Genomic DNA, 72,089 nt, shown 5'->3' with positions numbered 1-72,089 from the left:
CTTTCACTATCTGCTCAACTTATTTCGACCTAGATACGGTAGGTGATATGGTGAGTTATTTACTGGCATCATTAGGGCATGATATTTCCATTGGATCCCTTGATATATATCCCTTCCATAGAATTGTTCTCCCATCTGATGAGAACCTTTAGGAAGCCATGGTCTCTCGGAGGCCATGATTAGGATTGGAGAAGATTTATTTTTCTTGTGTCAAGCTCCTTAAAAAATGAAACAAGGTCCTTGGAGCAGAGTTTCTTTTCTTGTGTCAAACTCCTTAAAAAATGAAACAAGGTCCCTGAAGCAGAGTTCCTTTTCTTGTGTCAAGCTCATTAAAAAATGAAATAAGCTCTTATGAGGATAGTTATTTTACTATGTCAACCTTGTTAAAAAATAAAATAGGTTCCTATAGCATAGTTATTTTCCTGTGTCAATATCGTTAAAAAATTAAACAAATCCCCTTTCAATTAGAGTCTTTGATTAGATATCGTAAATTCCTAGTCGATTCTTTCACTTGATCTCGTAAATGAACCTTCATTCCATTCACCTGTTAGTACCCAGTAGTCTACTTAGGTGCATGATATGAAGCTTGGGGGCATGTACCTCGAATGGAGTCATTATGCTGGGAGCATGCAAATTATTTCAAGCATAGTTTTTCTCCATTTCAAGCTTGTGTAAAAATGAAATCAATTTCAAGCAAAAAATTTCCCCTATTTCAAGCTTGTGTAAAAATGAAACAAATTTCAAGCATAGTTTCCCATGTTTCAAGCTTCTGTAAAAAATAACCATTCCCATTTTATCCCTTGTGATTGCCATTTTTATCAGTCTATTTTTTCCAGATGAGCCTTGATTTTCTCATTCCATTGTTACCATTTGCGTGGCTGATCATACGCTTTCAGTTGGTTTTTACCCTTTTCTGAGGAACCGTTGTGATGAGTGGTCCTATTAGGCAGCATCTTAACCTCTACGTGTTTTGAGTAGTTCCATCAGGACTAGAGCTATTTGCTACCCTTTATACCACTTGTTCCTCTAGGAGGAGTCCTCTTTTAGCTCTTTTCAGAGTCCCAAAATATGAAAATATTGTCGAGCACTTGTCTTTTTGAACTCGTACAAGTAAATGGAAAGACATCTACTAAATATAAGTTTAACCCTTTTCCAGACTGAGATAGACTATTTACAAAAAATGAATATCTTAGTCGAACATGGTTAAGAGGTTCCCTTGAGTAATTTTTTCTACTTTTTCGAACTTGAGAGACTATCTATGAAAAGGGACATTTGGAGTTTTCTTTTTTGCCTCTTTTTCAAAATCTCTAAACATGAAAAAGATGTCGAGTTTTACCTTTGTTGGACTCGTTAAAACGTCAAACAACGATGGACTTGTCGAACATGACAAGGCTGAACCTCTCCTTCTCAGGGTTTGTTAATATACTCGGAGGGATTCATCCGAAGGATGAACTTACAAATCATGCATATGTTATCCTCCTCAAGCCTGTTAAAAAATAAAGAGGTACTGACCAATATGGTTGGGGAAATAGGGAAAACAAGGTATTCCATTTGTGAATGGTAACAAGTCGCTCTTGAACACAACACTCTTCCACTTCATCTTTGTGGCTGTTGGGTTGGGTAATCTACTTGTAGTTTGGTTATCATACCGTTTTCAAAGCCTCCATTTCAGTTTGGGTCAATGCTGCCAACTACATTCAGTGTCGCTGATATGTTCAAGTGAAATCATTCAGTTGATATTTGTTACAATACTCTTAAGCCTTCATTCCATGTTTTCCTTTCCTCATCTAGTTCCATATCAACATAATTCTGATCATTCTGTCTCAATCATGATACCCATTTCATGTTATTGATGGAGGATACATCAAGGCCCTCCTACGATGGGTCACTTCCTTTCGACATCAACACATTATCTAGGAAGTTGACTTATAATAACCCTTTGGTACCTTGGTGCTTGAATACATCAATGGAAATTTTCCTCTTTCTCAGCGACAATTTTACATCAATGGCCTTCGATCGAAAGACTCTTTGTGGTGCTCAACATCAACTCATTTATTCACACCATATGGATTGTACTATAGTACCTTGAGATCCATTAACATCATCGGTGGTTTCTCTCACATTTGTTAACAACTTACATCATTGGTCTGTAATCAGATGGTGTTTACCATGTTCAACCTCAGTTCATTGATTCACAAGGTTAGACTCGTATGTTGGTTGGTCATGTGAAGAAGATAGAAGATCCCAGATCTAGTTTCATCCATCCGGACTGTGATTTCAGGAGTTATACAGAGATCACAATGTATGACAGTCATGATCATACAAACAATTATCTAGTCATGGGTCCACCAATTGTCATTTGTGGATGCGTCTTTTGATCATTGTACATGTCATGTTAGCTTATGTACTGAGTATGGGTATGCCTCCCTCAATAACAATGTTGTCATGATGAAAATGTATTGTAACAGATGAAGCTCACCAGTTTTTCTTGATCCCGACTTATCACAAGGTAAAGCACTTCATTCTTCAGTCATCATTTCTGAATTTGCGCTTTAAGGGGAAATCTGTTATAGGCCATTTTTTCACATCCGATCAAAAGGCCTCTAATGGGATCAATCACATCTTGTTCCCCCCATTTCATAATCTTGCACAAATCCCTAAGCATGTCTCTTTCATTCCCCAGAGTTTTGTCCTAAACTGCATCATCTGAGCCAATTTTAGGACCAAAGCACCCTGGCCTCTTGCTGGATAGCGTTCACCTACAGGTTTCTCCATTGTGGCCTGCATTGATCACCTACAGGTTTCGCACCTTTGCACCTTTGTTGGTTCTAGAAATTCGGGAAAAGAGAGAAATTTCAGAAGCCTCCTTTTCCAGAAGCTTCCAAAATTTGTTTCAACCATTTACCTCAGATAAAACATTCAGATCCTATCCTATCCTTCTTTGAAATTTCCATCCCTTATCCTTTGATCCCATCATCCCATCAAAGGTGGATCTAAAACCTTATATTTGGAATTGGATAAGAACTCCCAACTTACCCCACTCCCCTATATATTTACAACCTTCCATATGCAAGAGGTGGGCTTTTGGAGAATGATTTTACTCTTATGTTGTTATTGTGAGAGCTTTCATTTCATGCATTTCGGGTGATTGGAGGTGCACATTGTGACAAGGAAAGGACAAGTTAGCCTAGAGGAGCTCTTCTACAAGATCAACACCTATTTATGGTTGTAAACTCCTTCCATTTATATTAATGCAAATAATTCTCTATTTTCTTATATGTGATGTTGTTATTTCGTATATTTCAATACCATGTTGATATATTGAATAGAGTATTTAGATGATGTTGCATAGATCTCGTAGTTTCTTGGCTTGTGTTATCTGACTGTGCAAGTTCTAATTTTGGTAATCAGAGTTAGAATTAGAGCATTCAAGCTAAAGGAGTGAATCCTGTAGAGCCTCTAATTTGCACCTAATTATCTATCATTACCTACAGCTTTTCCTCACTTATCCCTCTCTTTTGCCCTATTTTCCTCATAAACCTATCCAGATCATTACATTTGATGTCTTTAAGCATGATTGGTTAACTTTGCTAATGTTTGACTGTTTGTCTAGATTTTTGACATATGCACAACAATTCCGCAGCCATTCAGCAATTCCGCAGCTATCAAGTCATTCCGCAGCCTTTTCATTGATCTCTATGTTCCACGTGTCATTTTGAAAAACGAATCACATGGGCACGTGGGAATGAAGGTGTTAAAGGTTCCTATGCTATTGGTTCGGTCAGCAACGCCACCCACACCTCCGGTCAACGAGGATCAAACTTCGGTCAACAAAGCCAGCTCAAACGGTGCTGCGTGAGCTGATAGGTCACGTCACTCCAGATGGCGATTCCTCCACACTATGCAGGTTATGGGAGATAGGATCCAACCTTGGATTCAACCTCCATGACGACCGTACCCTCCAGATAACACACGGACCTGTTTACGTGTTGTTGTACCTTTAATTAGCATGACTGTTAGTTAATTTCTAGTTTCATGTTTTACGCAGTAGGCAGTTGTTCATACGCCTATAAAATCCAGCGTCTGCGTACGCTTAAGGATTAGTTTTTAGTTGCTTTGTTTATGTAATTGCTACAATTTTAGTGTATACAGAAACTCTGTTTTAAAGTTGCTGTTTCAGCACTTTTTACTGTAATTTCTGCATATGAGTTAATAGAAGACTGTGTTGTTTTGACTCCTTCAAGTAGCTGATCTTTCCTTGGGTTTTGTGGATGGAGGGCCCCCGTTCATAACAGCCTTTGTACAGTAAATTTACCTTTATGTTCTTGCCATTTCCTTCTTTTGAATTCAGCAATTTTCCTTTTCTTTAAAACATGTACAGTTTTGATTTACTTTCACTGTCATTTCATTTCCAGCATTTACTTTAACTGATCAGGATTGTTTTCTGCAGGTGTTAGCCCGGGATTGTGTGTCTTTGTTGTATTTGCTTTATCTCTAATGGTATTTTCAGTTGTCATATTCATAGTTGCTGCCTTTACTCTGTTTTTCTAGCTTGATTTCTAGTTTAGTTTCTCAAGTTGTATGCTAACATATTGATGGTCTCCTTATCATAAGTTGTTCATCTTTAAGAGATCAGAATACTAATAAATCACAGCTTGCTTTGAGTTGTTTTTGACTTATATCACTAACTCTTTCTTCACTTGTTACACATTACAATGTATGTTGGAAGCAGAATGTTGGAGAGAGGCAAAGTGGTGTTATAATTTGTCATCTTAGAGCTTGATTACTTTTTAGACTTATATCTAACTACTTCTTAATCGTGTTTCACATAGTACTATATGTTGGAAGCAGAGTGTTAGGAAGAGATGAACATTATAATTGGTCTTTAAAGTGGTTTTTCTTACCTTTTTATTGCAGCAGCATGAGTAGTGACTAGTGCCATTAGAAAGTGGTTTTTATGCTTTGCTTTCAGTTTCATTTCAAGTTATTTCTTTCAAGCTCTTTCTTTGCAAAGTTTAGAAGGTAGTTAGAAACCACCAGTAACAAACACTCACTCATTTTGAAATCACCTTACACACACTATCACTCATCTGTTTATAAAACCTCCATTCCATCTTAGGAAGATAAATTGACCACAAACAACACCCCCAAACGACAAAAAGATCTAAGAGGTTACTTAAGTACATATAGTACACCTTCACTTCATCAGCTTACGAGCCCCAGGTTGACAATTAATGACATCAATTTAGGAACACTAAATTGACTAAACAAATCCCACAACAGATTCCAGGTAGGTTTCATTCAGTCGTCTATTTACTTTAAGGAAATCATTGTGTTCCTTGTCTCTCTGTTGCTCTAGGTTAGCCACCAAACCTAGGGGGGATACTTTTGCTCGCAATCGTAAATCGTGTATTAGAAGCCCCTATCCACTTTTTTTTTTGCTAAGGAAAGAGTGGATCCTTCTATTCAAATAAAAAGAGAAATATTGTACAAAGGCGACCGCGGCTGTGAGGCCTGCCAATACAACAGGCCAACCCCAGTACAAGATCACAAAACGACAAAGCCTATCCAAGGATGCGGGCTCGTCAAAACAAACCTGCAGTCCAAAACTGACCATTGGATCTTGAACTGATGATCCAGCGGACTAGAAAGATATCGAGTGGCCAACAAGCGCACCATTTAACAAATAAATCGGACCCGATAAACCCAATAGACCATAATCTATAATCTTATCGGGTCCGTTTTTGGCTTAACCTTCGATCACTTTAACCCTCCGAAATCCACCATATGCGCGCGATCCCAGAGAGGTCTTGTGAACAACTCGAAACATAACCCCTGATGTGGACCCACCAACTTGCACGCAAAATCTTGGCCGTAGATTATCCTCGCTTGATCCAACAGTTACGGATCATATCGCACGGGCTAAGAGCACCGATAGTTAGCGCACGATGAAGGCGGTAATTCCACCCCACCCCTAGCCACGTGTTGCATGGTGAGTGGAATCGCTCCCAAATGAGAAAAACCGCTTCCTGCTTGATGAGCTTGCGAAATACCGGAAACCACCGCAAGGGCAGTAAAGCTGTTCACCAGAATAAAAGTTGGGGTTTTGCAGTTACCGAGAAAATCCGGGTTCCGACTCATGTGCCAAAGGGAGATGAAGATCCCTCTATCCAGTTGTCCCCCTGAGATGTCTGGATCACCATTACCCGTGTTAATGAGGCCGCCATAGACCTGCCACCTAAAAGGGATCACACTTATGTCAAAACAGTTCATGATGAAACCAGAATAACTATACCCCGTTACTGTGGCTCTGTGTCAGCAAATATGGTCTCTTGATTTTCCTGATGTTGTTGTCGGTCACTAAGGGCTTTGGATGAACATCCCTCCTTCAACCTGTCATCTGTTATCTCCTCCCACCACCAGCAAAGATTGATATGCTTATTTTGTACCCCCTCATTGGCAAGCCAGTCCACCACTTTGTTGGCTTCCCTATGAACATGCAATAACCTGAGGGTTCTCAACATTCTTAGGTGCGCTTGGATTCTTTGGTAGACTTGCAAAAGCCACCAATGTTCTAATATTTTCTCAGGATCAGTGCCAACATTTATCCTTTTTATTAAGTTAATGACTAGTTCTGAGTCAGCCTCAATGATGACATTTTGAATGTTGTACTTAAGCAGTGTTTCCAGGCATGATTCCATCGCCATGAGCTCATCCATATTGTTAGTATCTTTGCCAAGATAACTGTGGAAGATGACCTGTATGTTTCCTTCCTCGTCCCTTAGAACCCCTCCATAACCTGCTTCTCCCGGATTCCCTTTTGAAGCCCCATCTATGTTGAATTTTAAAAAACCATGAGAAGGGGGTTGCCAAGAAGACTTTTCTATGGAGGTTTTCTTGATAATCTACATAGAACTCTAAGGGGGAATAACCTTGAGCTTTAATTTCTTCAATATTATTGCCTCTCTTTGTTCAATAGGTTTACCTGTAGCTTCTCCTCCCAGGATATGTACAGTTTCCTTGAGTTGTTTAAGGACTAGTTTGAGGATGTTACTCACTGGACTCACTTTCTCCTTGAAAATCCTATTGTTACGCTCCTTCCAGACATTCTAGATTAAGAATCCTGGGGTCAGCAAACAAGAAAATTTTATGATCCCATTATCTGAGAAATTTTTCCTCCAATTCTTAAAAGTGGTGATGATGTCATTAGCATCTCTGTCTGTCTGCTCAAAGACTTCTCCAACCAAATTCCAAAGAGTTGTGGTGAAAGTGCATCTATTCAGGAGATGATTGTAGTTTCTTCCTGTTGTCTACATAAGTGACATCTTGAGGGGCCAACAAAACCTCTTTTTCTTAGGTTATCCCATGTCAGAATCTTGCCCTGTTGAACCAGCCACTTGAATAGTTTTACTTTCATCCAATGAGGATTTTTCCAGATTTCTTTCCATGTCTTATCAGTGTTGGGATGGTTTAGTCCTACATCTATTCTTTTGGCTTCCTTAAGGTTGAAGAGACATGTCTTGTTCTTTCCCCATCTTAGTTGACCATTCAAGTTTGAGTTCAAGATTTGTCTCTTGTCTAAAAGACCTTGAAGGGTTGTAGCTTGAGTAAGCAACATGCCCATTCCACCATAATCTAGAAGTTTCCAAGTTCTCCATTTCTTATCATTCCTTGCCTGGTCCAAATAGTCACTTACCTACTTTAGTACTTTGCTGATGGTATCAGTGTGAATGCCTGCTAATTCTTCACTTCGGAGATTGTCCTCCTGCTACCAATTGTCCTCCCAGAACCAAGCCAGGTTCCCATTTCTGATCTCCCAGAAACTATGGTTTTGGACTAGAGCTCTGTTCTCCCAAGCCTATTCCAAATTACAGAAACTTTTTCTTATCCTGTCATTCTGATTAGATTTTCCTCTTGCCATTCGCTAGCATATTTGTGCTTCCAGAGTTTTTCCCAAGGGGCTTGAATTTCTTTCAGCCATCTCCACTAGATTTTGGCACCAAGAACTCTATTTAGAATTCCTGGGTCATGAAGACCCAAGCCACCATGGGACTTAGGTTTGCATACTCTGTCCCATGCCACAAGGGCCCATTTCTTCTTTTCTTCACCTTTCCCCCATAGAAAGTCTCTCTGAATGTTTCTTATATTGGTCATTACACCGGTTGGTGCTGGAATGGTAGATAGCATATAGATAGGGATACTTTGTAGGATAGCCTTAGTGAGAACTAGTCTCCCTACTAGATTTAGTGCTCTGTTTGTCCATTTGCTGATCTTATCTTTTAGCTTATTGATAACAAGCTCCCAGATATCCTTGTGAAGTGGTTTTTTAGTGGGAGGAACTCCCAGGCACTTCACAGGCATTGTCTCCCTTTGAAATCCCAAAATTCTGGAAAGATTTCTTTGAATTGAAATATCTGTATTGAAAAAGAAGATTTATGATTTAGTGAGACTTACCTCAGTGCCTGTTGCCGTAGCAAACTCACTCAGAAATCTGTTTGAATGCTTTGGCTTCCTTAACAGTGAGAGTGCCTTGAAGCATAGTGTCATCCACAAATTGCTGATGTGTCACTGTGTCCCCACCATGAGTGAGTCTCAAACCCTGAATTCTCCCTTCCTCCTTAGTAGCTCTGATAGCTCTTCCTAACCCTTCCATCATTAGAATGAAGAGGAAAGGAGAAACAAGATCTCCTTGCCTCAGACCTCTGTAAGGCTTGAAGGTTTTGGAAGGAGCGCCATTAAGAAGAATTGAACAGTTGGCTGTGGTAACTAGCGCCATAACCCATTTTATCCAATAGTGGTCAAAGCCATAGGCTTTTAAAATTGCTCTTATATAAGACCAGTTAAGTTTGTCATATGCCTTTCCTATGTCCAGCTGCATTATCATTCCAGCCTGTTTGTTGGTAATGAGTGAATGAACCGTTTCATGAGCTTGTATTATATTATCTAGAATTTGTCTTCCTTCCACATACCCTATTTGTTCCTCTGACACTAGGGTTGGGAGGAGAGGTTTGAGATGATTGGCAATGACTTTGGATATAATTTTGTAGATCACATTGCATAATGCTATAGGTCGAAAACTGTCTAGAGAGGTGGCCTTCTCTTGTTTGGGGATTAAGGCTATGAAAGATTCATTGAGCGCCTTTAATACTTTCTTAAATCTTCGAGAGTCTTCCACTACCTCCAGGATGTCCTGTTTCACTATCTTCCAACAAGCTTTGAAAAAGTCCACATTGAAGCCATCCGGGCCTGCTGCTTTCCCATTTTGCATCTCTTTCAGTGCTTCCTCCATTTCTTCCACTGATACTGGTCTATTGAGATTGAAATTATCTTCTCTGGTGACCAATTTAGGGATGTACTAACTGAATTTTTCTGTAAACTGGTATCTATCTTCCGAGGTTTCCTCAACAATTTTCTAAAAATGTTGGAGTAGAACTTTCTCCATATCTTCATGAGTGTTTCTCTCTACACCATGTTGATCTGTAAGTTTCACAATTCTATTGTTGTTTCGGTGAGCTATGGTGGATCTGTGAAATAATCTGGTGTTTCTCTCCCCTTATTTGATCCATTGTACTTTAGATTTCTGTCTCCAAAGTATTTCCTCTTGAAGGCATCTGTTGTCCCACTCCTACTGGAGTAACTCTGTCATCTCTTTCCTTTCATCTGTGTATCCTTCTGTGATAAGAATCTGGTTTATTTCCTTTAGTTTTTTTTCCACCTCTCCTTTAGCTTTGAAGATGTTACCAAATTCCTTTTTGTTCCACTCTTTGAGTCTGCCTTTGTTTGAGCTTGTAGTGAAGCATGAACATCTTTGTACCTTGAAGGTGAAGATCTTACTTCCACCATTGTTCAATATTTGTGAGGAAATCTGAATGTATGAGGCAAGCATTCTCAAACCTGAAGGGGGTGTTCCTTGGTTTGCCAAAAAGGGAGGCTTCTAATTGGATAGGCCAATGATCTGAACCCCCAAAAGGTAAAATGAGTGCAGTAATGCTGCTTCCCCTGAGAAGAAGTTCCTCTGAAACCATAAATATGTCCAATTTTGAGGCCACTTGGGTAGGTCCTCCTCTTTTGTTGTTCCAAGTGAAGATTCCATTGCTTGTTTCCATATCAACCAATTTCATGTTGGTGATGAAGTTCTGGAAGGAAATTGAATCTATCCCAAGTGTTCTAGTTCCTCCTTTCTTCTCCATGAGTGATTTTGTTATGTTAAAATCACCTCCAAGAATCCATGGTAGAGTTGGGTATCTCTTCTTCATATCCTCCAGTGTTGTGAGGAGTTGAAGTTTGTCCTCCATTGGTTGTGGACCATAGACATTGGTGATCATGTAACATTGCCTGTCTCCCACCGGTTGGAAAATCAAAGAAAGGTGATGTCTGGATGCCTCCGCATCAATCACACCAAATTTTTGTGGATCCCAGAGAGTGAGAATACCACCAGCAGATTTATTTGCCTTAACTTCAAGGTATTCATATCTATTTACCCATTTGCTATGTTTTTCACGGATCTTCTCCACTGAGCATTTTGTTTCCTATATGAATACTATGTCAGGTTTTTCCTCTTTAATCCTTTTACTAAGATTCCTCTGTTTTCTTTTGCTCCCTAGTCCTCTAATGTTCCAGGTTGTGATTTTCATTGAGGTGGGGTTATAAAGGAGTAACTAGAAAGGTCTTTCATCCTTCCTGAATCAATCATGAGCTTGCCACACTCCAGTAGTAATTCCTTCTGTCTTTTTCTACCCCTCCTTTTGCCTGGATTCTTTGTTAATTTTCCGGTTATTAATCTTATTGAGGAGGTTCCTTTGTTTTCCTGGTTGTCATATACTCTTTTGACTCCTGCAGCTCTTTGATGTGCCTTATTAAGGAATATCTGTTGGACTTTATCCATGTCCTCCTGAGGGATGGAGTTTATTCCCAGGTTTCCGCCCTGTTCTAGAAACTTTTCCAGCTCTAGGTTCTCCATTTCCATGATCTCTTGCAAATCTTGATCCTCCGTACCACTTTCACTTTGAGTCATTTCCTAGTCTTTTTCTACTTCCATGGTATTCAAAGAGTCCATTGTGTGTTCATTCTGTTCCTGAATGTACTCCACTCTGGTCTCTTTTTCTTTCCCCCTTGCTGTCTGATTCTCTGTGCTCTCTTTATCCCCTTCCTCAACTTATTTTTCTCCTAAGATCTCAAAGTTGTTGTAACTTTTTGTTTTATCATTCACACTAGGGCTCTTTTGTGTCTTCCTTCCTCCCCCTTTTCCTTTCCCTCCTACTTTGGTGAAACCTGTCTGGTCTTTTCCTTTGTTGGGATTTAGGTTTTCCTCCCTTCGATTGAGTGGACAGTCTCTGGATAGATGCCCATGCTCATGACATTTGTGACATCTGAACGGGATATGTTCATAGTCAACTGCTTGAACCCATTCCTCATCATAGACTTCTAGAATGACCTCATCTGGAAGGGCTCCTGATAGGTCCATTTCCACACATATGCGGGCATAGGATGTATATTTTCCCCTTAGAGTTGCCTCTGAAATTTTTAAGAAATGACCTAATTTATTGCCTATAGCTTTTAAAGACTCTGGCATCCAATAATCTAAAGGTAAGGAGTACAGTCGAATCCATATCGGTACTGAAGTGAAGGTTTCTCGTTCATGTGCAAAGTTCATGGTCCATGGCCTCATATAGAGCCCAGCAGCTGCAAAGAAGTATGGCCCTCCTTCAAAGATTCTATCTCTGTCTTCCATGTTCTTAACACCACAGTGAAAAAACCTTTGGATCCAAGATGAATATTTAACTCCCCCTTTGGTTTCCAGTTGTATTTTATCCAGGTGTACAACGCTTTCTCTGATGGCCAGATTCCCATAAATTTGCATATGATGGTATAGTTTGCCATGTGATCTATGTGTGCTTGCAGGGCTAGATCATTCACAATAACCCGAGGTTTAGCAATGGTTTTGGGTTTACAGGGCCCCATCTTGGCTCTGTTATTTGACCCCTAACCTTTGTCTTCCTCTTTTTCCTCCTGACAGTCTTCTTCGTGGGTCCCTTGCTCTGCATGGGTTTTGCTACCTTCCATCTTCCGCGTTTCAATGTTTTTTGTCTTGATCTCCATGGGTTGTGGAGGTTTGTTCTTTTTCCCGCCTCGTCCTCTGTTTGCTACCATATTACTGTAGGAGGGAGCTCTGCTCCCTCCTCCCTGTGTCTCCATGGGTGCCTGTTGCCCTCAGTCCTTCGCTTAGTGAAACCATAGAACCAAAGCTCCGCCGCCGTCCAACCTCCATCGAGCAACCAAATCATTTAAAATTCATCATGTTATTTGTTTTAAGTTTAAATTTTACTTGTGATATATTTGTGTATTGTGAGTTAAGTGGAGTTTGCAAGTTGCTCGAAGCCCCTATCCAATTAACCCCGAACACCTCAGTTAATTAATTATTTAGGCAGATACAACACTGAATCTGGGGCTAGAAAGGGAGCTAACCAAGGAGCTAATTAGGTGCAAAAAAAGGATCTAAACCCGGTGCTATCACTAGCATTATTCTTTGGGAAATTGATGGTACTATTTCTGTCCTTATTTACAATGCTATTTTTTGACGCTATTTCTGGTGCTACTTACAACGTTATTTTTGGCACTATTATTGCCTAATTTAGCACCTAAATGTTTTAGCTGGTGAAAGCAATGCCAAAAATAGCGCCATCTCGATAACTAACACTAACTTTTTCAAAAAATTGGATAAAAATACACTAAAACAATCCTTAGAAGCAAAAAAAGGGAGCTAATCACAGGGAATTGTTGTAGTGTTCAACCATGAAATTCTCCTCCCACCATTCAATGGGTTTTTTGTCCTTACTATTGTTACAAATCACGAACAATTATCATCCAAACCCATGAAACATCAGAGGTTATACCAAGGAGAATAATGGATATTTGGCTAGCACTACCAACATATAATTTGATTTGACCATTGTTACATACAATGTTACACCAACATTGATGAATCTTGAGGAACATTGTTACAATGTTAGGGATTAAAGTTGAATGTGTACCAAATTATAGGTTAGAATAGAATTACAAATTAAAAATAGAGATATCCCTATATCGAAATTAAAAATAGAAATAGAACTATGACTAAAAATAAAAATAGAAATAGAAATTAAAAATAGAAATAGAGATTTACTTTATTGGAAGGGGCACACAACGAGAACATTGTCACATAGCTTTGGCACAAATCAAATTTCCCAATTTACATTGAAAAAAAAAAGAACTAACCCTATAATTTACTTTGTTGGAAGTAGAACACAACAACCCTATAACATAGCTTTGGCACAAATAAAATTCCCCAAATTACATTGAAAAAAACTTAGAGCTAACCCTATAATAGAAACAGAACTATGACTAAAATTACGTTGACCCAAGTTAAATTAGTTCATTGAAACAATGTTTCTCATTGTCTATGTGTGCCATGGAGTTATGGACGAGACAACATAAGAGCATTGACATGGAACCTATAATTTACTTTGTTGGAAATGACACACAACCAAAACCCTATCACATAGCTAATTTTATCTCCAAAATCTCTAAGATAGAGGGCTCCAAAGCTCTAAGACATGTCGAGCAAACATAGGCCTAACAAAGCCCTTATTTAGATTTTCAAAACAGACATTTCACTATTCAGACAGAGGTTTTTACTTTGGCACAAATTAAAGTCCCAAAATTATATTGCAAAAAATATAGAACTAACCCTACGAGTTTTGATGTAATGTCAAAACTAGAATGAAGAGTGCATAATTTGGAAAAAACCATTCATAATTTAAAAAAAACCCTAAGCTCATTTTGTCTCCAAAATCTTTGAGATAAGATGGGTCGAGAAGCTCTGAGATAGGTGAACTGTCTCAAGCTAACATAGGCCTCAAAAACCCCCGCATTCAGACCCCGTGGTTGCAGGCCCTTCTTGCCAGGCCTGCACATCACGTCATCGATGCCACATAGGGACACTAATAGAAAATACTAGTCCACCAATGTCATGTCATGTGAATATCATATGGCAGACAAACTGGACACAATATCTAATGGTTCCTACAAAATCACGGAGTGGGTCAGTAATTTAGCGCGTTTCGAGCAATGGACCACACGTTGTGGCCATAAACCATGTGGATTTTCTATTGAAAACAAAAAGCGTGTGGGGTTCTTTGTTGACTAGCTTCAAAGATGCCACGTAGTTGATGCTTCGTATGGTATTCAGTGTTGACCAGCTATGTTGATGCCACTGGATAATGCTTTGCCTAAAGTAGAGGCGCACGCGATGGACAGTGATGCGTGATTGTAATTTGACTGCATGGAAAAGTATCCCAAGTACGACACCAAACAGTAGTTTTGGCCTGGTGGTGAAATGATCTGTTTAGGAATGGAATTTTATTTCCTCGTGAAATATGGTTAAAATTTCTTAGAAAATGCCAAATTGACTTGTGATAAAAGAAAATGCCAAAAAGATAGAAAATAATCAGTGATCCGTGGTGCATCGTACTCCTTTGTGGGGCCTTTGGCATGGATGATAGACTGACTTCTGGTGGAATACTCTCCTTCACCCCTTTACCATTATGGACAACACTGTAGGACCCCACATTCACGCAATTGGCGCGGTATGGAATTAATTTTCTCGATCCTGGCAAATGCATGTACATGGACTGTGATGTGTGACTGTAATTTCACTGCATATGGAAAAGTATCCCAAGTACGACAACAAACAGTAGTTTTGGCCTGGTGGTGAAATGATCTGTTTAGGGATGGAATTTTATTTACTCGTGAAATATGGTTAAAATTCTTTAGAAACAGTTTTCTTCGTTAAAGTTGTTGCAGTCACATTTGATGGATTATTTCAAATTGAAATTTCTACCTGATTAGACTTAGGCCTGGAGTTTGATATGTTCTCATTTTCAAAACCTAAATACAGCATAATTTAAAATGTAAAATGTGTAAAATATATTTCAATTTGAAATATAAATTATTTTTATCTCAGTAATATTTATATAAATTATCAAAAAATTTATATTATTTATATTACTATGAAATAAACAAGGTTGAACAGCTAGTGTTTCTTCCGTTTAGTTTAATTATTGAATTTTGAAAAGTATGAACTAATAGCCACCTTTGAACAAGGGCTACATTACACATACTCTAGCTTAGTTTAAATATAGCTGAATTAGAGTAAAAAATGATACTTTCATTAAAGTGATTGAGAGAGATGTAATCATAATATTGGACAAAGTATAAGCCATAGTTTTAAATTTATGTGCAAACCTTTGGGTTTGATTGTATTAACTTTTAATTAATCATCTTTTCATAATAATGGGCAAAGTATAAGCCATAGTTTTAAATTTTATGTGCAAAGGGTTGAGTTTGATAAGCCATAGTTTTAAATTTTATGTGCAAAGGGTTGAGTTTGATTGTATTAACTTTTAATTAATCATCTTTTCATAATAATGGGCAAAGTATAAGCCATAATTTTAAATTTTATGTGTAAAGGGTTGATTTTGATTATATTAGTCTTCCATTAATCATCTTTTTTTAAGTTCCTTGTTTCATAACTAATATTCTTTTGGCCAAATCATTTTACAAAATCACAAAGTTTTCAAATTAGAACAATCATAATGTAAGATCATGATGTTGTTAAATTGAAACATTTTCATACTTGTATTTAATGTGGTAAAAAGGTGTCTTAGACAATCACAAAACTGTCTAATTTGAAACATCCAAATAATACCAATTTGTGTAATACTAATTGCATGTTGATTTTTATTTTTAAATATAGCTAACATGTTTTTTTATTGATTATCTCATAAGGGACATGTAGACTCTCAGTGGAGCACTAAAGAAATTACATCTCTCTTCTATTGGTTATAGAATGCTCTTTTCCACACAATAATTTTTTATTATTTTTTAAATAGAAATTATATGACACTTTTAAGTACTATTTGGTGAAGTATCAAGTAATATGGTGTTATTCATGGTTTTTGGATTAATGAGGTATTTGAATATCATTTTATTGCACAATTTGAGGTTACTACAAAGTTGAAATCCCATTAAAAAAATGACCTAATGGCTTAATAGGTGGAAGAAATGTTGCACTAATAAAATTCCAAGTGTTTTTTAGTATAGGAACAATGGACTTTCTCTAAATCATAATATTTAATTTTAATTGTACTATCTATCTTGTATATTGAGTTTATTGTAAAAAAAAATATTCTCTCAAAAATAAACTCATTTTTATCACTTTACATATTTAAATTTCCCATAAACATTAAAAGAACATTAAAACAATATTAAATTGTATTATTTAATTATATATATAATTTATATATTTAGTATGTTTTCATTGATTGGGAAGATATCATGATAACATAAGTTATGGTAACTTAGATAGAAAAAAATTAAATTATATATATAATATTTTTTTATTAAAATTAAATTAATTATTTTTACACAAAATTAATTTAGTGTTTAATAACACTCATAATCCTAGTAGTAGTATATATGTCATTGTTGAATGATTTGGTATTTATTAATCAACTAAGTTAATTTTAAAAACTTATTGTAATAAATTAGTTGTGTTATAATGTTTTCATAAATTAATTAATATAAACTATATTATTTAATTATATATATAATTTATATATTTAGTATGTTTTTATTGACTAGGAAGATATCATGATAACATAAGTTATGGTAACTAAGATAGAAAAAAGAAAATTATATATATATTTTTATTAAAATTAAATTAATTATTTTTACACAAAATTTATTTAGTGTTTTATAACACTCATAATCCTAGTAATGGTATATATGCCATTGTTGAATGATTTGGTATTTATTAATCAACTAAGTTAATTTTAAAAACTTATTGGAATAAATTAGTTGTGTTGTAATGTTTTCATAAATTAATTAATATAATTAGATAATGAAAAGTTACAATTTTGATAATGAAATTTTTGTATTTCAAAAATTTTGATATATGTATATATATATATATATATATATATATATATATATAGATATATATATATATATATATATATTTATTTTGCAATAAATCCATTTTTTTAAATTTTAATAATTGAAATTTATAATTCTACTAATTAATCAAATTTTTATCAAATTTATTTTAAAAATATATATAAAATAATAAAATTTATTTGTTACATAAGTCATATAATCTATTTTAAAAGAACTTTTTTTGACATTTTTTCTGATTCATTTTAATCAAAATTTCGCTGAGATTTTTATAAACTTGAGTTTAAGTTGTTTAATCTATAGAATTCACTTGAGTTTAAGTTGTTTAATCTGTAGAATTCACACCCCGGAGGTTTTTCAGGCATTAAATCCATTTATGCATTCAAAAATGCATTTTAAACAATAAAAAATCACATTCTTTCTTGAAATTGTTTTGTCGGATTCTAGTGAAAAAGTTTATTTTGTCTATAAGTTAGTCTACTCAATTTTAAAATAATATTTTTGAAATTTCAATCTTATTTATTAAAAAATATTAATTAAATAAATAAAAATCTTATTAAAAGATCTAAATATTGAATACCAAAAATTATAATCCCAAAATAATATGTCCTAGATTTCAATTTAAATTATATAGTTAATAAATGAATAGTTTAAATTATCAAATCGTGAATCTACTTAATTTTGAAATTCAATATCCATAGATTATAATGGTGTTGTCTACTGAGGTGGCAAATTTACCTGGAAGTCAAAAAATAGCCCAAATCCAACTTTATTTCTCAACAAATCTGATAGGAGTGCTTGAATCCTATTTTTGATGGTGGAAATGGATTCAGCACAATAAAAAAACATTGTGGCACCCTAAATTTTGAAACTTGACAGTTATAACGAGGATTCCCAAAATTTCTTCCTAATTTGATCAAAAGTTAAAAAAAAAAACTACATTATTTTCCAAGCAAATTTGAAGCCTCATTAGACTACGTGGATTACAATTAAATAACTTAAATATTAAATACCTAACACAACTATTTTAAAATTGCATAAAAGACGGGTAGAAACTTTCTTCGAATGTCCTGCTCATGGAAATTAGTTTTAATTAAATAAATAAAGTATTAAATATTTAACATGACTCATTCCAGGAAAACGATAATCATGGATAACTTTTGAATGATTTGAATTTCGTACTTATAAAATGTGCCTTATTTTTCAATTTTAATATTTATAAAAAGATAAAGTTCTCTCCTATTATATTAAAAATGTCAATTAGAAGACATGATATCTAATTTTATATTAAAAGGGGCGTTTTGTAAAAGCTTAAAACAAGGATCGGGAGGAAAGAGCATGTTATATCACACACACAACTAGAGGATTCCAGGTACAGTTAATTACGATTGATATGACAAGTTCATAATGTTAAAGGTTAAATAATGACTACAAAATAAGACTCCAACTCCTCTTCACCAATCAAAATTTAAATAAATAAAATTTAATAATTAAAAAAATAAATTATTTTTAGTCTAATGTCCACTTTACATATTCACCCGGATGCGGGTGGTATCAAGTCATATTAATGACAAGCCGCACACTAAAGGCAGCTGGTAGGGCAAACGGCAGGTGGAGTTTTTGCCGAGGACGCGTCGCAGGTGGGCAACAGTGCTTAAGGGTATGTGAATTCAATTCTGGGCAGTCTCGAATGTTGGTTTTGCAGGCCGGAGTAAATGCAGGCATGCATGATCGACAGAGAATTTGGTATATTGTCATGGATCGGTTCATAACACCTGGTTCAGTCACTGGAGCGATTCATTATGCGGCAGAGCTGTCTCAGAACCTCTGTCTAGTGTTCCGAATCTGGCTATTAGCGTGGATTGGTAATCTCCTCGAAGCTGTTTGCGTTCCTCAGGTTATAGATCTTCTCTGTTTCAATCTCTCTGCTAGTCAATTTGTGCTTTTGAGGATGCCCCGACGCCGCGGTGTTCCTCGCAGAGGCAGTCATACAGGGAATAGAGGCCAACCTTCTCGCCCTGTTCCTCAAAATGTCATCCCTATTGCCTCTGCGTCTCCTTCATCTCCGCCTCTAGAACAAGCCAGGCCCATTCCGAACAGTTCATTCCAGACCGCCAGATTCACTTTCCAAAGCCGGCTTAATAGGCCCATTTTGACAGCAAGCCTCACTATCGTTCTCGCGGAGGAAGACAGTAATCAGGTTAGCTCGGCTAATACTACCCCCTCTCAGTCTCAGGGAGACAGCGTGCTTCTCGGGGACCTGACAGGGATGGTGTTCCAGGCAGATAACCAGCAAGAAGGTGGCCATGTCTCGGAGGTGCCACAACATCCCGTGGATCCGGCTCAAAATGATATTGTGCCTTGCGGCCCGACTCAGTGGGCAGGTGGTGTTTTAAATTTGGTGACCACTCCTGATGGTGGCGAACCTGTTTATGATGACAGTGGGTTTGTGACCTGGGTTGCTTCTACCAGTCAAGCGGAAGCGGAAATGCCAGACTCATCAAAGCATGCAGATTAGAACTGTTTCCTCTCTGCCGGGTGGTCTAAGTAATTTTGGGTATGTGTCGTTAATTCTGAGGATAAATGTCTCCGTCTGGTCCACACTCTGGCTACGGAGAGGGGCCAATGTCTTTCCAATCTCTGTTTTCTGTTATAGATATGGTTATGTTAGCTGCTTCTCAATTTTTGTGGTCAATACAGGGCATGATGAGCTCAGTCTGGGTAATCTTTTTAAGTATGTCAGTGCCCGAACCAAAAATTTTGTAGTATGTTTTGTAAATTCGGCATTAAGCCTGAACTGTAAGGTCTTTGAGTTTTTGATAGAGGAATGGCCGCGGCCTCCTCAGAGGTTCTAACCTCTTTGTATATATTTTTACTTTTCTTTAATAGAATTAGCATTTACGGAGAAAAAAAATGTCCACTTTACATATTGTTTAAAAAATATTGGTCAACAATAAATTAATTCAAAGGTCAACATATTTCTGAATACATTATACTCTTTCCTGCGGCACGGATAATAAGATAATTGTTCTAAAAAAGCACTCTGAAATATTTTCTCGCATCTTGTAATATAAAGAATTACTTGAGAAGTTCTGGAGTTGTTAACAATTTCTATTTATAATTTAATTTTTTTATAACTTTTATTTGTTTGGTTTTTCAATTAAATATTATTGATGAATTTTGAATATTAAAATTTTAAATTTTTGAAAGGAAATAATTCTATAATTTTTTAACAAATGGAATTTTCCTATTATTCATAGTGCAAAAATTTGCAAAAATATAACAATTATACAATATTTTGCAAGTGTCTTATTTCAATGTCAGTGGATGGCGTGAGGTTGAATTTTATTTTCTTTTTAAATAGAGGCACAATATTTTATCTAGGTGGAATATTGTTCATCTGAGAGGGTTATTTATGATGGTGATTTCACTGACCCACTTCATCTACCAGTGTTACATTTAAATTAATTATTAAACAAATCCTTGGCCATTACACATTAAATGGAAATGAATCGCTTCATTCATAATATGATGAATCAAATTGTTCAACATCGCATTGCGCCAAAGGTTGTCTCAATATGAAAATCAATCATGGTCAATCATAGTCCAACATCGCATTGTGACAAAGATTGTCTCAATAAGAAAATCAACCATGGTCAATCATGTCCAACCAGTGTCTAACGTTGCATTGTACCAAAGGTTGGCTCAACATGAACATCAATCATGGTCAACCATTGTCCAACGTCGTATTGTGAAAAAGATTGTGTCAATATGAAAATAAGTCGTGGTCAACCATGGCCAACCATGTTTATTTTAGGGTGTATAATATTTATGTTTGGGTTTATATACCTTGGGTTTATAATATTTATACCTTAGGTTTAATATCATTTCCTTGGGTTTATAATCCTTTAGGTTTTCAGTATTAATCCATTGGGTTTATTGTTCACTTGAGTTTATAATATTTATCTTAGAATTTATATACCTTGGGTTTATAATATTAATCTCTTGGGTTTATGTATTAGTCTGAGCATTCATATTCCTAGGGTATAATGTTATCCATAAGGTTCATGATACTAATTCTAGGGTTTATAATCATAGTCAATCATTCACAACCATGGTGCAATGTCACATTGTGACAAATATTGTCTTAATAAGAAAATCAACCATGGACAAATGTCACAGTGCGAAAAAAATCATTTGTGTATGAAAATAAACCATGGTAAAACATGGTAAACCATGTTTATTTTAGGGTTTATATACCTTAGGCTTATAATATTTATCCCTTGGCTTTAATATTATTCCCTTTGAATTTTATATTAATCCCTTGGGTTTATTGTTCCCTTGGGTTTATAATATCGATCCCTTCAATTTATTAATCTAAAGGTTCATATTCCTAGGGTATAATATTACTCAAAGGGTTTATAATATTAATATTTAGGTTTAACATTAATCTTTGGGTTTATAATCATGCTCAACCATGGTCCAATTTTAGATTGCTACAAAGATTTTCTCAATATGAAAATCAACCATGGTCCAACATTGTGTTGTTACAAAGATTGTCTCCATATGAAAATCAATCATGGTCAACCATGGTCAACCACAGTCCTGCGTCACATTATGACAAAGATTGTCTCAATATGAAAATCAACTATGGTCAACCATGATCGTTTTAGGGTTTATAATATTTATCTTAGGGTTTATATACCTTGAGTTTATAATATTGATCCCTTAGGTTTAATATTATTTCCCTGGGTTTATAATGCCTTGGGTGTTTAGTATAAATCCCTTGGGTTTATTGTTTCCCAAGGTTTATAATGCCTTGGGTGTTTAGTATAAATCCCTTGGGTTTATTATTTCCCCAGGTTTATAATATCAATCTCTTGGGTTTATTATTCCTTTGAGTTTATAATATCAACTATGGTCAACCATGGCCAACCATTGTTAAACATCGCATTATGCCAAAGGTTGTATCAATATGAAAATCATATGCGGTGAACCATGGTCAACCATGTTTATTTTAGGGTTTTGGTTTAATATTATTCCCTTAGGTTTATAATCCATTGGGTTTATATACCTTGGGTTTATAATATTAGTCCCTTGGGTTTAATATTATTCCCTTGGGTTTATAATACCTTGGGGTTTTAGAATTTATCCCTTGGGTTTATCAATCTAAGGGTTCATCTCCATTCGGTTTATCAATCCATTGGTCCAATGTCACATTTTGACAATCGTGGTCAACCATGGTCCAAACTCGCATTATGACAAAGATTATATCAATATGAAAATCAACCATGGTCAACCATGGCCAACCATTGTCCAACGTCACATTGTACCAAAGGTTGTCTCAATATGAAAATCAATCACGGCCAACCATTTTCCAATGGCACATTATGAAAAAGATTGTGTCAATATGAAAATAAATCGTGGTCAACCATGACCAACCATATTTATTTTAGGGTTTATAATATTTATGTTTGGGTTTATAATATTATTTTTTTTTCCACTGGAAAAATCAGTAACTTTCATTAATGTTTGAAAATTACATAAAGCAGATGCCGAGGCATTACTGGATTGTTCATACAAAATTCACCTCATCAAGGTGTTGTTCTGTAGGTATAAGCAAAACTGTTCTGTGTACATTCATCTGACTGTGCATTCTATCTATTGTCCGAAAGAGGACTCTGTTTATAAACATAATATCCATGTTCTATATATGTCTATTAACAAAAAACAAAAACGCCATTGACTATCAGCTGTTGGGACTGTTGTCCCTTTGTTCTCTTTGATCTATGAATGGCCTGTGGTAAAATTGATACTCCTCTGCTCCATTCTGCTCCACTATTATCCCCTCGCCTCGGGGAAGTAACGAGGCCTCTTTGGATAATTTGTCAGCCTCGCTGTTATGCTCTCTGTAAATATGTAAACATGTGCAATGGTTAAATGCTGCTTTGAGTATGAGTGCATCATGTAATAAATTGCTGAGAGTGTGTGTATGACAAGTAGTGATATTGTTAATCCAGTTAACAACCACCAATGAGTCCCCAAATATATTGATTCTTGTATGATGATGTGATAATGCAAAATGTAGAAGATTGTGGACAGCAGAGAGCTCAGCGAAATTATTTGATCCATTGCCAAAGCCCATTTTAGCAAGGTATCGATGGTGTTCATTTATGTGCAATACAAAACCCCCGCCACATCCATCCTGATTTGCTGCTCCGTCGAAGAATGCCCACGGGATGGTTCTATCAAAGTTGGGCATGGGCTGTATGGATCTCGGTCTCGGGGGTGGAGGGTCTGGTAACTCATGATATGCTGCAATGATGGTGGCCTCTACCCGATTCCATGATATCAATCGGTCTTCAAATATAGCCCGATTTCGAGCAAGCCATATATGCCAAGTAGCCACAGGTGGAAGGTTTTGTAATTTAGTGCCCGGATGACAGTGAGACCAAGTATCCCAAGCACTCCTAATATCGATCCCTTTCCAATTGACAGCGATACCCAATAGATTACATATGTTGTTCCATAGGTTGAGGATGACAGGGCAGAGGAGGAATATATGATCCTGAGTCTTTGATGCATTTTTACAGAAGATACACCATGATGGGCCAAAAATGGCTCTGCGGGTGAGATGTTCCCCTGTGGGTACATTGTCGTTTAGTGCACACCAAAGGAAAAGTTTGGTCCGTGGAGGAGCCTTGAGCTTCCAAATGCATTGCCACCAAGACTGTAACGATTCAGGCATTCTGTGAGAAATGAGAGCAGTGTATCCAAATTTTGGAGCATATATACCATGATCAGCAATGCACCAAATAAGTTCATCCGGTCCTTGTTTTATACGAATGTGAGATTCAGATAATGCCTCAGTATAGCGATCCCATTCCTGATGCCATTGTAAAGGGAGATCCAATTGCTGAGCGGATTTCCAAGCCTGGGAAAATATATCAGTGCGCTGTTGGTCTGCGATCTGTGCAAAATGTCGGATATCCCGGGCCTGAAGGTGCATTATAAGATCTGGATTAAGGATATGTCTACCCCCACAGTTAATCCAAGGGTCCAAACCAATTCTACCTGTCAATCCATCATTAATGCGCCAAGCAAGATTGTTCCGAATGAGAGGAAGGGATTGAATCAAGGCCTTACAAACCGATGAGCATCCCATTGTTGACCAAGTAGGGAAACGGGCCCAATCCAAAATATTATGAGGCCAAATGTATTTATAATAGACTACCTGTGTCCAGAGACTTTGACAAGTAAGCAGTGTCCACCCCATCTTGGCGGCCAGTGCTTTTGCAAATTCAGGCAGTTCCTTTAGTCCCCATCCTCCCCACTTTTTGGGCAATGAGATTTTCTTCCATCTGATCCATGCAAATACTCTTTTATCCTGACTCCCATTCCAGAGGTATCGGTTGCATAACTGCTGTAGCCGCCCCAGGATGTTCCTAGGAATCCAGGCAAGGGCCATCTAGAACACCGGGGTGGCTTCTAATACAGACTTTATGAGCACCAGTCTACCAGCCCTGGAGAGATATCTGAAGCTCCATCCTGTGAGTCTTTTTTCCAATTTGGCAACCAACCAGACCCAGTCAGCAATCCTTTGGCAAGTAGGTTTCAGATTGAAACCCAAATATTTGAGACCTCTATCCAGGGGGTGGACCGAGTAAGGAAATGCTTGTAGGCCAGTCTGGGTCTCCTGTATAGATGTGTGTGCACAGGTAATGGTTGATTTCATCTGGTTTGGCATCATACCCGTGGCAGAGGAAAAAAGTTGTAGAATCTTTGAGGAAGTTCGAGTGTCACGAACACTGCCATTGAGAAGTATAAGAACATCATCCACAAAGAGTAGATGAGTGAGATAGCAAAGGTCAGTTATGCGAAGGCCCCCTATGTCTCCAAATCGCTTGGCCGCTTCCATGAGGCGGCTGAGACCTTCCATGACCAGCAGGAAGAGAAGGGGCGATAGAGGACACCCCTGTCTCAGACCCCTCTCCGAATGAAAAAAATTTGTGGCCGAACCATTGATAAGAATACTGAAAGATGGAGTGGTAATGCAGGCCATGATCCAAGAAATATATGCATGAGGGAAACCCAGATGGATGAGGATCATTTTGAGATAGAGCCAGCTGACATGGTCAAAAGCTTTTGACAGATCGATTTTGAGGAGGATGGCTTTTAAGTTCTTCGACCAGATGGAATGGAGGGCTTCTTGAGCGAGTCCAATGGCCTCATGGATCTATCTAGATTCGAGAAAAGCAAATTGCTGCGGGGCAATGGAACGGGAGAGGATAGGTCTAAGACGATTTGCAATGGTCTTCGAGATGATTTTATAGAGGCAGTTACAAAAAGAGATGGGTCTGTAGTCATCAAAGGATGCTGGGGAGTCAGATTTGGGGATGAGAGCGATGAATGTAGAGTTGATGGCATGATATAATGATCCAGAAGTTCGGCTTTCTTCAACCACCTGTAGTAAGTCCTGACCCAAAACATCGAAGAAGGCTGTGTAGAATTCGATGGTCCATCCGTCCGGCCCCGGGCTTTTGTCTTTTTTGAACCATTTGAGAACTCCTTCCAGTTCCTCAACAGTGACCGGGTCAGTTAAGGTCTCCACATCTTCTTCCTCCACGAATCTCGGGAAGTGGTTAGCCACATTAATAATATCCAGTAAGTTTTCTTCTCGTGGACTCTTGTAGAGGTTCCTGAAATGAGTGATGCCCAGGTGAGCGAGCTTATTGAAATTGTCCGCTATTTCTCCATCCGGGGTAGGGAGCTTCCAGATAGTATTAGATACCTTCCTGCACTTTGCAAAGTTATGGAAAAACTTTGTGTTGTCATCCCCAGCTTGAATCCATAAAGCTCGGCTCCTTAATCTAATGGATTCCTCTCTCTCTTTGAGAATCTTGGCTTTTTGATTCTCAAGATCAATAAGCCTACATTTGTCCGCAGCTGTCATGAAGCCCTGTCCTCTGTCATCGGTGAGTGAACATAAGTCCGCTTCAATATGGGAGAGCTGTGCTGTTTCACGTTCCAATTTCACCCTTGCCCACTTGATAGTAATATGTTTGATTTCTGAAAGGTTCCTGCAGAAACCTTTGGCAAGAGGAACAGAGTCATTGATGGGATGAGAGGCCCAGTAATCCTTTATCAGCTGGATATAGTCCGGATCCTTCAGCCAAGAGGGATTAAATTTGAAGGGTGCCTTGGGTTTCTTGGAAGGACCCTGAATCTCCAGGTATATAGGATTGTGGTCCGATACCCCCCCCCCGAGCCAACCCATTGTCTGAAGAGATGCAGGTGCTGAAGAAGAGGGCCCTTTAACAGAAATCTGTCAAGTCTGCGGGCAAGTGCAGCATCCCCAACCCGTCGGTTCCGCCATGTAGGAAGGAGACGCTGCAAAGGAATATCCGAGAAATCTGATTGTTCCAGTAGATTAGTCATATAATCAGTGATAGAGTCAATTTGAGCCTCAGTGCCGCATGACTCCCTGAAACCCAGAGAGAAATTGAGATCTCCTCCTATAATAACATGGTCTTCATTCAGCAGGGGTAGCTGAAGAGTATTCCGCCAGAATGATTCTCTCTGGGAGCATGGAGCATATATATTGACAATCCTGAGATCCATGCCAAGATCAGCCGAGAAGAAATCCAATCCAATGAACCCTGCACCTCCCCAGGTTGAGATAGGATTTATGGACCGAGGGTTTAATCCAATGGCTAGACCCCCAGATCGTCCCACAACATCATTTGCAAAAAAACTCCATCCTGGGACCATGGCTTGCATGACACGAATAATTTGATCTGCAGAGCAGAGGGTTTCTTGTAGCATGATAATGTCGATAGGCTCAGTATCAATGAGCCGCTTCATGGCTAGTTTTTTGGAGGAACTAGCCAGTCCTCTGCAATTAAAAGAAAGACACTTCATGGGGGAACACCTCTCGGGGTGTGTCCTGCTCTAAGAACCCCGTCAATGGTCGCTTGTCGGCCAGAGACCACCTCTGCCCCAGCTTGTTTGATGGCTTTAGAAAGGTGTGATTTTCTCCCTCTGGTATGCAATGATGCCCCCTCAGGTATGACAATGCCCAGACCCGAGTGACCGACAGCCTACTCTTTTGATGGATTCCGAGACCGAAGGAAATAAGGGTGAGGAGGGGAGGATGGGCACGGGGAGGAGAAAGACTCGGGAGATGTAGTAGAGATAATAGGGTCAGTGCATGCAAGAGGAGATGATAATGTGCAGGGAATCATGGATATATGTGCAGATGGACCAGAGGCATGATAATCATCAATAGACGAATGCAAAGTTGGGAGAAAAGAAACAGAGATCATACCCGCTTCTACCGCTGAACGAGCCCTAGTTTTTGGAGGTGAGGATCTCCGGATCCCAGCATCGTCCGCAGGTGGAGAAGCCGAAGGGGCCGGTCCAGCAGAAGGAGGGCGAGATATGATGGGGGAAGCCGTCCTGGTAGTCGCCGGGGTGCCTTTCATCGAATCTCCAGCTTTCTTATTGAGTGGATAGTCCTTCGCGAGGTGTCCCACTTTGTGGCATCGTCTGCAATGGAAGGGAACCCCTTCATAGTCCAACAACTGAACACGAATGCACCTACCCCACTGAAGCGTGATCTGTTCCTCGAGTCCCTCTCGAGTGTACAGATGAACCAAGGTCCGTGCAAGTGTTCGATTCCCAGATTCCACATAAGTGCTATCGTAGTCCAAATATGTCCCCAGGGCATTGCCAACCCTAATAAAGACTTCTTCGTCCCAGAATGGAATTGGTAAACCTGGGAGTCTCACCCAAATTGGTCCGGCACCGAGCTGTTCGCGCTCTGGATCGAAGAGGGGATTCCAGCGCTTGAGAAGGATCGGGGCCATTTCAATATGCCAATATCGGCCCAAAACGAGGTTTGTTTGACTGACCTTGGAGAATTTAAGAGAGAACCATCCTCTGGGGAGGACATGGACCTCTGGAAGGTCGAAAAGGACTCCACCCCAGATCTCCTTAACCCAAAGATTGAGCCTCTGCCTCGAGTATGATCGACCCCTGACGTGCCCAACCAACACGGTGTTCGCAATGTCCATATAGTCGCCTAGAGGCTTTGCTTCGTCGAATTTGATGGAGATGTCCCTTGCCGTCGATCTGACACACTTTACCTTTTTAGATCCGGATCAGGGGGCCGACGGATGATCCACCAGGGGATTAGTGATACCTTCCCGGGGAAAAGGGTTAGTGGGGAGGGAAGAAACCGCAGGCGTCTCAAAGCATCGGAAGGGCGGATACCTGAGGCAGATGGATGAGTCGCAGGTGTAGATGTCTGCGGAGGGTGAGGCACCGAAGGGATGGACGCCAGAGGGTCAAATGCAGGCGATGGGGGAGTATGGGAGGCCAGGAATTGTAGAGACCCAGGCGAAAGCGGAGGAACCTCGAAAGGCGGAGATACAGGAGGAAAAACTTCTGCAGAGGATGGAACGGGAGCCGGAAAAGGTTGGTGCGCCGGAATAGAAGAGGATGCGGAATGGGGGAGCTGAGAGCGAGAGGTAAAATGAGGAATCCCGAAAATAACATTCTCCGGCGAGGGGTCCGCCGAATAATCCACCGCTTCATTCTCCCAGTTATCCATAACTGATACTATGTCGGTAACCGAAAGGGACAGGCGAGGATTCCGATGGTGAAGCTGCAGCTGTAGAGTGCAGAACCGTGACCGCAGCAGATGTCCGTCGCGGAGCTATCGAACCCTATGCCCTACGAACCGTCGAAACCGATGCCCTACGAACCGCAGGAGATGCGCATGAAACCCTAACCCTGTCCTTTTCGCGAGCCCATTTCGTCCCACACCAGACTTGTCTCCGTTGGAGGTCCGTTTGGGTTTATAATATTTATCCCTTGGGTTTAATATTATTCCCTTGTGTTTATAATCCTTTGCATTTTTAGTCTTAATTGGTTGGGTTTATTGTTCCTTTGGGTTCATAATATTTATCTTAGAATTTATGTACCTTGGGTTTATAACATTAATCTCTTTGGTTTATGTATAATTCTAAGGGTTCATATTCCTAGGGTATAATATTATCCATAAGGTTTATAATATTAATCCTAGGGTTTAATATAAACCCTTTCCAGGTTTATTATCATGGTCAACCATGGTGCAATGCCACATTGTGACAAAGATTGTCTCAATAAGAAAATTAGTCATGGTCAACCATGGTCAAATGTCGCATTGTGATAAAGATCATCTCTATATGAAAATCAACCATGGTAAAACATGGTCAACCATGTTTATTTTAGGGCTTATAACATTTAGTTTAGGGTTTGTATACCTTGGGTTTATAATATTTATCCCTTGGCTTTAATATTATTCCCTTGAGATTTTAGTATTAATCCCTTGGGTTTATAATATCAATCCTTCTAGTTTATTAATTTAAGGGTTCATATTACTAGGGTATAATATTAATCCGTCGCAGTTTCTACCTATGGATCTGAAAAATGCATACAAGAAACTACAGTTCGTCCTCTTTCTGTACCTTCTTACGAAATTTCAATCCGATCCCCAGAGAGAAATTTATGATGATTTTTCCCAGGTCACCTGTTTGGAATGTAATTCAGGAGTCTGCAAAAAGACCAACTTCCTCAGATCATATCTCCGCAAATATAGCGCGAAAAGCTTTGAAATTTGGACCCGAGATTCAACACAATTTCTTCTCAAATGGGTTTTTTTTGCAACTTCTGAAATGTCGCAAAAAAAAAAAAAAAAAAAAAAAAAAAAAAGTTATAGCGAAAATGCCACGATGACCTGTTTGGAGCAGCGAAACCCTAGAATCCAAAGCTCTGATACCAAATGTTATGAAACCAGATCAAGAAAAGATAGAAAAGATAGATCAACGCCTTAGAATTCAGCCTCTTCGAGGGGGAAACCTCCTTTACATTACATAAATGAACAATTCTTGGATGATTCAAATGAAAAAACCTCCTTTCTATATATAGGAGTCTAAGGAGTCACAATATAATCCAGCCGACCTAACAATAATAATATAAAGCCACAAAAATAACAATAGAGGGATTCTATGGGGCACAGTAATAACAATATGGGGGAAATAGGGGCACAACGATATTAATAAGGGGTATAACTACAATAGTAATGAGGTAATCACTAGTATTATAGGGACCCAACACTGTGCAATCTTTAACTGGCTGTGCTTCTGCCCATCGAATCAAATATTCAGTCGCAGTGATAATATAGCGTGCGCCCGTATTTCCTTGCGGTTCAATAGGCCTGTCGAAGTCGATCACCCATTTCTCAAATGGCTATAGTGTTACCTGTGGCTGAAGTGGCATTTCATCCCTTCGCAATGGCTTGCCTGTTTGTTGGCATACATCGCAGGCCCGACAGTATGCTTTTGAATCTTGATGTAGGGTGGGCCACCATAATCCAGCACAAAGAACCTTCTAGGCCGTGGCGCGGCCCGCATAATGTCCTCCAGCAACCCCTCCACGTGCTTCGGCAAGGATCTGTTTTTGCTCAAACTCTGGTACATATCTACATAATATCTCATCATGGCCCATCTTGTAGAGATGGCCGGCAATCACAGTGAAATCTGCTACTCGTGTCACCAATTCCTTCTTCTGTTGCACAGAATATCCCTATGGTGCAATGTCGGTAGTCAAAAAATATATTATATCTTCAAAGTGGCCATCCCCAATGCGCACTGCATACAACTGGGCGTCCGGGAGTCCTTCTTATAGATTCGTGGGTTCCTCGCCCATCTCAATCTGGGATAAGTGGTCTGGACCCGCATTCAGACATCCTGGCTTTACAACAACCTCAAAATCATATTCCTGAAACAACAGCAACCATCGACAGATGCGGCCCCCCAACATAGGCTTATTCACTAGGTATTTTAGTGCAGAGTGATCAGTATACATCTTAAAATGTCCTCCAAGAAAATAGTGATGATACTTCTAGAGTGCGTACACCATCGCCAATCCCTCTCGCTTAGTAGTAGAGTAATTCTTCTCGGCTTTTGACAACCTTTGACTTGCAAACGCAATCGGGTGGTCAACTCCCTCCACGCCTTCCTAAGTAAGTACTACTCCTAACGCGATACACGACGCATCGACATGCACATGGAACTCCACGTCCCATTTTGGAAAGATCAAGATAGGGGCAGATGCCATTTTTTCCTTCAGCAATTCCAGGCTTTTGTTACATTCCTCGTTCCAGCAATATGTGGCATCCTTTTTTAACAATTGTTCCATTGGAGCCGTGATCTGGGCGTAACCTTTTATGAACTTCCAATAGTACCTCGTGTGTCCCAGTGTAGTGCATAGCTATTTGACACTGCACGGTGCTTGCAGACCTAGTATGACAACGATCTTTGCTGGATCCACCATCAGGCCTTGCCTACAAACTATGTGACCCAGCAAGTTCCCGAAGGGAATAAGGAACGCACACTTCTTTAGATTGAGCGCAATCTGGTGTCGATGGCAGGTATCCAGCATTAATCATAAGCTCTTAGTATGTTTCTTAACCAGGTCAAAGACGGTCCAATCATCCAAATAGACTTCCAAGAATTTATGTATAAATTCCTTGAATGCAGCTACCACAATGTGGGAAAATATTGTCGGCGCGTTCTTCAGCCCAAATGGCATCACCGTATACTGAAAAAAACCCCATTCCATAGCAAATGTTGTCTTTCTTCGATCTTCCGGCACGATCTTGATCTGATGGTATCTAAAGAACCCATCCGTAAAGGAATATGCTTCCTGTCCACCCACATTTTCTAAGAATTCATCAGTAGAAGGTGTGGGACATGGATTGTTAACACAAGCATCATTGAGTTTCCATAATTCCACGTAGATGTGGATCTCACCCTTTTGTTTCTGTACCACCATCGAACTTACCCAATCGGACTCCTCAACTGGTTCAATGATCCTGACTACCAGCATCTTGTCCAGCTCTTCTCGTACTTTTACTTTGTATCTTGGATTCAATCGGTAAGGTCGTTGCTTTACTGGCTTTGCGTCAGGCTTCAAAGTTATCTTCATCATTCCTAGTTCGCCCCGAATCCCTTTCAGCTCCGTAATCTTAGTAGGGAAGAGGTCTCGATACTCCCTGAGTAGCTCGACGACCTTTTCCACTGTAGCGTCATCCCAGTAATCCCCAAGCGTAGCATACTTCAGTTCTTCCTCTATTCTGATATTCACTTGCTTCATTTTTAATGGCGTTGCGATGTCTGGATCTTCTATTTTGGGGTCGCGCACTTCCCGACTTCCTTCGAATTCTGGTATATGGATGTCGCACGGATCATCCTCGTCCCCTTCTGCTTTTACATTGTAACATTCCAAGGCCCGGCTCAGCTGTCACGACCAGTCTATTTGCATGAATTCTTCTGATTCCAGCGACAATGTGAAAATTGTAGTCTTTACTAGCTTTAAGGAATCGTCCACTGTATCCATCCATTGATCCTCAAAAAGAAATGTTGACAGAAACCTTTCGCGCAAGATATCCCACTCACCTGTGCCACGTTGGAGCTCTATTTCAGTATACCAATTCCTTGGGATGACATCTAAGGTATGATAAAAAAGGTGTACCCATTCTAGTTGTGGCTCCTCACCATAGGCTTTGGTCCATTTGCTTAGGTGTATGTGAGATTCTCTCATCCATCATATTTCTCCATTAGTTGGAGTACTAGCTTCCCAAATCGTATCTGCATCATGCACTTACAGCTTCACCAATCTGCGAAAGTTCCTTCATGGGTGCCCCACCATCGCACTGGTGTCGCACGAAATGCCCATTTGAGTGCATCAAATTGCTGGTACTCTGGCACTACACTCTCAAACTTCTCCAGGAATTCATTTACTATGGTGAGCCCGTCATACACTGGAAGCTCGCAGTCCTGAGCTTTAACATAGTACATAGATTTTGTCAGCATATTACAGCTTAAAGTAGTTGTCCCATTCATTTTTTTCCACCATTGTTCATCTTCTTCCTCTGAATCATCAGTGTATGGTTCCACGTAACCTTGTGAAATTCTCTGTTCCTCCATTACCTTACCCTTTATTGGCCTTTATGCAGCAATTTGGTAGATGTAATCCAATGCTTCATCCTACTCGTCGTCGCACACACGTTCCCTGTAGTAGGTCCCTTAGTTGGATCTAGCGGAACAACTACGCGGCGCGACTTTTTCTCAAATATCATCTTTTTGTGCTTGAAATTAATAATCCCATTCATGTCGATGGCCTAGTCTATTCCCAACAACGCGGGGTATGGGATTTTTTCATCCACTATCTCAATAACTTCAAAGTCCATTCTAGTGCTTGCACCATCTAGGTCTACGGTGATTCCTTCTAGCCTACCCATGGGCTCGATCTTCTGTTGATTTGCCATCCGTAATTGGATCGGAGACCATTGGAGTGGGGGCTTGCCGATACGCTCCCACGTCTACTTAGGCAAGACGTTTGCATCTGAACCGAGGTCCAGAATGACCTGATCCATCTCATAGTCACCAATCCACGTTGTTAACCACATTTCTTGTCCGATCCGTGACATATGGCTCCCCATCCGTCGAACTATGCGAGGTTCTCCCCATCCTGCGTATTTTTTAATTAACTCCTGCAATCCTTTCACTGCCCTATTATCGTGAAGTAACTTCATGCAAGTTTCTATGAAATTTGTTAACATTGAGGGACCTTTATACAGCTTAGATTGATCTCCTTCTAAGGTTGCATCACTCCTTAGTACCTGTCATGCGGAAAGAGTCAATTTTGCGGACAAAACCGACCTCCCTAGAAGCTAAGGCTTTCTAGTGACAAACAAGACAATCAAGCACTATCTTTCCCTAAATATGCATTTAAAATACAAGCAACCAGGTGTTTAAAGCATACCTTTAGTCCAACGTTGTTTGTAGCAGCCAAGCCTCTCTGATCCAGATGAGCTCCTCCTTCTCTTTGAAACCTGCATTCACTAACAAGCAAACGATTACATAGCACCTGAATAACTCATATAATAAAACATATTCATCATAAAGACCAAGGAGTATATGAAACAAATTATATATAACAACTTGTTGAGAAAAATGAACTTAATTGTATTAATTGGAAACAAAAGAAACCATTACAACCAGTGCCTTGGTGTTGTGCAGGTCCCTCCCAGGGTCCAACAAGAGTTCTCCTTTACTTTGATCAGCTCACCCACTTCCAAATGAAGCTAAGAAAGGATGGGAATCTCTCCTCTCAAGCTCTATAAGGGAGTCCTAATTTCAGCAGCATCTACCCTTAGGAATGTTCAGCTTTCAACCTCCCCTCCCTCTGGCCCAATGCCTGTATTTATAATGCTTTGGAGGAAGTTAATCAGGTCCACCATGAATGGGATAAGCCCCTCTTTCAATGGGATAGCTCCCCTCTTCATGGGATAAGTTCCTCTTTCTTTGGGATGCATGAACCATCTGGAGGCGCTCAATCCACGTCAAACCATCTTCTAGAATTCTCTAGATACGACCACAAGTAACTTTTTTGAAGTAAAACTCGCTCCTTTTGACCTTTACAGGAGTACGCACCCACCCCTTTACAGACAGAGCGTACAAGTACGCAGGTATTATGAACATGAGGTGCGTACACGCAGGTAAGGTTAAGAGAAACTGCGTAACCAGAGTTAATTGACTTTTTAAGGACTTTCTCTCTTTTTTGGGGTTTGACATGAGGAGCAGAGGTATAAGACTTGCCAAGGAGGACAGTATGACAATTGATGGAGCCATACCGACTGCAAATAGTCATGGTGACAAATTTTAGTGTAACAATACCATATTCACTTTAGGTTCTTCATCGCGTGGTTCGTCCCTTATCATCTGGGCATTTTGTGTTGTCGTAGGAGGTTCTGTCCTTTTTTCATGAATATGTGCTAGCAGCATAGGGCAATCTAGCAGTTCATGGTCGAATTGTTCACAATAGGGACATGATACTTGAGTTGGATTTGTGCAATCCCGCACGTAGTGTCCTAGTCCTCCACAATTGTAACAAATTAGCAGTCCTCGACCCCTTCCTAGTCCCATTCCACCCTGTCGACCATGTCCTTGGAATCCATTGCGTGCAAACGTTGCAACTAGATTTTGACCTTGTCCCGCAATCTGTATTTGGTAGGCAGATGCCTGATCCACCAACATTCGGCAATCTTTGTCCTCGTGACCCACCGATCTACAAAAGTTGCAAAAGAGCTGCTGGGGGGTCTGATTGTATTTCGGCAACAGGTGGCAATTATCTATGTTGTGTTTTCCTCCTACTTGATAGATTGCGCACTAGAGCGGGGCGATCATGCTTGGCCCTGCCTATGCCTCTGGTCACAATGGTGCTAGTCCCCCCATGACCACAAGATTTACCGTGACTGGAAAATGGTCTTTATCATGTCCCTGGCCCCTACACTTGATGCACCAAACTTCTTCCCGAACTTCTAGCACCTGGTCTTGTTTTAACTTTTGTATTTCCAAACACAATTTTTGGACCTATGCTTGGATTTGCTAAACTCCCAACCCTGGGTCTTGTAATGGGGTTTTCTGCAGCCACATTGCTACCTCTGGCGCTTCTGCTTGGGTTGAGATCTTCTATTGTGGCAAAGCCGATTTTAGATATGGCGTTAATGATACGATAAACCAAGCGTGGTGCTATGCATCCGTCAGGGTCATGTTGGCTTCGCGAATAGTGCTTTTTAACCTCTGATCCAGATCCCATGGGGTCTCACCAGGCATCATCGTGATTTCTTTGAATCCTACGACCGACTGCGACTCCGATTTTGGCCAGCTGAACTCCTTCTTTAACTCAGTGTAGATGTCCGCTATCCCCGTCATTGGGTTGATGCCTGAATACTTCATATACCATGTTAGCGCTCGGTCCTGCAGTGTGCTGACTAAGACGACTTTCTTGATATTATCATCCATGATCTACTGCGTGTTCCATACTGAATTCAATACAAACCAAAACTTTTTCGGATCTTCACTTCCTGCTCCCTTGAATATTGGTAACTGGATGGAACTTGCCATTACTACCATCCTGATCCTTTGTCGCTCTTTCCTCTAGCGTCCTCGCCTTTCACACCAGACACCCCTTAGGTAGATCTCGGTCCCGGAAATGGAACCATTTGTTGGCTTATTTGGGCTTGACCCAAGTTCAGAAGAATTATTTAACCAAAAAAATCTCGTAGCTACTGGCCCTTTCGGCAATAGCCTGCGAAGGGCAGACTGAGGTCTCACCCGAGGTAGTAGGGGAGGGTGTTGGAACTAGGTTTCCACACCCTCGAGATGTCTTGTATGTGGTTTGGGGCTCGCGCACTGTTATGCAGCCTCGCACTGTGCCAGATCTGCGCAGATCGGAATATCCTAATCACACTTATTACATATTGAGTCACTTATTACTGGTTTGATCTAGTCAAAGCGGTCTTTAAGCAAACATTTATTACTTTTGGTTACTTCGTACATCAAGATTAACCCAATTCACATGTATTCAATCACAGCAAATGTAGAAATCACAATAGTTCATTTATCATAAAACAGTGAAGTCGCAATTAGCACAGAATTCAGAAGAAACTTATCTTTATTATCAATTTTCACCAATACATCCAGATCCACCCTGCGCACTCAGCTGCAGGGGTCCGCGCACATAGCTGCAGACTTACCAGGCCTCTGCGCACACAGCTGCAGAGCCTCTACCTTCTACCCTACTCCCTTGACTCGGACTTACAAACGCTTTCAAGCTATTGCCTTTCAGAACCCATTACATTCCATCTTCCAAAAGAACTACTTTTCCCTCATAGAGCCATGCTCTATTTATACTCTCCCTTGGCCCGCGATCCCTTCGCGGGCCGACTCTATTACTATTTCTTTACATTATTTTTGGGCGAACTACCCTTTGACTCAACCTACTATAGTTCGCACTCTGTGCTTTCCGCGAAGTCTTTTACCCTAATATTACCCAAAATTCTAGGCTTTGCACCCCATACTCATTCCGCGGGGCTTGCGCTACCCAACAGTATAAAGGGCTTTGTTCTCATAAACCACTTGTTACGTGGTCAATTTTCATGGAGGAACTGATAGCACATTATGAGGATACGAAGAGAAACATCTTCTTTAGCCAATTGATAAATCTCAAACAAAATTGTTCAATGGTAGAGCACATTGAGGACTTTCAAAAATTGAATATAAGGGTAAATGATATTCCATAGAAGCAAAGGATTGATGTCTTCATAGGTACCTTAAAGGATAAAATTCAACATGAGGTTCGTCTTTGGGAACCTGATTCATTGGAGAAGGAATTCAGATGGGCAAGAAAAATTGAAAGAAAAATTATGGAAACAAGGAATCCCACCACTCATGACTATAATTATGAAGTGTTTCTTCTCCTAGCCTTCCACAACCTACAAGGTTTACACCACAACAATTGGAAGAAAAAAGAGAAAAAGGGCTTTGTTACAATTGTGATAGCAAATGCACTAAAGGTCATAAGTGTGCTAAGAAGAAATTATTTTACACAGAGTATCAAGAGGAGGAAGAAAAGGATCAAGAAACATCAAAAGAATAGGATATATGTCAGGACCCAACCCCAAAGAAAGAAGAAATGAATCCAGCCATATCTTGTAAAGCATTGGCAAGAATTACCACTCCTCAAACTCTCAAGATAGAAGGACATTTCAAGAAGAAAAATGTTCGAGAAGTGAAAGATCACATCAAGAAAGAAGAAATGAATCCAACCATATCTTGTAATGCATTGGCTGGAATTACCACTCCTCAAACTATCAAGATAGAAGGACATATCAAAAAGAAAAATGTTCAAGAAGTGAAAGATCACATCGAGCATCAAGAAATGAATCCGGCCATATCTTGTAAAGAATTGGAATAAATTACCACTCCTCAAAATCTCAAGATAGAAGGACCTATCAAGAAGAAAAAGGTTCAAGCAGTGAAAGATCACATCGAGCATAAACAACAAGTTCTCCAACTTTTAATGGATAACACCACTTTGGTGCAGAATCGAATGAAACAATAGGTAGATCAACATTGCAGTGAAAAATGTTTTTATGTAGGTGATTGGGTATTTTTACGGCTACATCTCAAGCAAGCTACTTATGAGAAGGAAATGTTGACAACACTACATGCACTTAAGAAATGGCGACCTTACCCAATGGGAAGACACTTCAAGGTAAAAATGGATCATGGTAGTCTTAAATACTTTTTAGAACAAATATTATCTTTAGAAGAACAGAAAAAATGGGTCACAAATATGTTGGGTTATGACTTTGACATCATCTACAAAAAAGGGAAGAAAATTTTTGTTGCAGATGCACTCTCAAGAAAGGAGGAGGATGTGGCAGCATTGTTTTGTGTTATTTCTATTATCCAACTAGATTGGATAAACGAAGCAAGGGATGAATGGAAGAAGGACAAAGAAGTGTGGCCACTCATTCAAAAGTTGCAGAATATCCCAATTCAAATATTATTGCCAGAACTTGAAGAGGAAGGGAAAATCATATTGGAACCTGGAGCAGTCATAGAAACAAGAACCCGACAGCTACGAAATCGATCAATTTCAGAGTATCTCATTAAGTGGAAGAACTTACCCGCTGAAGATTCCACCTGGGAGGACAAGAATTTTATACAGAAACATCAAGAACTACTCAAGCATTGAGGACAACACTTTTTGAAGGAGATGGGCATGCTAGGCCCCTATACTACTAGTGTAACCCATTATTGTTATTAGTACAACCCCCTTATTATATTGTTGTGCCCATTGTAGTCCCCATATTCTTATTATTGTGCCCCATAGAAGCCCATTATTATTATTATTGTGCCCTTAATTTATTATTGCTATGTCGGCTCTGATTATATTATGACCCCTTAGACTCCTATATATAGAAAGGAGGTCTTGTCATTTGTATCATCCAAGAATTGTTCATTTGTGTAATGTAAAGGAGGTTGCCCCCTTGAAGAGGTTGAATTCTAAGGCGTTGATCTATCTTTTCTATCTTTTTGTGAGATGGTTTCATAACAGTAAATCTTGGTCAACCATGTTCAACCATGTTTTATAAAATCAAATATGGTTATCCATGGTTAATCATAGTCAACCATGGTTGAAAGTCGCATTGTGACAAATATTGTCTTGGAATGAAAATTAGCCATGGTTAACCATGGTACAACATCACATTGTGACAAGGATTGTCTCAATATGAAAATAAGCCATGGTCAACCATGTTTATTTTATTATCTACAATACTTATCTTAGGGTTTATATACCTTGGGTTTATAATATTAATCCCTTGAGTTTAATATTATTCCCTTGGGTTCATAACCCCTTAGGGTTTTAGAATTATTCCCTTGGGTTTATTATTCTCTTTGGTTTATGATATCAATCATGGTAAACCATATTTTATAAATTCAATCATGGTCACAATGGTCCAACATCACATTGTGACTAATATTATCTCAATATGAGAATCAACCATGGTCAACCATGGTCCAATGTCACAACGTGACAAAGATTCTCTCGATTTAATAATCAATCATGATCAAGCTTGGTCATATTGTTTCAATATGAAAATCAATCATTGTGTCAACCATGGTCAAATGTCACATTATGACAAATATTATCTCAATATGATAATCATGGTCAACCATGGCCAATCATGGTAAAACTTGGTCAACCATCGTCAACCATGTTTTATAAAATCAAACATGGTCATCCATGGTTAATCATGGTCATCCATGGTTAATCATGGTCAACCATGGTTGAACATCACATTATGACAAAGATTGTCTTGATATGAAAATTAACCATGGTTAAGCATTGTCAACCATGCTCCAACGTCACAATGTGAAAAGGATTGTCTCAATATCAAAATCAACCATGGTCAACCATGTTTATTCTAGTGTTTATAATTATTATCTTAGGGTTTATATACCTTGGATTTATAATATTAGTCCCTTGGGTTTAACATTATTCCCTTGGAGTTTTAGTGTTAATCCTAGGAGTTTTAGTATTAATCCCTTGGGTTTATTATTCCCTTGGCTTTATAATATCAATCCCTTGGGTTTATTAATCTAAGGGTTCAACCATGGTTGAGCATGGTCCAATGTCGCATTGTGACAAAGATTGTCTCAATATGAAAATCGACCATGGTCAACTATGGTCAACCATGTTTATTTAAGGGTTTATAATATTTATCTTAGGGTTTAATTATTAAATGAATTAATTAATTATTTAATGATTTAATTAATGAATTAATTAATAACGAATGAAATAAAAATGATTTATTTAACTAATTAACAATATTTACATTTAATTTTTAAAATTCATATATCAAATTGAGCAGTCTTTAGGAATTAAAGCGAGGAGGAGGAGGAGGAGGAGGAGGATTAGGGACATATAGCTCAGCGGTTAGAGCCTTTATCGGGTCACATGGTTCGAGTCCCGCTATGTCCGTCAGTCATCATCCTGGAAATTTCCACAAGCCGGTCCCTAGTCTCATGTGTAGCAAAGAGTTTACGTTGCATGTTGTTTGAGGGGCTGATGGGAGGTGAGGAGTGGCAGTGCGCTGTCTCTCCTGTGATCTTCCTGTCAGGGTATGGCAAAGGGATGATGATCTGAGCTCGGATGGTTGGGTTGGGTTTCAGGTGGAACTCCCTGGCTTGAAGCAGGAATGTGTTGTGTTGAAGTCTAAAAAATATAAGTCAATATTAATAACAATATTATATTAATATTTAATTAACAATATTTTTATTTAATAATAATAATCAATATAAAACATTATTAAATATGCAACATTGCTGCTTAGTATTGTCTTTTCTGCAAAAAGTAATTGATAATAGAAGTTATTGTATCTAAGATAAAAATTCCCCTCATGATCATGCATAAGTATCTTAAAAAAATTTAATTATTAAAACTTGTAATTCTCAAGGCTCCATTTTGTAAGCGACATTATAATAGTTTAGATCATCTTCAAATTTTGAATTCAAGTTTCTACTTCAGAATATTAAGATAAATTTTCAACATATTAAAACAAATAGAATTGTTAAACTTTTTAAATAGAGAGATTTTTATAGTTGAATTCACAAAGTTAAGATTCAATAGGTACTTAGTTAAAACAATGAAATTTATTATTTCATTAAAATCATTTATAACAAAAATTTCCACAACAAAGACCATTAATTAACTTTTATTTGTTGTGTGTATTCTTAAATAACTAATGCATCTGCAAATGTTATAAGTCTTTACCTTGCATTATTTGACAACTTGATATTTCAAGGCCTTATATGATTCCTACACAAGTTGCCATAAAATCAAGCTAGCTATTAAAGGTAGGTAAAAATGTTTGAAAGAAAAACATTATATAATATTAAGGGAACACATAATTAATTATGAAAAGGCATGTACCAAAGAGCTATAAAGATTTATAATGAAGGAGACATTGTTTTTTCTTATTAGTACATTATATTATTTTGAAATATGTTGCTAGTAAAGAAATAGTTGAGTTTTAGATATTTTATATTTTTTGAAAAAACAATAGAAAAATATTTATAAGTATTGAGAGATTTTAAATTATTAATAAATTAGATAGACAATAAATGTAAAATTGAGACTATAATATGAGTTCCAATTAGAAAACAATTTATGAAGGTAAAAAACAATTTTGATATATATATATATATATCAACTCAAATGTTTATTATCTATCTAAATAAGTTATATTAATGTAGGAATAGACTCAAATGTAGCAAGAGTTTACATAAAGAACTTAGATTTCATTTTCAAAAATATCTCTATATTGATATAGGAAGTGATATAATATCAGAAATGTGTTTGTTGGATTTTTTGTTGTTGTTGCAATAGTATTGGAGTCTTAGTAGTAAAGCTTAAAATATATTTTTGTTGAATATTTCTCATTATAACTTAAAAATATTTTATTTAAGTAGTAACATAATAACTTTAGATGTTTTTCTTATATTAAGTAAATTATATATATGAATATTATATATATAAAAACTCTGTATACAAAGTAATTTCACACACACACACACATAATCACCAAAATAACTATAAAATAAAAATGTGATTGTTAAAATATTTCAAAATCTTGAGTAAACTTTGTAAAATATTTTCAAAAGTTACATATCAATTAAAAATCAAAAATGAAATTGCCATAATAATGAAATATTCATAAATATTGAGATTTGATATGTGTACTCTTTTTCATAAATATTGAGATTTGATGTACGTACTATTATGACACTTTGTAGCATGTAGATTGTTTTTTATCTTTTCTTTTTTATTTTTATAGATAATGAAATTTTCATAAATATTGAAATTTGATGTACGCATTGTTTTTTTCATAAATATTGAGATTTGATGTGTGTACTATTATGACACTTGGTGACAAAATTATTTTTATTTATTTAATTTTTTAAATAATTTTTATTTCTGACAAATTATTTTTATAACCACATAAAATTAGTCAACAAGAAGAAAAAAAAAAAAAAAAAAATTTCAAAAATTGTTTTTAATTTTCAAAATATTCAATTTAATCGTTATTTTTTCAAAACTTGAATAAAATAATTACAATGTAACTTGCCATAATAATAAAACATTATTAATAAATGATGATGATGATGATGATGATGGTTAATGTCCACTGAGACCAAACTTTGGTCTATTGGACCTAAAGAAACAAATTATTTAGTTTGATTTAAGATTTTATTCCTATGCTCGTAAAGCTTGTAGAGAAGCCTCTCGAGCTCACTATAATTTTGATATCGTAAAGGCTAGGAAGGTCAGTGTTGCGACAAAGATTATGAAACTGAGATCTAATGTGGTTGTACGTGGGGCACTCTATTCATCATCGATGTTCCTATTCTCACAGAGATGGTAGATCCTTTCCATCCATGGTGTTTTAGGAACTGCCCAACGACCTGTTTCACTATGGAGCTCATGAGAGTTCTTTCTAATCTTTGCTATATTAATTTTCTTCTTTGAGCTAGTTAAAACAGAGAGATATTTTATCTTCTAGGGTGGGATTGATGACCTTCTTATAATAACTTAATTTATGACCTTCTTATAGTAACTTAATTTTCTTTTAGCTACTAAATCTTTCTCACACCACATTTTTTCTTTGAACTTAGAAGTAACAATATTTTTAATATTATTAATAAATAATAATAATAATAATAATTTAACTATTATTATTATTTACTAATTAATTATGAAAACTTTAATTATTAATAATGAATAAGTTATGACTCGGATGCGGGTGACACGTTCAGGTTTTAATGAATGCTCTGAAGGATGGCGGCAAGGGGACAGGCCACTTGGTTGATGGCGCCCCTCCCCATAACACCCTTAGGCGCCTTCAAGACACTCTGCAGGCTACAATCAATGCAGGTCTAAATCGGCAAAAATTCATTTGTTGTTTGGTTATGGAGGTACCTTGGTTCATTTCTTCACCGCCTCCCCTGCTCCACTGTAACTGTCCGCCTCATGCCTTTGAGCCCAGCCTTCGCACTGCGACTGGCCGTCACTGCTGGATTGTTTGTTGTGCGGATTTTGGCAATGGGTTTCACCTTTCTCATTCAGGGCTCTGCATTCTAACCCCGGCTCAGAACGACCCTTTTTCACCTCACAATTCCTCTACTAGAGCTCCCTCTGTCATTGTCCCTCCTGCCACTGCTCCCTCTGAGTGCTCAACGAGCGATATCAGCATGGTGAGACATCATATGAGAAGTCGTAGCGGAGGAAATCGGGGAGGAAGCTCTTGCCCTCCAACTGAGCAGTTCCCTGAGCGCGCCACCTCTTCTCCTTCCCCTGAACTGCATCATCCTCCTATCCATGGGGCGGGTAGATATCCTAGCACTAGAAGTGGGCGGGGTCTAGCTCGTTCTTTAGGTGTTGTTCATGGCGACTTTGGTGTCCATTTAGCTAATTTTCCTTTTCCCCTTCATCCCGCTCCCCACTCAACCCAATTCAGGTTTTGTAGCTCCCTGAACAGGCCTGTCATTACCGCTACTATTTCCATCCTCTTCACTGAAGAAAACTCTCAGACGGCCTCTCAAGTTGACAATTCCAACTTGCCACAGGAGGACGCTCCCAGATGTAGTAATTGCAGAGATACTGGTAAGAATGGGATGGACGAGAGCCTCTTCACCTCGCATGGACAGAATTTGGGTGGCAATCAGCATGGTGAAGGGGGCAGCTCTGCTGCCACGCGCCCCTCTGGTGGTTTGAGTCATGATGGGTCTACTCTGCAGCTCACATCTGGCGATTGGGGAGAGCCTCACGGAGTCGGTGGAGAGCCACACAGCAGCGTTTCCAGGGACGAGGCGGATGAGTGGGCTTGCCCAATCATCGAGGAACCCATCCCGGATGACTTCATCTAGGCTGACGTGGCTTCCAGGTGGCTGGACGTGGCAGCCAGAGATATGGACGAGGCTGTCAGGGGTTCGGACGTGGCTGCCTGGTGTTAGGACGTGGCTGGACGTGGCTGCCCAGGTGTTTTCTATCTGGTTTTTTTTGTTTTTGCTAGTTTTGGATGGAATCGGATTTCCCATCTGGACTATATGTCAGGGCATTATCTTACTGTTTCTTTTGTGGGTTCTGGACTCAAGAATTGATACCATTTTTGGTTTTTATGCTCTCGGTGGACTAGTTTCCCCAATGTTGGGGCAGTTGAGATTTTGCTGATACTCTATGTTAAACTTGGTCAAGGCTTAGTCCTCTCTGTATTTTTCTATATATATTAATAGATTACCTTTACTTAGAAAAAAAAATGAATAAGTTATGTAAGATATAATAATAAAACATTATTAATACATAATAATAATAAGTTAATTATTATTATTATTTATTAATTGATTATGAATAAATTAGTTATTAATAATGAATGCATTAATTATTTAATAAATTAATTAATATTAAAATAAATAAAAAGTAATTAATTAATTAAAGAAATAAAAATTATTATAGAATTTAGACTTCTGTGATCCATAATATGTTTGTGAGAATAATTTCGGCAAAATCACATAAAAAATCATTTGTCGACGTGTTTCGAACCAACCAGTGTGGTTCATCGTCAAGACAAGTTGAAGATCCAATCTGAGCGATAAGTTAAATAGGGACAGCAGGCCATTCCAACAACTATATTTTACTGAGTAATGGATAAACAGGACCTCTAACGGCTAGGTTTGACCAAGGCCCAGGGGGAGGGATCAAGGTTGATAAAAAATTTTTAATTAAATTATTTATATTGTTAATAATATTATTCATATAAATTAATAGAATAAATATATTAATATTAACGATCTTAGTCTTATGGTAAATCCCAAATTTTAAGTGACCGTTGTCTAATAAAGATATTAATAATATTATTATTAAATACGCATTATTGCTATTATTAAAAGTAAGATTTAAATTTAAAATATAGTCGAAATCAAGAAAATTGATAATAATTTTTTTAATTTTTTTTAAATAATATCAATATTATTAATATTAATATTACTATTATGATAAAGTAATAATAATATAAACTAATATCATATTACTAATATGATATAGTAATTAATAGTAATATTATTATTATTATTAACTTTTAGCTAATATTACTAGCTTATAATCTGAATAATTTTATTAAAAGACTAATATTATTACTAGGGCTACATTTTGTATTATTTATAATTGTTAATGTTATAACTTTTATTATAAGGTTAATTTCTTTTTCTAGGAAAATTGGCCGAGGGTGAAAAATTCATTTATTACTAATTATATTAAAGAGTAATACAATATAATTCAAACCTGATCAAGGGAGGATAAAAGATAACACGAAACAAAGGAAAGCAGGGATGAAGAGGTTAGGAAGACAGGGCTGGGATCCAGCAACTACTAATCTTCCAGCCGTCATCCCTATTAAGATTATTAGGCCTTTTCTCGATTTCAAGGGCCTCTCTAAATTTTCGATGGTGAAACTGCGCAACTTTTGCAATGACACGAGCCTCTTCTATACAAACATGATGTTTAGTCTTCTCGGCATGCTCTGCAAGGGCCGAGGACTTGGCCCTTCCATGCTTTAAGTCTGTCGAGTGCTCATTAATCCTTTGATTAATAGAACGACCAGTCTCACCAATGTATGGTGTCCCACAGGAACAGGGAATGACATAGACACCCTTCATGTCTTTAGGGTCGACAGGATCTTTTACAGATCTCAGGGAGCTACGGATGGTATTAAGAGGTCTAAAGGTCGCGGGGACATTGTGCTTCTTAAGAATCCTGGCAATCCTGTCAGTGGTCCCTTGGATGTAAGGTAGGTGAACCCCCATGACCCGATCTTTAGGATCTTTTTGGACTGAAGGCTCCTTTCGGGCCTTGAGGAAGGCTTTCTGACCCAGGTGTCTACTGTAACCATTTTTAACAAAGACATCTAGGAGATGAGCCTTCTCCTTTTCCAAGCTCTTTTCATCAGATATTCTTAAAGCACGGGTAGCAAGCGTGCTGAGAACGCCCAACTTTTGAGCAGGGAAATGATGGGAGCTAGCATGGAGATATTGATCAGTATGAGTATTCTTCCGAAATACCTGGTGGGAAAAGGATCCATCCATATTCTTAGAGATGAGAACATCCAGGAACAGAAGACAACCATTGACTTCCTTTTCCATAGTGAATTTTATGGTGGAGGACTAATTATTGAGATGACGGAAGAAAAGAGCCAACTCAACATGACCATGAGACCAAATGACACCTGTGTCATCTACAAATCTCTTCCACAGCTTCGGTAAGAGATGGGCGGAGGCCAAAGCTTTGGACTCAAAATCCTCCATAAAAAGATTAGCGACAACAGGGGACAGGGGGGAGCCCATGGCAACCCCACAGGTTTGCTCATAGAACTCTCCTTCGAAGCTGAAAAAGGTGGAAGTAAGGCACAACTCAACTAACCGAGCGGTATCAGGGTCAGTAAGCTTGTTGATAACCTCCATGGCCTCATTGATGGGAATACAAGTGTATAGGGAGACCACGTCGAAACTTACCAGAATGTCCTCGGGTTCAAGCTTAATTCTCTTAAGATCATCAACAAATGATGCAGAGTCTTTAACGAAAGACTCTGTGCGACCAACCAAGGGTCTAAGCTTCAAGGTGAGGAATTTGGCAAGGAGGTAAGTAGGACCACCTATGGTATTGACAATGGGTCTCAAGGGAACCCCCTCCTTGTGGACCTTTGGAAGGTCGTAGATCCTAATAATAATTTATATGAATAATATTATTAACAATATAAATAATTTAATTAAAAATTTTTTATCAACCTTGATCCCTCCCCCTGGGCCTTGGTCAAACCTAGTCGTTAGAGGTCCTGTTTATCCGTTACTCAGTAAAATATAGCTGTTGGAATGGCTTGCTATCCCTATTTAACTTATCGCTCAGATTGGATCTTCAACTTGTCCTGACGATGAACCACACTGATTGGTTCGAAACGCGTTGACAAATGATTTTTTATGTGCTTTTACCAAAATTATTCTCACAAATATAAAAATTAATTAACAATGAAAAATAAAAATTAATTAATTAATCTAAATAAATAAGAATTATTTATTTATTTATTGAATCAATTAATTATTTTTTTAATGAATTAATTAACCATGAATGAAGTTATTATTACTATTAATTAATAATTCTATTAAATTTAATTTACCATAAAAATAAAATATTAATTAATAATTGTAATGAATAATAATATTAATTACTCATAATAATTATAATATGGATATGTATGTGATTGATTTAATTTTTTTTAAATATATCAGACAAACAAAAACAAACCCCTAATTCAATCACAATTGTCAAGTTTTCTAACCCGGAAACTTCTGTTTTCAAAATCACATTTCATCATCTAAGGTAGCGTTGCAACACTAATACATTGAGCCCACTAAGGCCATATTCACAGCATACGCATAGCTGTTATATATGCAGCTATTTTGTGCCATACGCATAGCTGTTATATATGCAACTATTTTCTGTCTCGATCTCCCTGCAGCCATCATCGTCTCTTATATAGAGAACTAATTTGATTGTTATTATATTTTTATTTTAAAAATTATATTTATTATAAAAGGTTAATTACTATTAAAAATAGTATTTAGTTTTTTAATATTTAGTTTTATGTATAAGATTAAGGTTATATGTTATTTGAAAATATATAATTTTAATATTATAATTGGAAAAAAGAAAATTTTTAATATATAGGAGATTTTTGGTTTGAATCTTGTGTTTTTCTCTCTATGAAGTTTTACCCAATAAGAGATGTTGAGTTCAAATCATGTGCTACCCTATGAACATGTAAAGAAAATTAGAGAGTCTTACTAAACTTACAATAAAAATCATTTTACATTTTATCTAGATAAAAATAAATATAATAATAAATTTAAATAATTATTTATAATATATGTAAAGTGTTTGAATAACACTAAATACAATGAAGAAAAGAAGAAAATTAGTATAGTGAAACTAATTTGCATATGGGGAAAACTTGAGTATAATGAAGTTAACGAGTTGTAAAAAAATTTGGAGATATCTATGCAATGTAACAAAGTGGCGTTTACAATGAGAAATGGTTACTTAAATATATATATTAAAATGAAATTTCAAATAAAAATAATATTAAAATAAATATATAAAATAATAAGTATACAAAAAATAGAGAAATGGTTACTTCATTTATTTATATATATATTAGAATGAAATTTCAAATAAAAATAATATTAAAATAATTATATATATATATATATATATATATATTAAAATGAAATTTCAAATAAAAATAATATTAAGATAAATATATAAAATAATAAGTATACAAAAAATAGAGAAATGGTTACTTAAATTTATATATATATATTTATTAAAATGAAATTTCAAATAAAAATAATATTAAAATAAATATATAAAATAATACGTATACAACAAAAATATAAATTTAAAACAATTAGAACATTTATAAGAAAATAAATTGTAATACTATAAAACTTCAAAAATTAAGTGATGAGTTTAGTTTATTAACAATAATTCAAATATGCACAGAAATTAATTTATTGGTAAGCCATACATGGTTGAGGCAATAAGGCATGCAAAGTGAATACTTTTGCTACCCAATATTGTTACGAAGCAATCGCATTGAACATTTGAGAGATTTGTGGGATCCAATATCTAGCTTGGTATAGACACAGGACCTATATTTTACTTTGTTGGAAGGGGTACACAACCATAATCCTGTCACATAATAAATTTTGTTTCCAAAGGCTCTAAGACAGGTCAGGTAAAAAATGTTTTATTCAGATTTTCAAAATATTTTTCACGAATACAAATTAAATTTCCCTAATTACATTGAAAAAAAAAAATAGAACTAACTAGACAAGTTTTGATGTAATGCCAAACCAGAATAAAGAGCCCTACTAATGCATAATTTAAAAAAATAAAATCTTGTGCGTAATTTAAAAAGCACTATGCTAATTTTATCTCCAAAATCTTTGAGAAAGAGGGCTTCAAAAGCTTTTGAGGTCGAGCAAACATAGGCCTGAAAAAACCTCGTTCATTTTTTCACAATTTACATCCACAAAAAGCAATTTACATCCAAAAACACATTTTCATAACACTAGAAGAATAGACTACAATTCTTTGCAGATGGATGGAATGTGTTGATAAACATAGACAATTGTAGCTAGTAAGATAAGATATTTTACTAGAAATCCAACCATGAAGCCACTGCCATGCCCAAACACCACTACAACAATCATGAAAACCCCGACACCTCGCAATAGCTTACATGCAACAGAGACACATGGAGTTAGTTCTCGAGCAAATTGCAAAAACCCATAAAAATTTTATGGAAAAAACTTGTAAAAATTCCACTTACCCTCGTGAAGACCCATGCGAGGGGAAAACTCCATGTCCACCACTAAACCAACTAAAATCTCCCATATTGTCCAATGTAGACAAATATGCCAACCCTTGGTGTGTCACCAGCATGGAGAAACACTCGATAAAACAGTAAATGAACAACCACAATAGACAGAATGGTAAACCCCCCACTAACCAGGTGAAGCAATGACACCCCTCCAACAGTGCAATTACATATTTTCAAGTTGACGAGAGAAGGAGGTTGGTCAAATGAGTATCGGGACACATGAATGCCCACACATCGACCCAAACAACATAACACACCAACAAAAACCCTAAAACACGCCAAAACACTTCGCATTAAAGTGCCCACCTGCCACGACAAGTTGTAGTTGAGCTCAATAAGTATCATATAGCTATGGATGATGCCCCTCCAACAACGCAACTACATATTTCCAAGTTGACCAGAGAAGGAGGTTGGTCAAACGAGTATCGAGACACCTGACTGCCCACACATCGACCCAAACAACATAGCAAACCAACAAAAACCCTAAAACACGCCAAAACACTTAACATTAAAGTGCCCATTTGCCACGACATGTTGTATTTTAGCTCGATAAGTATCATATAGCCTGCATAGCATCGACGATGTGATTTATGGTCCTGACAGGGAGGTCACACAACAACAACAACATGGGTCTCTCCCCTATTCCAAAACGCATCTAACCTGCTTAGCCTAATTTTGAAAAAGGAAAACCAACAAAAAACACTGCCCCACCAATGTCATGTCATGTCAATATCATATGGGAGATAATCTTGACACACTATCTAATAGTTTGTACAAAACAATGCCCCACCAATGTCATGTCAATATCATATGGGAGACAATCTCGACACAATATCTAATAGTTTGTACAAAATATTAGGGTTGGCCAGTAATGAAGCGTGTTTCAAGCAATGGACCACACATTGTGGCCCTAAACCATGCACATAGTTTAATTAGGCTTCAAATCTCTCCAGAGAACAATAGAAATTTCAGCAAAATTTTGTTAAAATCTGATGAATGAAATTTCCACAGAATTTGTTAAAATGTGATGAATTTTTTTGGAAATTCAGGTTATGGTTTTCAAATTTCATGTTAAGACTCTCAAATTTCAAATTTTAAATGGCTCTGAGAGTTTTCGATAATGTTGAATCCATTTCTACCGTCAAAATTCAAGCTTTCAAATCGATCAAATTTTAAAAAAATACCAAATTTAAGGTTTTTTCTTTGTGTTCGTCGGGGCACCTCGGTAGACAACGTCTAAACCGTGTGGGGTCTCTATTGAAAACAAAAACCGTGTGTGGTTCATTGTTGAACAACTTTGGAGATGCCACGCGGTGGATGCTTCATGTGGGATTCATTGTTGAGCAACTTCGCCCATGCCACGCGGAGTGTCACGCCCCCAATATTTTTTTTGTTAATTGGGCAGCGCGCGGCACCAACGGGCGCCCACTTTTCCCAAGTGTGCGCCTATGGACTACGCCTTCCACTTAAACTTCAACTTATTATTATGCACTTAAACTCTGTTAAACATTAAATCAACATTCAACATAAAACATGCCACAATAATAAATCACACAACCATATGTGGGAGGGGCAACTCCCAAAAGTCTGCCCAACCAATTATATTATAGCCAAAATACAATCCGTGCGCCGGTCTTAAGTCTCGGCCGCACTCTTGACAAATACAATGGACGTCGGGTAACTCCCAACCGTCGTTTACAGAATCCAACTCGGGCACCTGCCCGCACGTCGTTCAGCTGCTGCACGACCGTTCACCTGTTCACCCGATCCACTGCCGGCCGGTTACTCCCACACGACCACCACCTGGTCGTTTACCTCTGCCCGCCGGTTGTCGCTGCACGACCAACCGCGCCTTCGTTTACTGTCCGCCGGGCGTCGCTGCACGACCGACCCGCGCCCTTCGTTTACTGTCCGCCGGGCGTCGCTGCACGACCGACCCGCGCTCTTCGTTTACTGTCCGCCGGGCGTCGCTGCACGACCGACCCGCGCCTTCGTTTGCTGTCCGCCGGGCGCCGCTGCACGACCGACCCGCGCCTTCGTTTACTGTCCGCCGGGCGTCGCTGCACGACCGACCCGCGCCTTCGTTTACTGTCCGCCGGGCGCCGCTGCACGACCGACCCGCGCCTTCGTTTACTGTCCGCCGGGCGTCGCTGCACGACCGACCCGCGCCTTCGTTTACTGTCCGCCGGGCGCCGCTGCACGACCGACCCGCGCCCTTCGTTTACTGTCCGCCGGGCATCGCTGCACGACCGACCCGCGCCTTCGTTTACTGTCCGCCGGGCGTCGCTGCACGACCGACCCGCGCCTTTGTTTACACTGTTCGCCGGTTACCACCGCACGACACGGCCGAGCTGGTTCACCCAACCACAGCTCGCCGGCTCGTGTGCGCCTACCCGCAATCACGCCCGAGTTGGCCCTCCGCCAAACTCGTCGTTTCGCCTTACCCGGTCCTTGCCCGGTTCTGCTGTTCCGCCGTGGCAACCTTTGCCCGGCACGCCGTTTACGGTTCGCCCGAATTACCACAGGCCGCGCCTATGTGTTTTGGACTGCGGCCGAGTTAGAACTCGCCGCCCGACTGTGTAATGGTGCTGCCTCTGCACGCCCGATCTGCCTAAGGCAACTCGCCCGAGTTCCGCCTTCTACCCGATCTGCGCCCAATGACTGTTCACCCGAACCAAGTGCTGTTACTCGACCTCCCTGTCTACTCGGCTTGGACGCCCTGCTGCTGGTGGCTAAGGCAATCCTCCTTTTCAATCTTGTTCGGCCTCCACAATAACCCAACTCGCATTCCCTTTCAACCTCGCACTACAAGAGAGTGCGCATCTTTTGTTTCAGTCTTCTGCGTATAGAGAGAACGCCAAGACTTCGATGATCCTCCATGCCACAATGAGCTCGCCTTTTATAGTTCCTCCTTCGTCCTCTAGGAGCTTCTTCACTTTTCGGCCGACGCCCATGCTTGTGTTTTAAGAAACCCCGAAACTCCTTGATGGGCGGGTCGGCCCTTGCTTTAAGGCAAGGCCGACCACGCCTTATAAATCTTCGGTCCAATTACTCCTTATTCTTCGTGCCTGTGTCTTGTTGCCCGCGCTTCTGTGCCGACCTCCGCCCAGCTCGCTGCCACATCGCCATGTTCTGCCCGCTGTCGTACTTCGTCACTTGCGCCTGGGCGGGTTCGCCCTTGGGTCGCCCGCCCGGTTGGTGCTGGGCGCCCTCGGGTCGACCCGCCGGTTTGCCAACCGGCCCGCCTTTTCGCACTTGCTTCCGTGCCCACGTTTGTTTTACCCGGCGTGTGGGCGCTCCCTTGCCCGGCACGCCATTCCACTTCGTTTCATTTCTGTTTCGGGCGGGCGCGCCTTGCCCGACTCGCCGCCCGCTCCTTCACTTGTTTGCCGTTTCTACCCGGGCGCGCTTCTGCACGACGCTCGCCCGCCCGATCCATCGTTCACACCCGGGCGCGCCTACACGACGTTTGTCTACCTGACCCGCCGTTCACCCGGGCGCGCCATCGCACGACGGTCGTCTGCCCGACCCGCCGTTCACGCCTGGGCGCGCCTTCGCACGACGGTCGTCTGCCCGACCCGCCGTTCACACCCGGGCGCGCCTCTGCACGACGGTCGTCTGCCCGACCCGCCGTTCACACCTGGGCGCGCCTCTGCACGACGTCTGCCTGCCCGACCCGCCGTTCACTCCTGGGCGCGCCTCTGCACGACGGTGGGCGCGCCTCTGCCCGGCTCGCCGCCCACCTATTTTACGTTCAACCGCCCGGTCACCGTGCACGATTCCTCGCCCGGTCCACCCGCGCTCCTTCCACATCCGTGTCAACCATCGTGCACGCCCTGCCCGAGACGCTAGGGCGTCACATTCTCCCCCACCCGAAGACGTTGTCGACCCGACAACTCATCCGCGGCCAAACTTCGTTTACCATCTCGTGCCCAGATCTATGAGAACCCTCCTCATTTTCTGCTGCACTTCTTCTTCCTGTCCAATTTCCAAGTGCGGGCTCATTGCCTTGAACAGCCAACAATGAGCCCACCTCCTCTTATTCATCAAGAGGTCGCATGGGGAGAACCTGGAGGTTCCCCTTTATCAACCAGCTCCATCTCAATGTCTGGTCCTTCACTTTTCGTCGGGTCTTTCCGTGACTCCCGATCTCCTTCTTGGATCTTCAGCTCGCCCAGCGCTTCTCCATCATTGTCTTTCACTTCCCCCAGCTCCCTGAGAGTGTTTGAACAATGCTCGGAGAGAGCTACAACAGCCAAGGGCTGTTCCTCAAGTTTCGGCTTCTTAGAACGCCTCCGTTTCCTTTCTTTAGAGTCACTCTTCATCATCTCCATAGTTGGAACACTGATAGGTGTGTCCCCCTGACCATCATAGATGAAGAGTTTTTCCAAGTGTGGCGCAACTACGACCTCGTATTGCTTTAGGAACTCCATCCCCAATACGGCCTCATAGTCGTCGATCTTCACTATGGTGAAGTCTACTTTTCCTGTCCACTCACCGAGAGTGACCATCACTCCTTCGGCCATACCGAAAACATCTGCCGGAGGAGAATTGACTGTTTTTACTTGTGCTTCTATGGGTACAACCTGCAATCCCAATTTCCTTGCCGTCCTTCGACTCATGAAATTATGCGAGGCCCCGCTGTCAATCATAGCGGAAATATCTGTCATACCGAGCCTTGCCTGCGCGTATAACAGACCCCGTGTTGTGGTATCGGTTTCCTTGCTGTCTACTTCGATTCCTGCTTTGGAGGTGGCGTCCAATTCCATCTCGTTTGCAGCCTCCCCTTGAAGCTCTTCTGCAGAGGAAACCTCTATGACCGGAGTTTCTTTAACTTTCTGAACTCCTTCTTTTTCCTTTCGTTTTTCCTCGAGCCTTACTTCTTCTTTTAGGGTCTCGAGTCGTTTTTCAAGGATTAGGCAATCCTTTCTCCTCTTGTTCATTTCCTGTCTCAGCCTTAGTTCTTTAAGCTCTCTTTCTATCGAGAGTCCTTCTTTTGTAAGTCTGTTAGCTTCGCCCGCATTCAAGTTCGAAGCTCCCTTTCTGACTAACATCCGAAGAGCACGCTTCGTTGCTGCCAGCTTCCTGCCGCAGTCCATGTACTCTTGTCGTAGTTCGTCATTCTCTTTAAGAATGCTCTTCTCAAGCTCTTCCAAGGTTTCGCACCCTAGTAATTCCAGGATAGACATCTTCTTCAGTTTTCTTTTTCCACCAGCTCGCTGACCGAGCTCTGATACCACCTGTCACGCCCCCAATATTTTTTTTGTTAATTGGGCAGCGCGCGGCACCAACGGGCGCCCACTTTTCCCAAGTGTGCGCCTATGGACTACGCCTTCCACTTAAACTTCAACTTATTATTATGCACTTAAACTCTGTTAAACATTAAATCAACATTCAACATAAAACATGCCACAATAATAATTACACAACCATATGTGGGAGGGGCAACTCCCAAAAGTCTGCCCAACCAATTATATTATAGCCAAAATACAATCCGTGCGCCGGTCTTAAGTCTCGGCCGCACTCTTGACAATTACAATGGACGTCGGGTAACACCCGACCGTCGTTTACAGAATCCAACTCGGGCACCTGCCCGCACGTCGTTCAGCTGCTGCACGATCGTTCACCTGTTCACCCGATCCACTGCCGGCCGGTTACTCCCACACGACCACCACCTGGTCGTTTACCTCTGCCCGCCGGTTGTCGCTGCACGACCAACCGCGCCTTCGTTTACTGTCCGCCGGGCGTCGCTGCACGACCGACCCGCGCCCTTCGTTTACTGTCCGCCGGGCGTCGCTGCACGACCGACCCGCGCCTTCGTTTACTGTCCGCCGGGCGTCGCTGCACGACCGACCCGCGCCTTCGTTTGCTGTCCGCCGGGCGTCGCTGCACGACCGACCCGCGCTCTTCGTTTACTGTCCGCCGGGCGTCGCTGCACGACCGACCCGCGCCTTCGTTTACTGTCCGCCGGGCGCCGCTGCACGACCGACCCGCGCCCTTCGTTTACTGTCCGCCGGGCGTCGCTGCACGACCGACCCGCGCTCTTCGTTTACTGTCCGCCGGGCGTCGCTGCACGACCGACCCGCGCCTTTGTTTACACTGTCCGCCGGTTACCACCGCACGACACGGCCGAGCTGGTTCACCCAACCACAGCTCGCCGGCTCGTGTGCGCCTACCCGCAATCACGCCCGAGTTGGCCCTCCGCCAAACTCGTCGTTTCGCCTTACCCGGTCCTTGCCCGGTTCTGCTGTTCCGCCGTGGCAACCTTTGCCCGGCACGCCGTTTACGGTTCGCCCGAATTACCACAGGCCGCGCCTATGTGTTTTGGGACTGCGGCCGAGTTAGAACTCACCGCCCGACTGTGTAATGGTGCTGCCTCTGCACGCCCGATCTGCCTAAGGCAACTCGCCCGAGTTCCGCCTTCTACCCGATCTGCGCCCAATGACTGTTCACCCGAACCAAGTGCTGTTACTGTTTCGACCTCCCTGTCTACTCGGCTTGGACGCCCTGCTGCTGGTGGCTAAAGCAATCCTCCTTTTCAATCTTGTTCGGCCTCCACAATAACCCAACTCGCATTCCCTTTCAACCTCGCACTACAAGAGAGTGCGCATCCTTTGTTTCAGTCTTCTGCGTATAGAGAGAACGCCAAGACTTCGATGATCCTCCATGCCACAATGAGCTCGCCTTTTATAGTTCCTCCTTCGTCCTCTAGGAGCTTCTTCACTTTTCGGCCGACGCCCATGCTTGTGTTTTAAGAAACCCCGAAACTCCTTGATGGGCGGGTCGGCCCTTGCTTTAAGGCAAGGCCGACCACGCCTTATAAATCTTCGGTCCATTACTCCTTATTCTTCGTGCCTGTGTCTTGTTGCCCGCGCTTCTGTGCCGACCTCCGCCCAGCTCGCTGCCACCTTGCCGTGTTCTGCTCGCTGCCTGCTTCGTCACTTGCGCCTGGGCGGGTTCGCCCTTGGGTCGCCCGCCCGGTTGGTGCTGGGCGCCCTCGGGTCGACCCGCCGGTTTGCCAACCGGTCCGCCTTTTCGCACTTGCCTTCGTGCCCACGTTTGTTTTACCCGGCGTGTGGGCGCTCCCTTGCCCGGCACGCCGTTCCACTTCGTTTCATTTCTGTTTCGGGCGGGCGCGCCTTGCCCGACTCGCCGCCCGCTCCTTCACTTGTTTGCTGTTTCTACCCGGGCGCGCTTCTGCACGACGCTCGCCCGCCCGATCCATCGTTCACACCCGGGCGCGCCTGCACGACGTTTGTCTACCCGACCCGCCGTTCACCCGGGCGCGCCTTCGCACGACGGTCGTCTGCCCGACCCGCCGTTCACGCCTGGGCGCGCCTTCGCACGACGGTCGTCTGCCCGACCCGCCGTTCATACCCGGGCGCGCCTCTGCACGACGGTCGTCTGCCCGACCCGCCGTTCACACCTGGGCGCGCCTCTGCACGACGTCTTCCTGCCCGACCCGCCGTTCACTCCTGGGCGCGCCTCTGCACGACGGTGGGCGCGCCTCTGCCCGGCTCGCCGCCCACCTATTTTACGTTCAACCGCCCGGTCACCGTGCACGATTCCTCGCCCAGTCCACCCGCGCTCCTTCCACATCCGTGTCAACCATCGTGCACGCCCTGCCCGAGACGCTAGGGCGTCACACGGAGGATGCTTTCCCTAAAGTAGAGTCGCACGCGATGGATTTTCTTTTGAATTGATTTTTTTTTAAAGTGAATCATAATGAGTTATTTTGGGTGTGAACATACGTAGTCGTTTTCGAGTGAAGCCCATGCTTTCTGATTTGGGGTGGTCAATTTTGAATTCGTGAGGGGACAAATGGATTGAATTTCAAACCATCGTTTTCCGAATTTTTAAATATGCGGTGGATGCTTCGTGTGGGGTTCATTGTTGACCAGCTTCGCCGATGCCACGCGGAGGATGCTTTCCCTAAAGTAAAGGCGCACGCGATGGATATTTTGTGAAGTGAATCATAACGCGTTTTTTTGTTCGGTCTGAACATAGTAGTTTTCGGGTGAAGCCGGTGATTTTTCCTTGATGTGGTCCATTTTGAACCTAAAAAACATGGTTTTTCAAATTCTAAATTGCCTGTGATAAAGAAAATGAGCAGTGGCCGCCGGCGATGTGCACCGTACTCCTTTGCGGCCCCTTCGGCATGGACTAACTTATGGTGGAATACTCTCCATGACCCCCTTATAGAACCCCACATTCACACAATTGACGCTGTCTGGAATTAATCTTCTAAATTTAAACAGTGTCCTTTCGTGGCAAATCCTTGTACATGGACTGTGATTTGTAATTGTATCGAAAGATATCCCACGTACGACAGCTACCAGTAGTTTTTAGCCCGGTAGTGAAATGATCTGTTAGGGATGAAATTTGATTTACCCGTGAAATTAGGTGTTTTTTTTTAAACAGTTTTCTTCGTTAAAGTTGCAAAGACAAGTTACAGATGTGTGAAAACGGTCTCTACCAGTAGTTTTTAGCCCGGTAGTGAAATGATCTGTTATGGATGAAATTTGATTTACCCGTGAAATTAGGTGTTTTTTTTTAAACAGTTTTCTTCGTTAAAGTTGCAAAGACAAGTTATAGATGTGTGAAAACGGTCGCATTCGATGGATTATTTCAATTCAAATTATAAACTATTTTTTATCTCAGTACTATTTATATAAATCATCAAAATTTTCCAGATTAACAGTATTAGTCTGAAATAGATAACTGTCCTTAAAAAGCACTCTGAAATATTTTCTAACATCTTGTAATATAAAGCATTACTTAAGAAATTTAAGAGTGGTTAACAACTATTTATAGTTTAAGATTTTTATAACTTTTATTTTTATTGGTTTAGTTTCATCGATTAAATATTATTAATGAATTTAGAATATTTACCTTTAATTTTTTAGTATTTATAGTTTTGAAATTTCAAAAACAAATACTTATAAATTTTTAAGAAATGGAATTGCTGAACAAAAATTTAATAATAGATTGGTAATCCTATAATTTTGATGTAATTTGAAAGTGAACTTCTAAAACAAATCACATTATATCACGACAATTCATATAGTAACCTTTTTTTTTAATTATATGGTGAATCGGTAACTGCCAGTTTTAATCTAGGGGAGACCTAAGATCAATTCTCTACCAGTCTTAATCTAGGGTAGACCCTAAGATCAATTAGGGGAGGCCTAAGATCAATTCTCTGCGAGTCTTAATCTAGGGGAGACCTAAGTTCAATTCTCTTTTAGCTAAGAGCTTAATCTAGGGGAGACCTAAGATCAATTCTCTACCAGTCTTAATCTAGGGGAGACCCTAAGATCAATTAGGGGAGACCTAAGATCAATTCTCTACTAGTCTTAATCTAGGGGAGACCTAAGATCAATTCTCTTTTAGCTAAGAGCAAGACTCCTAGGGGAGACCTAAGTTCAATTCTCTTTTAGCTAAGAGCTTAATCTAGGGGAGACCTAAGATCAATTCTTTGTCAGTCTTAATCTAGGGGAGACCCTAAGATCAATTAGGGGAGACCTAAGATCAATTCTCTGCTAGTCTTAATCTAGGGGAGACCTAAGATCAATTCTCTTTTAGCTAAGAGCAAGACTCCTAGGGGAGACCTAAGTTCAATTCTCTTTTAGCTAAGAGCTTCAGTCTTAATCTAGGGGAGACCTAAGATCAATTCTCTTTTAGCTAAGAGCAAGACTCCTAGGGAGACCTAAGTTCAATTCTCTTTTAGCTAAGAGCAAGACTCCTAGGGGAGACCTAAGTTCAATTCTCTTTTAGCTAAGAGCTTCAGTCTTAATCTAGGGAAGACCTAAGATCAATTCTCTTTTAGCTAAGAGCTTCATCTAGGGTTCTCTGCGAGTCTTAATCTAGGGGAGGCCTAAGATCAATTCTCTTTTAGCTAAGAGCAAGACTCCTAGGGGAGACCTAAGTTCAATTCTCTTTTAGCTAAGAGCTTAATCTAGGGGAGACCTAAGATCAATTCTCTGCGAGTCTTAATCTAGGGGAGACCCTAAGATCAATTAGGGAGACCTAAGATCAATTCTCTGCTAGTCTTAATCTAGGGGAGGCCTAAGATCAATTCTCTTTTAGCTAAGAGCAAGACTCCTAGGGGAGACCTAAGTTCAATTCTCTTTTAGCTAAGAGCTTAATCTAGGGGAGACCTAAGATCAATTCTCTGCGAGTCTTAATCTAGGGGAGACCCTAAGATCAATTAGGGAGACCTAAGATCAATTCTCTGCTAGTCTTAATCTAGGGGAGACCTAAGATCAATTCTCTTTTAGCTAAGAGCAAGACTCTCGTGCCGCCGTGGGGAATCTGCTCCTCGAGCCACCAGCACAGCAGGTCAGTGTACTGAATGAGATTTGAACTGCAGTCTCCTGGGTTTTACCCAAATAAACTTACCATCAAACCACACAGTACAACTTTATTTTTTATTTTTTTAATAAGCTTGATAAGAGATTTGTAAGGATCGTGCGATGGTGAAATCGACATGAAAGTTTGTTGCCATGAAAAAGGACTTAAATTCCATCGGAATGGTCAGAGTTTCTTAAATTGCAAACTCTTGTTTTCAAAATCATATTTCAACATCTAAACGAACGTTGCAAACGAATAGATTGCATCGAAAATTTGGAAAGTGTCTATCGAATATAACACAAAGTGGCATTTTTGTAAAATGCATGTTGGGAAAATTAAATCACAATGAAAGTATGATATAAATAATGAGTTATAAAAAAAACTTAGAAGTGTCTAATATAAAAAGACAGAATAGCATTTACAATAAAAAGTGATTAGATAAATTTATTGTTAAATTAAAAATTTATTTATATGAAATATTTTAAATGAAATAATAAGCAAAAAAAATAAAATATAACAGAATAGCATTTACAATAAAAAATTTAAACTTTTATCCCTATAAAATATTTAAAATGATATAATAAATATAAAAAAAAAAAATAGAAATATAAAAACAATTAAAATTCTTATAACAGAATATATTGATCTAGTTATAAAAATACCAATACCAATGATATATCGTAAGTTTGAAATCCAGTGAATATAAAACTTCAAAAATTAAGTGATGAGTTCAGTTTATTAACCACCATTCAGATATGCATATAAATTATTTGGTTGGTAAATCAGGCGTTACAAGGTCGAGGCAATAAGGCTTTTGGAAGCGAAAAGAATACTTCAACTACCAAATTTGGTTGCGAAGCAGTGGCATCCAATATTTGCGAGTTTTATGGAACCCAATATCCAGCCAAGTATGGACTCAATAATCTTAAGGATGTTCTGTTCGCGAGTGTTATGGGACCCAATATCTAGCCAAGTATGGACTCAATACTAACAACGCTCAAGGATCTTCTGTTCGCTAATGACATCATCATTCAGGAATGATTTGACCACGGTATCTAGCCCCGTATGGACTCAACACTGATAACACACCTGCGGATGTTATGTTCGCTAACGACAAGCATCATTAAACAATTATTCGACCACAATGAGGCCATTTGTATGATGAATATGATCACCAAAACAATGTAAATCAGATTCAACATTTACTAAAACATTAATTGTAGTTATGATCGTTATAGCTCAAGTCACCAACATAAAAGGGTTTGGTTATTCAGGATCCTAACAGTTGTGCTCTCTGCTTGTCACATGATGAAGACATCAATCATCTGTTTATTCTTTGTCCTTTAGTACACTGGGGTTGGTACAGGGTGGGTTTGGTACAGGATGCTTAATACACTGCAAATTCAATCTGATTGGGATAGGTCGAATATTGTTACTTATTTTGGTCGGTGGACTAAGGATTACCAGCAGCACCATACTTTGCTTCATTTTCTTTTTTGTACTCGGAAGCATCTCTAGAGAGCCAGGAACGTCCTTATTTTCGAGCAGGTGTACACTGACATTGGGAGGACCTGCAGTAGGATCACATCCTACTACTAAGAATTATATTCTTCCTTTTTTCCTGGTTCTTCAAAATCATCTATCTTCTTAGGAATTTATGGTCTGCTTTTTCTGTGGGTTTTTTTGATGGTGTATTTTTTTCCTGTCTCTGTGGCAGTGGCATGGCCATTCGTTTGGGGCCAGAGATTCTCCTCAGATTTCATTGGTCCAATGGTTCAGGGACCAATACCAAGGGGAACTCCTCGCACTTTGGGGGTTCTGTGCAAACTGGCTTGGCCCAAGGGAAATTGTTGTTTTTGGAGATTCCAAACTTATTATTGATTTAACCAAAAGAAAAAGTAATCTGAAATCCCTGCACTCTCCCATTAGAAACAGAGTCAGAGTTCTCGCTAATGTTTTCAGTAAATTATCCATATCCCACATCTATAGGTATCAAAATGGTGAGGCCGACTCTCTATCCAAAACTGGATGTAGGGCTGTTCCTGGAAAAATTTATTTTCAATCTTTCGTCCATGGTGTACTACAGGAAAATGAACAATTAGGCACTACTGTATGAGACACGTTACTGTTTGAGACGTGTGTTTTCTTTTTTAGTATTTTCCGCATTACTTTTGCTCTTTTGTAACTCAAAATCTTATTGAGCATTATATTTTGCAATAGATTCTCATATGACTTCTTCAGACATGTCCAAAATTGCATTTCAGATATGTCCAAAATGTCATGACATGTTGCTCATATTAATGTACTTCCTTACCCATCTTAATGAAAAGGTTGATTTAAAACAACGCAGAGAACCTAAAGTAGAAGTGACACGAACATCCTGCGAAGCATTTTAGTTCTAATAAAACAAAAATTTTGGGAAAGCAATACTTCTCACACGCAACGATGAACAGCGGGACAACAGCGGGACAGGAATTTGATTTGCAGTAAATACTCTAGCCTGTTCGGTGCATTAAAGTCACGCCTGATATACAGCGGGACAGGAATTTGATTTGTAGTAAATACTCTAGGCTGTTTGATGCATCAAAGTCACGCTTGATATTTTGCACATTAATGTGCATTAAATTCTCACAATTGAATTCCCTTGCAACCACCTTGTACATTCATTATGGAGATAGGCATTAGAAGATATTTTGTTTTTTTTATTGTTTAAATCAGATATGTTTTAGCATATAAATACATCACACAGCTTTCCATTAGAAGATATTTTGTTTTTTTTATTGTTTAAATCAGATATGTTTTAGCATATAAATACATCACACAGCTGTTCTGTTTTAAGGTTAGGAGGAGAGCACGCAGCAGCGTAAAGAAAAATAGTGAAACGCACAGCAGTGCACAGCAGAGTACTTCCAGAATAGTGAAACGCACAGCAGTGCACAACAGAGGTAGACGCAGCAGCATAGCAGAGAACAGAAAGGGAAAAATGCACAACAGTGCAGATATTTTGAATGTATTTGTTTTTTTTTGTTGTTTGCTGTAAGAGAGGGACGAATCCGTAACAGTGAGTTTATTTTTAATAAACACAAGTTTTTTTTTCTGTTGTTGTTACACCAGTTCCACCAATGCTGTAACACCGCATTCCGCTGTGTTAAAAAAACAGAATATTGTTCCGTGTTAAAAACAGAGTGTTATTCACCGTTGCTGCAACACCAAACTTGTTGTTGCAACACGGTTTACAGCAAACCTTTTTTTTCCAATTTTCTGTGCAAAACAGAGAATTAAAAACAGAGCAATTTTTTTTGTCTGTCTGTTATGGAATACTCACACTATCAACAATTATTACATTATGATGTTTCAAAGGGTTTCGCTTATGACGATTTACACATAACAATGCGCGACGTTTGGAAGTATGGATAATATTTCCCCAATTTATACATTGAAATAGTTATTAGAAACCAATGTATGTTTAGAAATAAAATCGCTTTTATCTTTTACACTATAACAAAAATCTCATTCAAAAATTGACTGATTTGATCTTCGAAATGGTTCAAACTATCAACATCTCAAATACAAACATGCACTATTAAATAAGGAATTTGGAAGTATACGTAGATTGGAGCACTTGAATATTGGAAGTTATGAAGTCCTCGATGGAATTTGGAATATTTGCAGCATTTACTAATTTCTGGGAGGCTTTTTACGTTTCCAACGTCCAGGCGGAAACGTTTTCAACCTGACGCACCCAGATAAATCAATAAGTTCGAGGTTCTGTAATTTCCCAAAGGAACTTGGCAGCTTCTGTAAATTGGAGCACTCAGACAAATCGAGATGTTCGAGGTTCGTTAAGTTTACAAAGGAATCTGGCAGTGACTCCATATTTGAGCATTTCCTTAACACCAAGAATTTCAGAGACTTCAGATGACAGAGTTCATCCAGAAAAGTTTTGAGATTAGCCTCCTCCACATGGTCATTCCGGCGCAGCACAAGTTTTTCGAGATCTTTTAGCTTTCCAATTGACTTTGGAATCTTTGAAAGAGGAGCATCAATAATCAACTCTCTCAACTTCAGAGGTGCCTGCAATTTTCACATTTACAAAGTGTTTTTGACCCCCTCGATATGTCTTTGTCTTTTGTGCATACTGGTATTTGAAGACGGAAAAATGGAGGAGAACCATTTTTGCAATATAACAAAAACGAAAAAAGGATAGATATATTGCCAAAGAATCGCATACCTGATCATATTCATCTGGCCACAGTGTGTGCAAATTGCTCCCGTTTATTTCTAAAACATGTAACTTCTCTAGTGGAATCCAGGCAGGTAGGGAGGTGCACGGGCATGAATCCCAGGAGAGCCACACTAGCCGTGGTGAGAGACGCAGTAGCTGTGGTGACTGCACAACACTGAATATGCTTTCCACATAATCGCCTTTAGCCCTAAGCAGCCGCAACCTACCCATATTACTTAACCAAACATTGATCGGCAGCTCAGCAAGGGTTTTGAACAAATGTGGATCAGGCCATTCGGAGCCATGTTGGTGAACCATGTCGATTCCGCGCACCTAAAGCATGATTGACATTCTTAAGTTCAAAAAATGAAAACTTACAGACAATCTTGAGAATACAACACTATTTTGCAACTCGGTCTAGAACTACAAAATACGTACCTGAAAATTGTTATCGAGCAGATTAAGATGAAGGTCCTCAGTTCCGCGCCAAAGCCGATGCGGAGATTCTTTCTCTCCAATATCTCTGCCCAGGTCTCTCAGGTGGTCGTGCATTCTTATGCGATTTTCGCTGTCCACCTCTATTAGATACCTGTTCTGTAGTTTATGAAGACCCAACCATCCGTTCCAGCCAGATCCACCCCAGATTCTTATGGCAGTATCGCTGTATTCTCCCAAGAAGAAACAGGCAATGTCTAGGAACATCTGTTTCTCTTCATTATCGAGACCATCGTAACTAATTTTAAGCCGGCTTGTTATATCACCGGGGAGTGTATTGGAGATTTTGTTAAAGTGTGCTACCCAAAACTCCATTTCATCTTTCCCATAAAGAGACGCGCCAATTACTTGAAGAGATAAGGGCAATCCCTGGCAGACATCCAAAAAGTTTTTAACCACTTCTCTAAATCCTTCTCTAGGATTAGGCTGGCCGAAGGCATGAGAGCAGAAGAGCTCTTGGGAGTGTTGTTGATGGAGGCCATTTAACCCGTAAATAGACGAGTTTTCAATCCCCGAGTTTATAAGAACATCCTTATTGCGAGATGTAATTAAAACTAAGCTACCTGGACTAAGCTTATCTTTCAATGGTACAAATAATGCATCCAGCTGGTTAATGTTATCCACATTATCTACAATTAGGAGAGCAAGAGGAGATGCGAGATAGGTTTCGATCTTATCTATACCAGTTTTAATGTCCGCTATTTGCTCAAAACGTCGAGCCAAGTCCTCAAGAAGTTTTCTCTGCGAGAATTCAACAGTTTTCCCACTGACATCAGATAAATAGCAAGCTCGATCATACTTTGATTGCCGACGGTTAAAGATTTCGTTTGCGAGGGTGGTTTTGCCAACGCCGCCCGGCCCTACAATTCCTATAACCCTAGTCTCGCTGCTTTGCGGCTGCAATGACACTGCCTTTTCAAAATCTTCTATCTTTTGATCCAAACCAATTGGATATTTCGCCACATGGACTGGTCGTTTAACGTTTTTTAACACACTTTCCACGATCCGTTGGATGGGCTGATGCTGGTCACTGAAAAATATTGACAGTTCAATTACTCGTCAGAGATGCTTACTAACATAAAATGTTATAGACCTAACAATCCAACGAATTAATGTTAAGACAAGGCCTCACCCATTATAATTCTCCAGTTCAAAACCGATTATGTCTGCAGCCTGAGAAAGAGCCTGCCTCCATTCTTTTACAGTGTTGGGTTGGTAACGTGGCTTGTTTTGACGGGTTTCAATGTCGAATGTTGTCTTCTGCTCGAGCTCGAGCAGATCTTGAGCATACTGTCCTTCAGGCTTGACCTCCACCCACCGAAGATGTGAAGGCTTGACACTGCCGTAGAAGACCGGAAGAATGGTTGCCCCAGACTGGAACATGAGTACGAGCTCGTCCAGGCACCAGCTCGATTGGGCATAATTTTGAGAGAAAATCGCTAAATGAACGGATGCTTTTTGAATAGCACCTTTGATTTGAGAAGGTAAGGCGTCTCCTTCTTGCAATTCCTGCTGGTCCAGGAACACTCGCAAACCGTATCCGCGAAGGCGATTGTAAAGATCGGTGGCCAAAGTTTTTTTGCAATCAGGCCCACGGTGGTTTATAAACACATCATATACATAGGAGTTGTTGTGGGCATATGAGATTGATGCAGAGGTGGAGGGGCACGAGGATGGAGATGGCAGGTTATGGTTTTCCATGGATCGGGTAGCAAAAACGTAAGATGAAGATGTAAGTAAAAGATCAGAAATGCGCACTCAACCTCAATATCTTCTAATTCCTTCTGCTGTGGAAGATCTCAAAACTGCAATGTGGCTACCTGCTCGCACAGCCTGTGGCAGCCCCTCTATCAGTTTCAATGCGTGCAAATCGATCGTTGAAATCAAAACATCAATTCTTCCTTCAAAGATAATGAATTTCGAGAATGGTTATTTCCCAACGAAATCACGCGTCTTGCTACCAACCACGCGTTGACTACATGTGGGCTTAGGTCATTGGAGGTCATTTAAAGAGTAGTTTAAATGCTATAGAGTACATGTGCGCTTATGTCATTGGAGCTCATTTAAATAGGAGTTTAAATGATACAGAAGTTTTGTTTTATTATATAATTATATATATAAAGACCAGCCATTGCCTCAAAAGGTGTAAGGAGAGGACAATACAAATGTTAGATTGAAAAAATTGTATTTTGGTTTAAAATAATGAATGTTATAATAATTTAATCATTCAAACTAAACTTAATCAATAAATTGCTCAAAATAAAATAAATCTTTAATCAAAATTATACAAATTATCATTTTTAGTTTCTCTCAATTATTTATATAATAAAATCTAATCAATCAAATAAATAAATTTCCTAAATTAAATTTCAACTCAACAAAATTACTTGGGAATATATATGTATAACCCAATAAAAAAATTATATTTATATGTTACAGAAAAGTAAGTAAAAAATTCTAATTGATTTAAATAAATCCGAAACCACTGAAATTAAAAATTATAATCAAAATTATACAAATCATTATTCTTCGTTTCTCTCAATTATTTATATAATAAAATCCAATCAATCAAATCAATAAATTTCCCAAATTAAATCCCAACTAATCAAAATTACTTGGGAATATATATGTATAACCCAATAAAAAAATGATATCTATATGTGACAGAAAAATAAGTAAAAAATTCTAATTGATTTAAATAAATCCGAAACCACTCAAATTAAAAATTACTATTTATGATTAAGCAGTGGAAATTTTAACATAATAGGAACACATTTTTTTCACCCAAATTACAAACAAAACAAAACAAAAAGATCACCCAAATTAAAATTATTTTTTAATAATAAATCAATCGTTGGAAATATCAACATGACTGAAATTGATCTCTAGTAAATTGGAAAAATATTTCATATGCCTTTATGTTACCGTTAATAACAAGTAATGCTTGTATACTGTAGAAATTGTAGAAGAAGAAAAAAAGAATGCAGTACTCAAGAACATGAAAAAAGTACTATCCTCAGTGACAAACATTTTGAGTATGAAAATCAAAGAAGCAATTTTGATACTTATCAGTATCAAACGACATTGTACTGTCAAAAATTTTTAAAAACATAATGCAGGAGAACATCTCTTAGTCCTCATAAATGTGCTTGTAAATATCATCATGGAAAATTTCATCGACCTCAAAATGGATTTTAAAGGAAAAGTTGGATGTTAAAATCCAAGTCACAAGAACTTACCGCAATTTGCAGGTGCTTGTATTGCAATGTCCGTCTATTTATTTGTGTTGGATGTGCAGTCAAAACAATTTCAATCTCCTGTGACATACAAGCTACCAGAATTAGCAAACAATTTAGAAGGAAATGCAACAAATTTAGTTAATTTTAAGTTGATACTAAAACCTGCTCACAAACCGCATTGTACAGGAAAAAATATTTATTAACAGTTTTTCAAAGATTCCTCTTGATTTGAACCAGTAAAATTTGCTCTGCTTTCACCTCCTAATTTCCTAATAATAGCTCACTTTTATGAAATCATTCTTCCAAACATAATGCTTCATTATTACTGACTTGCATTAACATTCTATGCATCACTATTTAACCATTTCCCTAATATATATTATCTACTTGCCTGAAATTGATCTCTGGTAAATTGGAAAAATATTTCATATGCCTTTATGTTACCGTTAATAACAAGTAATGCTTGTATGTTACAGAAATTGTAGAAGAAGAAAAAGCTAGAAAATAAAGCAAAAGGAGACTTGCAGATATATAGAACCAGTATTCACGAATCACAAAATTAAATGGGCAGTAAGGAAGGGAAAGCAAACCTGAGAAAGACATTGTTGCCAATAAGTGTGGCCATCAAATCCTGACCTGAGCAAGACATTGTTGCCAATAAGGGTGGCCATCAAATCCTGAACAGTCATATCTCTTTAGAACACCCATTAATGCCTCTACTGCACCAATGTTTTGTTTCACTCTCCACCATCCCTGCCGAGTTGTCAGCAATGTTTATGTTTCCATTGTCAACTCCAATTTTACGGAGATTGTCTCCATTTCTCCTTTCTTTACATGCTCTCCTTTCTTCTGTGCATCTTAGGATAAAATCACTTTTATATCTACCTTTATATGCAAGTTGCAACGTTCTTCGTGATGGGATTTGGATATATTGGAACATTTGTACCAACATCCTAGGAGGCTAGGACTACATAAAACATAGGTGTCAGCGTATTCTGTTTCTCTATAGATTGTATAGATTGTATATTCTCATTCTTTTTAGGAGGATAAGTACATGGTATAGTCCCCAAAGGGACAGTGCTTCTCATGCATATCTGTTAGCCTATGTGAGAAGTCAATTTTAGTGCTATGTATGTTACCATCCAGAATGGTCTTTGTTCAAAATTTATAAATACAATATGCTCCACATGGTGAGTCGCAGGTCCCGAAGGAATTGGGTCCTGCCTAATCACTGGAGCAGTAACAATACCCACTCTACCCACTCTGTAATCCAAACAGCTTATGTAATCCATAGTGCTTCTGTCTCAGTAAAGCATATCCCAAACCATTGTTATGCTCAAGTAAGGTATGACAGCTTACCAGTTAATTACGTTGTGTGATTCAATAGCCCAAGATAGGGATTTTCTCATCTGCTAAGGTGGGGGGAGCAATCTGACTTCATTGGGCGGCAAGTGGAAGTTTGCTAGGGTTTACCTACAATGTCACAACAGTTTTCACCGTCATCCTAAATGAAGAAGTATTTAGGTATATAGTAAGCATTATTCTTATATGGCTTTTATGTGCTGGATAGATATAACCTTGCATGAAAAAGCACATGTACAAGCAGTAGCACAGTAGAACTCAAAGCTATTAAGATCCCTCGAGTCCTTCATGTTGTAGGAGCTAGCATGATACAAATAAGGACAATGGCACAGAATAGAATGAAACAGAAATCATCTCGCAGTTTCAACATCCACCCAACGGGGAAATGAGTGATTAAGGTCAGTGCAGGCTATGATGCCATGCAAACACCAGAATAAAGTTTCAAAGATCCTCCCAAGTGGGAAATGAGTAAGGTCAATACTGACTATATTACAAAATAACTACCAAAAACATGTTTCCAACATACACTCAACCGGGGAAATGAGTGAATAAGGTCAATGTTGCCCACAATTGAATGCAAATAACAAAATTTACGAGGTAGGTATAACAAGAATATAGCCAATTCTGGAGTAAAAGGAATAATGGATAGCACCTGATCGAGAGCATTGAGGATGTCCAGGGTCGAAACAACGAAGCATGCGAAAGTGAGACGATGACTGTCCTGTCTCTGGAACTCAGATGACACCATCTCCAGCATTGAAAGAAGGGATTTCACATGCAGATCCCTTTTAAACGACCCCATCCTCAAACACTTTCTTGTCCCAGTAATAAGAATTGAAGAATGAAATGTGCAGAGAACACAATTGAAGGACTTGTTTTCTAAATTCTAGATCACTCTGTGATTGGTACGAACCTCTTGAAGTGGTATTTGGGCGTTTAACGAATTATGTCATGCCATGTTGCCGGTTCTGAACTTTACCACGCTTGCTTTTGGTGAGAACAAAGAGAGCTCAAACCTCTAATTCTATCTAACTAATTCCAATATTCTTTCTTATTTTTCTTAATTTATTGAAAAACATGAAAATTTAAACTTTGAACAAGTGGAAAATGAAAATTGATTTACCGAGGAACAAATGAAAAAGAATTTAAACCCATCACGTTTAAGAGATGGTCAAAAGTTGTTTTTGAATCTTAAACCAACCTTTTAAGAGTTGAAATCCCATTTAATTTTTTACAAGGGAATCTGCAACATCCTCGGATAGCGATTTCCAATAAAAAGACCAGCCTTGATTTACTTGTAAATATTACAAAATTAATTAAATTATTTGTGTGGATTGATCCTTTTACAACAAGGATTTATTCACAACAATGCGCTGGATATACCACTTTAGTTTTTGGAACTAAATTACAAAAAAAACTGAACCATGAAGGGGAATCGACGGAGCCAAACTGTTCCTAATCACTGTTACATGCAATATGAAAATGGTAGGAAAGAAAACACGACTATGACAAAACATGGAGGATATTCACCATTTAAATAAATAAAAACCGAAGGGTTTGAAAACCCAGAGTTGTCGTCATACCCAGAATTCAAAGTTATAGAGAAACTAAAATTTGCGCATAAAATCGTATACTCCAAACAGTATATTGTCAGAATGCAGACAAGAAGACATATTTATTAAAATTCGGGCAGTATTGTAAACATTCGAATCCTGATTGACTAAGAAAATCGTAATACCCAGAGAAGGGGCAGGCCGAATGGCCACATTCATAAAAGTTATATAGCTGAGCTGACCAGAAAATCCATGTCTGATTTCGGCAGCATGATTCCAGAGCCAGCCGTGAAACCCTAACACCAAAATTTGGCAGACGAGAACCTAGCCACCGCAAGATAGGAAAAAAATAACCTTATCTCTTGAAAACAAATTTAAATACCAGATCTGCAAGGAAACTGTCGTAGAGATTACCTGGCATCCTAGCCTGAGCAAAGTAAGTGACAAAAGAAAAGGCGAAGGTACGAGTTGCTGAGCAGAGCTCCTCCGGGCACGCAGAAGGCAAATGAGGAAAAAATGTGGTGAGGGGTAAGGTGGTTACCGCCATAACTAATCCAAGTGGATGAGAAACCCGGAATAATGATGCAGGTAGGAAACAGATGTCAAGTGGAAAGAGGAAAATTTGTGTCAAATGTCAAACAGTAGAATATCCAGATGTCAATTAGAGTGAAAGTGTATTCTACTAAACTGATTCAAAGGAAGACTTATTAGCCTAAAAATATCATATTACAAAATTTTGAAACCCCCGCAAATACATATATAAATTACATAAAATGTTCCAAGAACCTTATTCTTATTCTCAAATCTATACATACAGAAGTTTAAACTTAAGTCAAAATTATCTCAACGCTGTAGTCTAACAAATATGTTGTTATGGCATTTTTGTAAATCCAACTAAAAGTTGTTAAAATTTATAA

General features: G+C 39.3%; 2 protein-coding genes and 1 pseudogene across 3 annotated transcripts in view; all 3 read right to left on the bottom strand.

Annotated features, from left to right (window-relative positions):
• Positions 1–22,741: 22,741 nt before the first annotated feature.
• LOC149213754 (uncharacterized) lies at positions 22,742–24,460 on the bottom strand. Its single transcript, XM_089389137.1, has one exon. It carries the CDS (start codon positions 24,458–24,460, stop codon positions 22,742–22,744), a length of 1,719 nt encoding a protein of 572 aa, XP_089245263.1.
• Positions 24,461–63,808: 39,348 nt separating this feature from the next.
• On the bottom strand, positions 63,809–67,068 carry LOC149213753 (disease resistance protein Roq1-like). The gene is made up of 4 exons (XM_089392116.1): positions 66,151–67,068; positions 64,962–66,048; positions 64,530–64,856; positions 63,809–64,372 (listed from the first exon to the last, which is right to left on the bottom strand). Exons 1-4 carry the CDS (start codon positions 66,717–66,719, stop codon positions 63,977–63,979), a joined length of 2,379 nt encoding a protein of 792 aa, XP_089248242.1. The 5' UTR covers positions 66,720–67,068; the 3' UTR covers positions 63,809–63,976.
• A 904-nt stretch (positions 67,069–67,972) lies between these two features.
• The window catches only part of LOC149213752 (GDSL esterase/lipase At4g10955-like), a 5,948-nt pseudogene continuing 1,831 nt past the window's right edge, over positions 67,973–72,089 (bottom strand). The window contains exon 2 of the transcript XR_016250047.1: positions 67,973–68,335. The product of XR_016250047.1 is annotated as a GDSL esterase/lipase At4g10955-like (transcript). The remainder of the gene's footprint in view (positions 68,336–72,089) is intronic.

The sequence above is a fragment of the Pinus tabuliformis genome, chromosome 1_1 (assembly GCF_031772625.1).
Source record: "Pinus tabuliformis cultivar Carrire ecotype Pingquan chromosome 1_1, CPIR1, whole genome shotgun sequence".
Lineage (NCBI taxonomy): Eukaryota > Viridiplantae > Streptophyta > Pinopsida > Pinales > Pinaceae > Pinus > Pinus tabuliformis.
The sequence above is the reverse complement of the archived record's forward strand: the minus strand, read 5'-3'. Positions and strand labels throughout refer to the sequence as shown.

What these genes read in the sequence shown, in the direction of transcription:
- LOC149213753 (XM_089392116.1), bottom strand. Translation starts at nt 66,719, where the DNA reads ATGGAAAACCATAACCTGCCATCTCCATCCTCGTGCCCCTCCACCTCT. An exon ending in GAACTGGAGAATTATAATGG is followed by an intron (nt 66,049 to 66,150) that starts GTGAGGCCTTGT and finishes AATATTTTTCAG; the next exon opens with TGACCAGCATCAGCCCATCC. An exon ending in TGCTCGATAACAATTTTCAG is followed by an intron (nt 64,857 to 64,961) that starts GTACGTATTTTG and finishes ATCATGCTTTAG; the next exon opens with GTGCGCGGAATCGACATGGT.
- LOC149213754 (XM_089389137.1), bottom strand. Translation starts at nt 24,460, where the DNA reads ATGGCCCTTGCCTGGATTCCTAGGAACATCCTGGGGCGGCTACAGCAG.